Genomic DNA, 70,257 nt, shown 5'->3' on the forward strand with positions numbered 1-70,257 from the left:
GCTTAGAAGCGTGTCTCACCGGCCGACTCCGGCTTCCAGTGGGTCTTTCCGGCGATTTCCGCCGTTCCTCGTTCCGCGACGCTCTTCACCGGTGCCGATGCGGCTTCTCGCTGGTCCCTGCAGAGTGCGTCTCTCACTGGTGCCCCGAGAGCAGCCTCGACCGAACCTCGGAGCGCTTTTCGCCGGTCGTCGTGTACCTCCCTGCACCGTCAGCGGTAGAGGCTACTTCTGGGAGGGTGGGTGTCTCGGAAACCATTGACGATTCCGTCGCCCTCCGTGTAACTCAATAACCGATTAAATGGGGTTGAGAAGACAGGCACATATGAATGAATCTGCCTGGCGATCAGGAGTGCTTCAGGCATCTCAGGGATTTCGACGGCTCAATATCAATGGTTCCATCCGAGATATCCGACGCCCCTCGATTGGTCTTCGGGAACGACCCTCCACGAAATTGCCGGGAGCCGACCTTGATATCATTTCGGAGTGACTCCCGCCTCGATCGACTCGAGGAGCAGGATGGTGGCGACCATCAGACTCGAGATCCGTAGGTTATCATTTCTTTTTCGCACGAATACTCTCTGATTGCATCAACGATTATTCTCCTTTCACCGGGGCACGGGTCATATGTACTATCTGTTTCCCTCCAATCATACTGATTTGATTTCCGGGTACTTTTCCCGGAACACGGCTGCGAAGGTATTATTGATCCCCGTGGGTAGTCTCGCTTGAAGTCCTCCAGCCGTTATTTGGACTAGGGGCGAACCCCGATGTGAGTGTCCATTTTATGCCGAATGGAGTCGGAGAACGACTCAAGTTTGGCTTCCGTACGAGACTGTTCCGCGGTCTATCCATCGCGAATACGAATCTCCATGGACTCATGCAGAGTCCCGATAGACTTAAGCGATAGCTTTACGGTCTCAAATCTTGACATTAGACGCCACAGATGAAGCTCGCTCGAAAAGCCCAGTTTGAACTGCATGCTCGCTGATAATATAGGACGCGGTCGGTCGCAACTCGGGCGCGGTGTATTCTCACGCAGAAAAATCCTATTCAGGAACAATAATCGTCTCTGATTGTCCAGAACCCGAGGATTCAATCAGACGCATGCAGCTCATCGGCAGCCTGATGGATGCCAGGCCTTAAGCTCGAACAGTCGGAGCGTGCTCGACGCGCTCTTTTCTCGAGCTTTCCTGCGGAATGGAATCACCCCGCAAAAAGCTGGCCGAGTAGCTCAGATCGAGGAATGGCTCAGATCGAGGTGACTCATGCCCGAGATAATACTGCATCGTCGATCTTTTCTGCATCCAGAAAATTGTGCAAGCTCATGCATTATGATCTCTGGATACTTCATCGAAACGAAAGTGACTCAGCTTCGAGAGTCCGGCTGAAGTCACGACCGTCCTGCAGCCGGGACCACAAGTCTCCTCACCGATACTCCAGCAGCTACTCGAACAATTTTTTCCACTCCAACTCGCGAATCCATATTGTACCCACCGCTTTCCTTCGTCACGGAGCCCGATCCGGGTGGCCTCCTGATGATGAGCTTCTCCTCGGCTTCTTCCGACTCCTTCACGGCGGATTCATGCCCTTGTGGTCAAGGCCCTTTTCCGCACATCTCTGCCTGCAGACGGATTGAATCCAATCACCTCGAAGATCGAGAGGGATGGTCGAAGCACCCTACGGGTAGGAACGCCGATTTCGCAACCGAGGCGCGACCGAGGCACACCGCTTGCCCTGATTAGGACTGCATATTTCTGGAAGCCTCCACGAAGAATGTAGAGAATTGTTCTCTCTCACGTTTCAGCGCCGACGACATCATTTCCCTAGAGTCCCCAGAGGAACGAAACAAAACTAACAAGTCGAGGGAGTCTATAGCGGGATTCCGGAACCTTCTGATATTGGTGAATTCGCGCCCTGCCTCAAAGTCGACTCGATGACGATACCTAAAAGGGTATCCTCCTTTGCGTCGATGCATTATCCGTTCGCTCCAAGCATATACTCCCGTTTCGAATCCACCCGCCGTCACGGTTTTGAAGCTCTCCGCTCCTTTCGACAGCAATGCATTCATTGAAACATAGCCATAGCACGAAACCAAGCCTCGGTTGGTCGACCGCTGCAAACGGAGATGTGGAGTCGCTCCCGTCGTTGCGACGTACATATCCTCCCCAAGCCGGGCTTTTCGGGAGCTCGCCATGATCGATGCTTAGCTGACGGAGATGATGGAATAAGCAACAGAAATTATATGCTGCTGATCAGAGCTAGAGTCAGACTACGGATACGGATAAAGAATTCCGAGAAAGTCAGAGTCTTCGGCTCTTCCTCATGCACGTCATATCGAAACTGATACCCGGATAGCAGCTCTGTGTCGATAGTTGAATATAAACTTCATGGAAGAATTGGGGCGATCCCTTCAAGCCTCCGCTGCGAGAGACGGGAGCTCCGCAGGGGAAGACATCTTCTTGATGTCAGTAGTTGCGCACAGAGCTCGATGAACCCCGGTGTGGAGGATTTCCGAACTCCCCTACCATACATAAGCTGAGCGAAGCCTCCGCGGAACAAATGTGATGGATTGATGCACTTCGATAGCCGATACATTATTCGAATGAAATTGGATGAGCATGAAGCCGCTCGCCTGTATCCGTCAGTCACGATTGGACTTCCAGACCTAGTATTCTCGTGGATACCTACTCTCTCCGTGCCCCTTCCGAAGCACATCTTGCTGCAGCGAGCACCACCGGAAGGATGAGGCTGTTGAAAATTATTCGTTTCCCACGCTCACCGTCTCGAGGAGCTCGTACTAGCGTTAGATTTTCGAGGCAAGATTGTGAGCTAAGAGTCTTGATGTCAACTTGTCCCTTGTGCCGCCAACCTGCGAGGAGCTTCGACAGACCCATGGTAGCTCATTGGCGGATCCACCTCATTTGAGCGTAAGTTTCATTCGAACTCACGCTGATTCGCACAGCGCCCCATTTTCACTTGAGTCTCATGCCGGACGTTCATCGCGCCAATTTTTCTGAGAGGTGGCGGTTCTAACGCGGCTCCCTTCTCTGATTTCGCGGTCTCGCGAGGAAAGAAAATCATGAGCTGAGCTCATGGCGCCTCAACCAACCTCACGAGCGCGGATTGTCTCTCTTGTCCCGCTTCGCCGACATGACCGGAGCCTCAACCAGACTGACCTAGAGTCTCGTACTTTCCGCTGCGATTTTTCGATGGCTAGTTCCCCGTTCTTATAGTTCGTCCTCTCAAGGAAGACATTCGACAACTGTCCTCCCGTCACCCACAGTGCTTCCCTGGAGGGGCTCTTCGAGGTGCTCGTCTTCCACAAAAGACGAGCGACGATGATTTCGTTGTCTGAACCGGTAAAGAGTCGACGACATCGTCAGGTGATCGAGACTTGAGAAAATATCCGCGTCGCTGCGGCCAGAGACCTCCCTGGACATCAGGGGATGTCTGGAGGAAGATCGCGATCGTATAGAGAGCCGCTGAACTTTACCCCGATCGAAGTCGGACGTTCGCGAGATCCTCGAGAAAGTATGTATAAGGATTCGCGGATTTCATCGCGGAGTTCGCGACCGCGATAAATGCCCATACCTTCCCATGACGATATGCCCGGAAGCCTCAGGATAGTCAATAGAGCTGCAGCATCTCTCGGAGACATCCACGTAGATCCCATCAGCTCTCCTGAGGAATCCTCCCGTGCCAGGCAGCCGCGGAGGGAACTTTCGGACCTGCGTATCGGCTCCCCGTACGGTGAATTCCTAATTACGCGGATACGCGTCTGATGGCATCTTGTAGGACTTAGTCAATGCCTGTATCATATATAGCCTGCGGTAGCACTAGATGCTGCCGTGGACAGGCTAGGGGTGGATCGCCTTCGCCGATCCAGCGATCGTGGCACGTTTGCGAGCTAGTCTAGCCCACAGGAATACGAGAAGAAAAATTTCAAGTACTTGATTGCGGATTTTTTTTATTCGTACGATTCATCATTTGCTCACGTCATTCATATTCGTATGCATGCTTGCGGTGCCCCAGAATGCCCCCGGAAGTGAGGAGCCACGGGAGGGTTCCGAAGAGCCGCCAGCTCACGGTCGATGACTTCAGATCATTACGAAAGTGAGTGAGTTTCTAGTCATCAGAAATTATGTACGATATACCAGATATCCACTCACGGCCGTACGAAACGAAAGGAGGACCATGACTTCGAGCCAGGGCGAATCGCCGATGAGACAGACGCCGAACGCGGAGCTCATCGAATCATGCGCTGAATCACGGTGCTATGAAAGCTATCATATCTGAGATGGGAAAATCATGCTCTGCGGTAAATCGATGATACAGAGCTTTATACTTGACAAATAGACACCCGGTATTAAGTTTTAATTCCAAATCCCGGATGGCATTTATCAGCACACAGCTCATCGGAGAATCGTGAACAGGAAACGAGGAACGGAAGCTCAAGTACTCCAGCACTGGGGAGATTCTGCATCGCGTGCCATCGTGAAAATTGGGAAAAATACATGCATGCAAGCTTCCGCTCGGAGCTTTCTTGGGGGAGAGATAAGACGACGCAGAACCTCATACTTGACAAATAGACACCCGGTTTCTGTGTATCTTGAACGAGACCGGATGACATTTATCAGCACGCGGTTCAATCTTCTCCAACTCCTTCTCCAGCACGTCCTCGGGACTCGATGCTTCAGAAGATGTAGAATTTCCACAACAGTGAGTGAGTCTCTAGTCATCCCATCAACACACGACGCACCAGACGCTCACCCGCTATCGTGAAATCCTGTCATGCACTGAGTCACTAATCCTCCGCGTGCGAATGAGAAATCTCACCTGGTAGACCAATCGCGCATCGAGCATATACGAGATACGAGAGACGCAGAACATGCGCTATTGACAAATGAAGACCCGGTGCTTATAAACTATATTCAGAACCGAGTGATATTTATCAGAACGCAGTTCAAGATCTCGAGTAAGGAGGTGATCTTCGGAGGCTCTAGTCTCCCCATCTCGGCTCCCGAAGGTCTTGGGCCGTTAGACGGCCGCAGACAGCATGGGACTGAGTCTTCTCGTAGAACGTAGAAACTCGAGTTCTACAAAAGTGAGTGAGTCTCTAGTCATCGTTGAATTTTACAATGTACCAGAAATCCACTCACGGCTGTAGAGCTCGATGAAGACTTGGGCTTCCAGTTGACGTTGATGCGATCCGACGACTTCAAACCATCGTTCGTGACAAATGAAGACCCGGTGTTCGTTTCGCATACACAAAACCGAGTGATATTTATCAGAACTGAGTTCGAATTTCCACAAGAAACCTCTACCGCCAGTCGGAGCTCACTCAGAGTCGAGTTGACAGCAAAGAGATTCCACCGAGCGAGTTGAGCTTGGAGGCCTTAGCTCTGGGCGAAAACACATAGTCCTCGGTTGATGACGTCGTGCTGACCAAGACTCTGGCGAACTTTGCAGGAAGCTCCTCAGGGAGCGACGTACCAGGAGTCGCCGCCTGAAGAAGCTTCAAACAGTTTGTGGTCGCACATTGAAAGGGCTAGCTGATGCTTGGGCTCAACTCGGAGTTGGAACTGGAGCTTTCGTCGGACCTTGGGTCTTTTTATTGCCCGGGGCGGAGGTCCTCCTCGCTCTCATACTGAACCCTCGACCGTCTTCGCCGATCTTGGCTCTCCAATGGGGTTCTTGCAGGGTAGCATGGAGCGTGGGTTGCGCCAAACGGTTCTCGGGGTCGGTTCACGCGTTCGAATCTGATATACAGTTTCCTGAGTTTCATGTGGGTCCTCAGGAATCCGAAAAACAGGTGTGCCCAGACGAGCTCCAGACGAGCTTTCAAACCACTCGATCGTAGTATTTGGTGTTCGAATCGTTGAAGAGTTCGTAGGGGTTGCCGATGCACCAGGAAGCACTGCTTCTGGCGGTGACGGTGTAGAAGAACATAATTCTATGCCATCGCTCGTCGAAATCACGACAATGTCATGGGTAGATTCACTTTTTCCCCCTATCGCGATATTATCTTTTCTAACGCAAGTCTACTCCGAACGAGTCCCTCCTACATTGGCACATTGATCTCCCGTACTTATTGACGCTCTCGACGGAGCTGTTCGACTCAGGCATCATACACGATCCCGGAGGATCGCAAAAATTCAGGAGTGAACGGTGTACACAACGGGAGCCAACGAACGTTCTTGTTTCCACGGTACCTGGGCTCCACCAAGCTGCTTCACGAACAAGCGGCAAGCCCCAGATTCTGATGTTCACCGAATCAATAGCCCCGGTCACGAGACCGGCTTGTTGTCGCTCCTGTACGCGCGATTCAGAAGAGTGTGTGCTCGCCTAGATACATCAAGATGACCTAATTTTCAAAATGCCCTTACAGAGAATCTCATGTCTTTATTCTCATACGATGAGGCATGATATTTGGGTACGCTGTGGATTGTATGGTAATTCGTACGTTTCAGCATCGCTCCGAATCATTCATCTGATCTGAACTCGTACGGTGGATTCGATTCTTTCTGTAGGACGTTCTCAAACGTAGCCGTGCTCTGTGACTCATCTGCAGAACCGCCCGTGCTCTTCGGAAGTCACAAGAGCAAAGGGTTTTCTGTGTCATCTGTTTTCGAGCCCTGTCTGACTGGAAGACAGGAAGCCGGCAGATCCCGGCAGATGAGAGTAATGATCAGGAGGCGGGGGTCGATGGAACCAGCCTTGGTTAATTCATCCTTGGCAGGCGTCGGACTAGACGTGCCGTATTGTCACCGCTCATTCCTTTCCTCCTACTTCATTTGCGAAAAAAATATAGCGCCAAAGACTGATCTTACTAGGATTAATTGCGCAAGGACGAGCTCTACGTTAGGTTCACCGATTCTGAACGACAATTCCCATCGTGTCGCAGCGCGTGGCGGATGGGAAAAGCATGCATGTCTACCAAATTGTTTCCCCGATTAGCCGGGGATTTTCTTTCATGTACTTTCGACAACTTCCGCTGGACCCAGCGGAACACTCATCAAAACTTTGGGAGGCTGCAGCAATTCTCAAACGAATCATTTGGGGTGTGTATTGTACCCTCGAATTCTTGTGAGAAGATATCACTAGAAAAGCTCTGTGGCGCCATGACGCTGTCGGCTCGCTGACGACCGTCGAAAGGGCGACCGGCTCGAGGGCACCCCTTTCTTCTCGCAACCCCTGGCTCAGAAGCACGCACATGTCGGCCACAACAAGTAAACAACTCGGCGAGCCGGCATCGGACGCTTCATAGCAACCGCGCCGATTACAGCAGTAGTCGTATGAGCAGAAGTGCTCAAGGGGCTCGGATACCGTTTGTCCCCCTCAGGATGAATCATCTGTGCCTTCGCGGATATTGTTTCCCGGTCGCTCGTCGAGGTGCTCGAGCACGAGAATCGGGGGAAGGATCTATCTAATTACGTTGCAGAAGCCCTCTCGGACTGGGGTCCGAAGCTGGCTCTCTGAAACTCGGGAGCGTGATTGATTGTCGAGAGCACTGCGAACGATTCGCTCCGGCCACAAATGAGATCTGAAATGATTTGTTGGAGCCCGATCCTCCGCTGAGACATGGTTCTCGAGAACACCCGATACCCATGTGCAGCAGTGCCGCTCTGCTGCCGAGCTGGCTCTGATATGATATTCATGAATCACGAATCAGGAATCATGAACCTTTCGGAATTTGTATACCAAGTTCGAGACATGGACCATCGGACGGGCGACCTTTCCAGAGTAGGGGTGCTCAGGTGGACACTGTGGCGAGCCGGATGCGTCAGTCCGCAAGAGATTGCGGGCCCTGTGACTCGGGAATTCGCGAACACGGCCGTCCGATTCTAGCGGAGGCTAGCCACGACAAGGGTGAAATATCCAAATAGATAGGGAGCTCTTGCGAATTTTCCCTCATCATTGAGTCTTTCTGTTTGTCTATCTATATTCTCCCGATGATTCTGCCCGCGAGCCGCACTCTGTAATATATGGAAGTCTGTCGGCGGGCCAGATCGGATCAACTTCCGGGCCGGATTTGGTCCGCGGGCCGCCAATTGAGCACCTCTGTTGTAGAGGAAGCGGAGGTGCGTCAATGGCGAAAGTTAAGCACCCTGTTATGTTCATTCCTCCGTCGGAGCACCTCCTTGCCGTGAATCGGGGTCTTGCGGCATCCGAAGCGAGGCTAGATTATTATCCTCGAGCCGCCGTATATTCTACGTGCATAGAACCCGTAGAAGAATTTTTTCTTCTCGTCTCACTCTAGCTATTTCACCAATTGCTTTCATTCAGCTCCTTTTGCTGTGTGTAAGGCGCACTGTGTATGTCAGCGACCGTGATTCCCCCGACTGCCGTCCGTCGTTTGAGGCATGCCTTCCTCCATTTCTCATCTGAAGCTTGCGTAGGGAACCCACCTCTTAGGCTCGAAATTTGTCGCCTAAAAGTCGAAATGATCTCTTCATATTTTGCTTTTTCTATATATGATATATATATTGTTATCGAGTCTCTTAGGACGGCTCGATGTTTAATCTCTGACTGACGTAAGCGTAACTACTTCTCTTCGCTTGCCGTTCGTGGGAGAGAAATTGTGATTTCATCGTCGGCGCCGGACGATCTCGTACCGTACGAGTCCGTGTAATGTCTCACCTGAAGCGGACTTTCCCTCTGTCGTGCTTTGATTCGGCCATGGGAACATGATTTCGGAGAATGCCCTCCAAGAGGGTGGCCGTCAATGTATAACTTGATAGGGGTCGCTCTGCAGAGGATGCCCGATTGAGTCTCAATTTTCCCTCAGGCGCCTCTTCATAAGGGGGGCCCGACGCAGACAGACATTGTGATACAATTATGCAGATACAGTGAACTCGCCTTGCCAAATCGGAACCGAGCCATGTCGGGTTTAATAGGCGGATGGTCCGACTGAGCGGAGGGATTTTTGAAGGGAACCTTATCCGGATTCCGGTCCGATCAAGCGAGGGTCCGATTGTCCGGTGGTCCCAATAAGCGGAGTTCACTGTACGCATCTTCAATAGAGGTATTCTGACTCACTATCCCCGGATTGGAATTGGTGAGTCGTTTTAGCCGAATATAGTCTGGGTCTGGACTATAAGGAAATCCCCGTACGAGACACACTCTGGACCTCGATATCCAAGGTGTGTCTCCAACCGTATCGACCCTGTGGATCATATCATGGCAAAGCGCGCGTACCACATTATTTCCTCTTTCACCGTTTCCCCGTATGAGGGGCTGACCGAGCTTTTTCTCCACCTCCTCGCGGTTCGGTATCAGGACAAAGAATTTTCAGACGGGCCATGGTCCCCTCGGCCCACCCTGGATCCGCCGCTGCCGCATGTTCTCCTGATTTACACGACTGTCATGCTCGAGAACTTCACGTTGAACAATCATGAACATCCGAAGACTCCTGTTGGGAATATCCATTGCCGTGATTACCCCGATTCTCGCAGCGAGCTGTCCCTCGGCACGAGCTTTTGAGAATCCTTCTCCATCTAATAAGTCAGATGGAAGACGAAGGTTCCAGTCTATTCTGGAGGCGAGTAATGTATTTCCGCAACGGAGAGGCGACCGACGCAAACTAAACTTATAGTTTAGCAGTCGCCAGCAAGCAATCCGTTGAAAGCAGGGGGAAGACTTCGGTTCGCGCATCAAGCAGTGCTAATCTTCTGAGCAGCCGAGGCAGAGCCTCGACTACGATGTATCTCTCCGGCGCGATTCGACAAGCTTGGAACAACGAGTCCAAAACAATCAGCCAGGCATAGCCGCAACTCTGCCCTCGAGGGGTGGTTTTATTTGAACTGACTCCGGCTCGGCCTGTCTCTGATCTTGAAGAGTAAGGAGCGGATAGCCGAGATCTCATTTCGTAGAATCGTTGGAGGCGCTCTGCAACAAACTCATCGACTGTCGGGTGTACACTACGCGGTGAAACCAGCGGTGAAAAATGGGTTTCAGGTTTTAGAACTGCCGACAGTTGCGCGTTCGGATGAGTGAACTTTTCCTCCGGGGTCTTCAGGCTGGGGCAGGGATTCTGACTGAGCTTCGACGGGCATGTGAGCAGAAAAGCTCTGCATTGTTTTCCTTATGGCTTCGCTGGGGTCATTGGAAGTTCCCGTGGACTCGAACGGATTGGTCTTCATATCGATTATACGCGATTCTGAATTTGAATTTGAATTAGAAGCAATGTAGAAATCAGGTGTCTCAATATCCCTAAGAGCTGAGACTAGGAGTCTCGCTAAAAGTCGAAACCTCATGCGATTTGAGAATCGAGAAATTCTGAATTCAACTGTGTGCGTTTCTGGAACTCCGAGGCACCGACAATAAGCAGGCGCCTCAGCTCGCGGGGCTCGATCCCTCGTGGAAATAATCGAATCCGAGCATTCACGGGGCTAATATACAAGGAAGCATCCTAGTAGATTTCCTGAGAAGAGATCCGCAACGCTCGATGCGATTCCCTCACATTGATTGATGCGGTGCTTCGTTCTTCCCTCCATGGATCCATATCTGCTTTCTTAGCTGCGTTAGATTTGCTGCTGATTTGTTCGATTAGCTGCGTTCAAGTGTCGTCAAATCCAAATCACCGTCATCGTACGTCCAGGGTAGGCCGGATATCGCCGGGATGCGAGGAGGAACGGAGTCGACGACAGATCAGCGTTTTTTCCTGACATGGCGCCATTTGTTGCATCGTGGGGATCATTATCGCTTCAGGTGATAAATTTCTGTGATAGGCAACTTATCGGACTAATCCCGACATCGTCCACAATATTCCAGGAGAAGTCATGTGATCGCACTTTCCATGACTCCGATGCATCAGATTGACCATTGTCCCAGTGATTTCCCCCTTGATTCGTCCTGGTCGTTGGGGGACAATCTTTCGAACGGATTATCGAAACAGCTCCATCGTATCATGCTCACCGCTTGCGAAAATAGATCCTTGCTATTCTCGGGCGATGAGCCCCGCAAGTCTAGGACGCGGTGGGCGCGACAGATAAGCGGCTCTGCGGTAACCACTTCCCGACCTTCGGAAATGACGCTGAAAGCGTTCGGACTCCCTCACGCTTGGACCGTGGACACGATTTCGAATCGCTCCGAACTCTTCACAATTTTCTAGATTTGTCCCCGTCACCATTGACGTCGGCATCGGCTAGCGGAACCCTCCATGGAAGCCATCAGGCCTTCCGATTTCTCCTTATACGAGGAAATGTATCACTGAGCCCCTTGGAGGAACCGACTGTCTGGGGTTCCTCTCAAGATTTATTTGGCCAGACCAGAAAACTCCTGAGCATCAGCGGATCATCTAATTCTGCGCTAATGGCGACCCGACCTTCGGAAGCTTCTTTTCAGAGATGGTATCTGGATCTCTGAAGCATAAATGTGCGAGACACTTCCGTGAGAGGGAATCCTTTGAATTTGAGCCGCCATTCGGAAGACATTGGCTTTTTGCGTTATTCTTTTGAGATGTTCAGACCCCGTTTTATTTGGGCCATTCCAGAAGTATTTGTTGTCGCGTCTTCAACATTCCAACACAGTATCTTCTGCTCGCTCTGATCCCGTCTTTATCGTTTGGCATTGCACCGACGGTTGCCGTTTGTCTTCCATTGAAATGCCTCCGACGAAGATAACATCATCAGATCGTAGATGCCACAGACTGCATAACGATGACGCCTCGCTTGCCTTAAACCGGAGACTGGAACGAGCGAAATCGTCCGGAGCATCGCTGGAGCTCTTCTCGCAGCTCATACTCTGCGGTGAATGCGGCGTCTAGATCCCCATAATTATCGGGAGAAAGCTCGAGTCATGAGCTGGTGGGAGCATCTAGGGAGCGCTCGTCTTGTGGGAGGGTGAGAAGCGTGCTGGTAGTTCTACAGCGCGCGATTGATGCATGGGTCTGATTACCAGACAAAATATCTTTATTCAAATCATTTGCCGATGATTCGAGACGATGCATCGACCCTGCGAGAGACGCCCGAACTAGTGGCACGGAGCTTATTGGGAACCTTGAAACTGGTGTTGCGGTTTCGCATCTCAGGAGCTCGATCGAGTCAGTGATCTGGGGATGTAATAGATGTAGCTGATTTCAACTTTTGTCGTGTGTCAAGGTGTATGGATTTCGAGCAGGTCCCCATACGGAAGGCCAAACGGATAAGGATCGATTCGCGCAATGAGTTACTTATTTCCCCGGTCTCTGCATGCAATCCATAATGTTTCCCTCGGATTAATCGGCCCTTCCTGCCGAGGGACCTGCTCCGAACCAAGGCGATAAGGCGGATTTCACTGGGAGCGTATGGATTTTGATGGAACATCCAACGAATGTATCGAGGATGTTCCCAATCAGAAAGAGATGATCTGCACAGATGTCCGCCACCGCGTTCTTCTACCAGACTCATTCGCAGTTTGGTATCAGTGAGCATGCATTTCGGACTGTAGACATTTAAACGTCAAGGCCACAGCAGTGTCGCAGAGGAATTCGCACCAGTAGCAACGGCAAAATGTCGCTCGGCACCACGCAGCGTTCCAGATATGCTCTGAATGAACATGTCAAATTAGATCATTGGATGCGGAGCATCCTTGACAACTCAATTTAAACCTTCAAAATCAGATTGGACTGAAATATTGGAGAACTCCCGAAAAAAAAAATTCGCATGGAAGAGAATCGTATCCGGATTCCGGAGCCTACTTTGAGCAATTTCAGATTTTCTTCCCTTCGATCCCCCATTCACGTTGGATGCCTTTCCTGCTTCTCAGTCATCATCTCTGTCGAGTACCTGGTAGATCCGAGCATTCGATCCATCAATTCTCCTCCCATTACGGGGAGTTCAAAGACTTCTGTGGCGTGTACTTCTATCCAAATCCAGTGGAGAATCCATCGCGTGAGCTTCAGCCCGCTCCTTCCTTCCAGGCGCGAATGCCTTCCCTCTTCTTTTCTGCTGTGCACAGAAGAAATTTCGCTGCACGGAATACAAATGAAACAAGCGCACATCTTTCTTTCTTCGGTGAAGAGGGTAATCGGAGTATTGTATAAAAAAGGCCATCGATGCCCCTAATCTGCAAGTGGATCCAAGTTTCTGTCACCATGCGCGCTTTCTCAGTAGTTCTAGCCGCCCTGTGCGCTGTTGGTGCAGTGAGTTGAATTTTTCTTCGTTTCGCGATAGAGGATACTGCAGACTCTTTCTCTCAGAGATCGCTCGCTTCTGGGTGACTGAGTTCGCTCCTGATCTGTACCGGAAAATCTCTGACAGTGACTTCTGATTTCTTAAAATTCGCTTCGCGTGCACAGTAACTTTTCCGCGAGGGATCATAGGTACTTGGGGATGTGAATCCCGGGGGCATAAGCTCATCTTCGTGTTTTTCCCGCAGTCCGCCCAATACGCTCAATACGCCCAGGAACCGCAGTACGCTCCGATCCCCTACCAATTCGCCTACAAGGCCGAATCCGCCGAAGGCTCCCACAGCCAAGAGGAGACCTCCGATGGCAACAACCGTCGTCAAGGCTCTTACACTATCGCTTTGGCCGATGGACGTCAACGAACCGTGACCTACGTCGCTGATGAGAGCGGATTCCGTGCCGAAGTCACAACGAACGAGATTGGAACCGAATCCAAGGACGCTGCTGACGCGAAGTACACTTCCTCGGCCATCACTGGGGAGCAGGCCGCCATTCAATACGGCGCCCAGGCTCCGCGTGAAAACGTTCGAGTGGTCCAGGCTCCTGCCCGAGTGGTCCAGGCTCCAGCCCCAGTTGTCCGAGTTGCCCCCGCACCCATCGTCCGAGTTGCCCCCGCTCCCGTGACCATCGTAAAGTCTGCTCCCGCCCCCATCATCAGGGTTGCCGCTCCCGCACCGACCATCATCAAAACCGTTCAGTCCGCCCCCGTCATCAGATACACTCAGGCTGCCCCGACCGTTGTGAGAACCATCCAGAGCGCCCCCGTCTCCTACTCCGTAGCCCATCACGCTCCCGTTACCTACACGGCCGCCGCTCCCCAAGTGATCCAGGTGCACGGACACGATGATCACGATCTCCACGTTGTCCACCACAAGGCTTGAGCCCGTTGATTCTTCCCGAAAGCCAGGACGTTTGTTTCAGCCCGTGACATGATCCCTGGAAGACCCTAAAGACCTCAATCTGTTCCGAATCGCAAGCTGCAGGGAATCTGTGATTCAATTTTCACCCAAATTTAGAGCCTCCAGAATTGACGCTCTGGGAGGATTTTTCGATACGGAGAAATAAATGAATCAAACCATCGAGTCCTTCCCGGCGGAAGTCTTCCTTTCAAACCTTAAGTCGATCGACAGATAACCTAGGAAGCAGCGACGAGGTCGTTCTGTTCCCTGGATAACGAATTGAGAGTTTCGAGACGCGTGGCGACTGGCTCTTTCAGAGATCAACTTATCATGGCGACTAACGAAGCGGGCAAGACAGGCGAAAGTGCGCAGCAATCCGTCGATTCATTTCCTGATCAATAGATTGATGTTTATCCGTATCCGTACATATAAAAATCAGCCCAAAGAAACTAATGCCTTAAGAACGATCGGTCAGATATCGCTCGAGCTTTTGAGGAGGTGGTTCTGAAAGAAGGTGAACGTGACGATATTTTGAGGAAATTGCTCAGCTTCAACGACAAGATCAAGCCTCGAGCTGATTGCTTCATTGATTGTGAACGGCAAATTCAGCACCGTGATCGGGGACACGGATTCGGTTGGGGATCTCGCAATTCAAAGTTCTTGTAGAACTGCTCGGGTCGCGGGGATCTCCCGCGAGTCATCTGTTTAGGCCGAAGTTTTCAATTAACCAGTATTTTCCCTCATCGAGATTCACCGCAGGCATCATACTCACGTTCCCGCGATCAGAGCCCTCATCGTGGGTCGCAAATTGTGAAAGCGACGATGGGAGAGAAAATGTGTCGATCTCCGGACTTGGCTTCCAATTCATCACGAGAAGAAGTGAAATTCACCCGTGACGATGTCAATCGAGTTCTCGCGGTCGTCGTTGTCTGTTCCGTAATGGTCCTCGCAAGCAATATGTCGGGGGTCTTTCCACAAGTTCTAATGGACGGGGGGTCCGAAAATCATTCCTCGGGAGGTCGCATAAGTTCCGCGAGACACTTACTCGATTCCTACATTTTCGATTCTGCAGAAACGCCCTGGATGGGACGAATAATTCCGAACTTTCTCTCCACAGCTGAAGTAAAACTCACCACTGAGAATGAATCAGGGAGCTCGACTGAATTCGCATCATCCGTCTCACACGGTCAGTTCCAGTGCGGTTCCCCGTCATGTTGAGGCTTAGCTCGACGAGCTGATCTTGATGCAAAGATTTTCTTCCCCGATGTAGGTTCTTCGTCGAAGTCCGATCTTGCTACGATTCTCAACTCGCTGATTCCCTCGCAAGAGAAATTACGGAGGGGTCCGAAACGGCGCAGAAAGATCCTGAAACCTCCTGCGAGGGGTGGTTGAGTCTCGCGCAGCATTTCTCCGGCGCGATACGGATCTCTTCCATTTGTTCAATTTCTGCCGAACGGGTGGTGCCCGCGAGAGTGTACCCAGCACCCAGCCGAACCATTCTCGAAAAGTTTTATGCCCCGGAGGAATCTCAGGGAACGAATGCCACGAGCACGATAGGGCGTTTCTGAGCTCTCCCGGGAGGGGGGTATAAAGGGAATAAAGACGCTCTGATAACGATAACCGCCGGGAACGTTGCTCCAGGGAGTGCGTCTGATCGGACGCTGAATCAAGTCTCGTTTGATCGAATCACTCCAGTTCGTGAATAAAATGGGTTGATAAGAAATCCATGGGACCTACTTCGGTAATCGGGGTGACTTCCCGAGTGGTGTGCTCTCAGGGCTCCATCATATCGCTGTATCGCAAATCGCGACGCGTCTTCTGGATCCCGATTTTCGGAAAAAAAGAGTTTTGGGGCGCTGACGCAGTGGCTTGGATACACGGACGGGGCTCTTCGAGATCGCGAGTTGCAAAAATGAATTTTCAGAGCCTTGCTCAGTCGTCCGAAGCTAGTTGCAAACGCGTGATGTAAATCGTTTTCTCCGACACGAAGACGAAGCATCATTATCGGAGTCCTCAAAGGGGCATTTTGATCTCGAAGATGCTCTCAGTCTGAGGCGACGGGTCAGATGTTTCCCAGTGGATCAGTTTCGCCGAGTGATGGACTCCGGGAGTCGAGCCCAACGAGTGCCAAGTGAGCAATCTCAAACTCCATGACCCACGAATTTAAGTCGGCGAGCTCACCACAATCTTTTTTTTCTTCCAGAGGCGAGGATTCGAACGTGCGTTTCGAAATTGAATCTAGTTCAATCATTGAGGAATAAGATGATGCTCGATTGGAGCAGGAGTATAAGCAGAGAATGTATTCCAGATTCTTTCTTCTTTCACCACAAGGGGAATCGGAACTACCGCCAGTACCCTTGGGGGAGACCGATTTTCGCCTTGGTATCGAACTTCATCTGAGGAATCGCAGGAAACCAGGAAGAATCTCGTGCTGGTCATCACCGTTTGCTGTGTTTCACTTTTTGTTTGGGACGTGATTTCGGAGGGGCCGGAAACTCTTATTGATAACGATATCGATATTCTGAAGGAGTTCACCAAAGCCAAGGATGGCAAGTTTTCTGCTTTATTCCTAGTGATGGATCCCAGCATGAGTCCCCGGTCATGAGGCGGATGAGCCTCTGCGTAGATGAGCTCCAAATGATCTCTTCGATCCAGCGGATCCATCAAGGCGGCTACCTACGAAATCACCTTATAAGACCTCGCCGAAGTCGCCTGCCAGAATATCTACACTATTCACCTCCAGGACTTCCTCCACGCCGCTTCAAGACCCGAGCAGATCTCCGATCCGGTCCACCACTCGGCGAACCTCCAGAAGGCCCGTCTCCCGAACTACCAGGCGACGCAGAACCCCAACAAAGTCAACCACTGGGTCGACCGGGAGGAAAAAGCTACCCCGGGAGGACTGAGATATCCAGGTGATATGTGATACGTCTCAGATAAGCGTCTCCGGAAAGGTCGAAAAATCGGAAAATTAACATGCAGGCCTTCAGTACTCGGAGAACCCAAATTTCTTACAGCGCCTGTCGGGAGAGGCATCTGATCCGCGGCGGAGCGAATCCCGAAAGCGAGTTCGTATTCGTTCTGTACAATCATCCGTTTTCAATTCAAACCCCAAAGACGGATGCAGATGAGTTGGGGGCTCCGATTTTTTCGGACTTCTCACAGTTTGCAATAAATGAATACTGTTCCTCAGTCTCGCTTTATTCAAATATGTCCCACTCCCCCGGCATCCTCCAGGACTATCCATCATAGTTTTGAGATGCTATATCCATGCATTCGGGAGTTCATGCGTAAAATTTCCCTGCTCGTTTCTGAAGTCACCGAGGTTTGACCAACTAGGAGCAGGTGACCCTGCCGGATGCGGAGTCCGCCTGAGCCATCATCCAGATGATGTCGTCTTCTCGGAGTGCTCCCGTGGGATATTCCCTTAGCGCCGACGGCCTGGGAAGTTCGCTCGATCGCTTGTCGTTCCACAAAAACAGTCGTATACAGATTTCATTGATACGCGCGTCGCGGCTACTCCGATGGATGCGCTCTAGGAATCTGCCGATGGTGCATTACATCAGATCCCGGAATCCGCGCGGGACCGTCGGACGAACAGAAGATAAGCTTATCGGCCTCGCTTCTTCTCGAGTTGCTGATAAGTGATACGAAAGAAAAGACGAGAGCCTCGAGAAGCGCTTCCGACTATCTCATCTATTTCGGAAAGTGGTTGAGATAGATCCGTGTGTCTTGTTCTGGAGAATTCGGAGCCCTCGGGAGATCCTCCGGAGAGCTCGCGTCCCCGGGAGAACGTTCGACGCATTGATCCGGACTAGAGCAGCTTAACATTTTCGAGCCTCAGCTCGATCAGAAGATGAATTATCGATAAGCAAGCCTGACAATGAGCAGGCATTGATAAGAACAGCTTCTCCCGCGACGGCGTTTTGTTCTGCATGGACGGATGATTTCGCTTGAGAGGATCGAGGCTGTTCGTTTCCAAGGGCCCAGAGCGATTCACATTAACGAAACGGCAAACAAGGGAGCGGGAAAATAATGTCGATCACGCTTTGTTCAGCTACAGACAACTTACTGTGGAATGGAATCTTGGAGGTCAGACTTCGATAACTCTGAGCTCGAACGAGGTTTCAGTGACACTTTTGCCATGGAGGAATAGTGAACGTCTTCCCCTCGGTCGTGAATACCTGCATATCCCGCATAATCCATGACTCGGATCTTGGACCTCTCTCCGAGGAAGCGATATTCAAGGATCTCTCTTTTCGGGAAGCCGACGGTTTTCTCCCGCCTTTAGGGGATGTCCGTCGCTCGATATTGCCCGAGGAGGTATGCGGGTGCATTGAGGAATCGTAATGCGGTCGATCGCCCGTGGAGTGTGCGCGAACGCTACGTGGGTTCAACGATGAGGTCTCCCCCCTTTCTCCTGATGGAAGCGCAATGTCTGTTCGCCTGTCTTTTGCACCTTATCTACTTACTATTTCACTTCATGATTTCTCCCTGATCATGCGCGCAATCAGTACGGTAACTCTTCGTCATTTGCCTACGTGAATTCTCATGCATTCCTGAGGGCCGTTCTTTAGAAAAGGCGGAATACCCCAAGTTTCTCCCCGGTATGTCTCGCGGCTGTCACATGACGTCATCGCAGATTCAATATGGCCAATCAGCGCTGCCTGCGGCGGATCTAGGGAGGGGGGAACTTCGGCCATGCCATTAGGTGGACCCTGGTTACGAAGGACACGGATATAGCGAGACTGATTGCTCGGGCCCGGACATGCCTGCGGGATCTCCAATGTTAATAGACTCGACTATAAATGACCTCCTAATGGACTTTCTGATACAACATACTGATTCTTAGGCCCTGGTCTCATCTACTCCCATGCTAGCTTCCTAGTAGAGTTACTCATCCTTTGGCGCGTCGTCAATAAGCCTGCGACGGTGTTTCTGACGTTTTTCACGGTTTTTTTCGATTAGAACTCGATTCGTATTAAACGCACATTGGATATAACGGACCGTTTAGGCCGGTCGCTTCAAGTCCGACCTTACGAGGTTTCGCGGTAGTAAGTATCTTGCAGTTCGAATAATCGCTAATTGATTCATTGCGATCTGAATCGAAGTTATATAATCGAGGGAATAGGCACAATATTCCGGAGCATCAGAGATTCGTCACCCCAATAGCGCCGACTAGTCTACCGCCCTGAATGAGCGGGCGTGGAGATATCGGAAAAGATTATGGGGCTTTCGGAGATAATTGCGCTATCTGCGCTGATAGCGAGAGGCCGCAGGTGTATAGGCGATGTCCTTCGAGTCCCCCTCGATCCATTCGGGCTCGTCCGCCGAGCAGAAGTCGTTTCCTCCATTCGGGCGTCTGCAGAGACTCTGTATGTTGCCTTTCGTCTGCAGGGTACAGATAGGCTTGGAATTGGCCTTGTACGTCGCTAATGTATCGTCGGCGAAGCTCAGATATTGGAATATGTAGAACTCGTTCCTGAAGACGGATTTCCTGTCGAACTGAAACGAGAATGAAGCGTTTCTATAATTCGACTTCGCTACTCATCGAGTCGGTTCAATAATGAGCAGACGGAGGAGATTCTCGGCCAAGCTGAGTCCATCGCGGGGGTTCTCTAGAGTCTTGAGAGGATTCTAGGGTTCTCATAGGGAATTTAATCAAGCAAGACAATGGATCGATCGCGCCGAAGATCCGAACAGGTAATCAGGGAATCAATGATTGGATCCTTAAGTATGTTACATCGGCCAACTCACAAAGCTAGATGCTACGACCTCGTTGATCCCTCTCGAGGACGGCAATGAAACAGAGAAAGTATAGCCGGTCTGGTTAAAGTTCGGGAACCGCTCGATGTGAAGGTCGAATTTGAGGGTTCTCCCGTCCTTCGTGAAAATACTTCCGTGCTTGTCGATCTCCTTTATATTGAATTCTAGTCTCTTCCTGAAGTATTCAGCTTGACTCCTGGGATTAGAAGAGGTCCCGCCCATGAGAAATGATAATGATGACAAAACGACCTCAATGATTGGAGACCTCACGTACCGGATGAGAGAGCTTTCGAACCGGTGCACGCCGCTCCAGTGCTCTAAACGGAACTCTGTATAATTCTTCGAAGTATAATTTCCATGCATGAATCTCATTGCAATCATGTACAATTTATATTCGCTGAGTGGGTGGGCCACGACGACGATGGCGTGAAGTTCGGCTAAATCATCCGATGGGAAGGGAATTTCGTAGTTCAAGAGACTCCACTGAGGAAGATCGAGGAACACCTCTTATGATTCGGGAATGATCAATACAATCGAGGCCGGAGGTCTGGGATTGTTCGGACTTCATCGACGATGATTTCTAGATCTCAAAATCCTCTATCCTCTGGACCCATGGAGCCCGGTGCGGTATTCCGCGGAGCCGAAGCATATTCCGAGACCTCCATCGTCGCCTACGGAAATCACTTAAGGACTATTAGCCGGTTCTGATGAACAACCTTCAAGGCATGGCTGGGTAGATACTCTTTTGGGCTGTACGAAGCGAAGCGGTACTCAAAATGTCTTATGGTATCCCTGAATCGATGGAACGATAGTAAGTCGACATCGTTCTCTTGAAAGGTGCACCAATTCCTGGTAGAGCCTCCAATGTTCTCATCGAGTGGTGTGACTCTCTTCGCGAAGTTGAAAGCACCGAGAGCGAAGAGTATAATCAAGATGATATCAGCTGCCACGAAAAACGTCAAGAACGTTTTCGACCACGAGCTCCTGTGAAGAATTTCTTTCGATAGTCTAGACCTTCCGGAAGCGTCGAAGAATCGTCCCCCACAACATCAAAGAACACTCACTTCTTTTCTGGGACTGCGGTCCTGTGGTGAAATAAACTTAGATTATTCTCCCCGCAAGGTGTGAGAAAAGAAAGGGAAGACTCATCAGCAGATTATCCCGAAGTTTAGAAGAGAGACAACACACTGGAGAAAAATCGCAGAGCTCTTGCGCAGCCTGGAACAGGAGAGATCAATACTCAGTCCATTATATACGACGGATCCTCGATAGAGCACGGTGGGATAAGTACCCGGGTGCTGACTTGTCAGGCGAGAGATGGATGGTTGAGTCGTCACTGGTTATCGTGTCGGAAAAAAAGCTCGGAGAAGCTTTCCCGGAAACATCGCTCATCTTCCCTCGGATCACTTCTTCGGCTCATGAGAACAGATCGCTGGTATTGATACTAGCGGGATGGATAGTATTTTCAGCGGGATGGATAGATTCGCTTTCCTTCCCATATGTGAAAGAACGGATAACGCACCCTGCGGGACGAGGACAAAAAGAATCATCGAGGACTGGGATTGACATCGATCTGCTGAGAAACTCGCGCCTGATATGAAAGGCTGATTCGACGTGTGCATATAAACACTCTAATCTATGTACATATATGGGGAATCTGGATCAATAAACACCATACCATACCATACGAGGTCCTACGATTATAGGCCACCGATGCTCGACCACATCAGTAGGACACGGGTGTACGAGGAAAGGAAGAGGGAGCTCCAATCATCCAGTCGAAGACGATCTAACCGTCTGGCTCTCAAGAGCTCCATTTAACCCCTAGTGCGAAAAATCCCATATGCTGCACGAGGGGAGAAGCTGACGGTTGACTTCAAACACACATGCGAGCCTCCGATTTTTGAAGGTTTTTCATTCTATGATTCGACCTCCGATATCGTCCCGCGCTCTACTCGAGAGAAAAGGACCGGGTTCGGACAGCTCTCTGACCAGTCAGATGGCGAAGAAAGGGTGCTATTTCCCCGGCAACGCAAGCTCTTTATCGTGCCGCTCCACTCGGCGTAGGATCTGATTCAGGTATCGTGACAGCAAACATAGCGCGAGTTCCGTCATGGTGCTACTAGAGTTGCGCACCCGCTGCAACAATTACAGGCATCATCGGGCGGTAACGGAAATTATGAGATTTGGCGGAATAGGATCCAAGATTGCTCGTTCCCCGGGAGATATAATCTGGGCCTTCAACTCAATTCAAGTCAGATCGAGTTCTCTCTCCTTGGGAGAACACCCTTCGCTGAGAATCGTCAAACTCAGTCTCGGAATTGGTCCGAGACCTCGTCCCTAAGACACGAATTCCGGAACATCCATTTCCTTATGTTTCAATGCTTCACGCTTATCGTGCAAGCAGCGTTCTTCATCAATGCGACCGGGTATTCCGACGTCCGGGATGACGGACGAATTTACGATGTTCAAGATCATTTTATTCGGATTCAGTTACAAGGCGTCTCTCGCAATGATGTAGTACAAGGTGATGATTTCCGGTGAAATATAAAACGTAACAACGGAGCGATATGTCCACTATGATGGGAGAGTACCCCAGAGCAGCGACGAGGCTTGGAAACTCCTTCCCCTGATAATCATTCCCATATATGTATGGCTCCAGCTCCAGCCCGCATCTGATTCGATGAACATCACGTATGCGAGAAAAATTTCAAATTGTGCGTTCTCGTTTATGTTCTCGTACGACTCGAAATGTCACATTCGTCAGGGGTGGTAAAGTCCGCGACCAACCACAGCTCAGGCATCAGGAGACACCTGTGAGCGGATCAAAAGGTTCACGTGTCAGGATTCTGAACTAAGCGTTCAGGGAAGAATCCCACTTCAATAGTCGGGACATGGCTTTTGTGAATAAGGTCGATCCTCGTTGAACTTCCGCGGGATGATGTATATACACTCCAAGCACATAACCGGGGATACGGCAAGGTTTCCGGAGACAAATAAAGTTGGAAAATTGCGTAGGTTCATGAATGAAATCAAACTCTACGAAAGAGAATGACGTTGCATTCCGATCCCCGGTTATGGAGCTCTCCGACACTTCTCCGCTCTTTCGGTGACTTCTGATGAGCCGAACGAACAATAAATATGGTGACCCTTCTCCGTGGACATACAGATGGAAGGTGTGATAACGTGCACTAACGTACACCGACGGGCACGACTTGCCGAGGCCTTATCGAGAATCTTCGCGCGGAATTCTAAAGATATCTCAAGCCGAACTTCAAAGCAGCAAGCTGTCCACAGATGCCGGAGTGATGGCATCGCATCCAGCAGAAGTCGGAAACGTCTAGAGAAGAATGGGATTTATCAAGTGTCCCGATCGTATCGTTGCTCTGCGAGCATGCCAGTACAGAACCAGACATGGGGAGTCTGGAAAGTTGCTGAGCTCATTCGGGGATGGATTCTAGATCCGACAGCAGATGAAGCGGATGAAGTAGCTCTGGACAGTGTGAGAGCTGAGGTTCTCGTGGGGTTCCTCAGAGCTTTTTCGGCAGAAGATACGCTCTCCAGAATTCGCAGTATCCTGGACGCATAGAACTTTTATGCACCGTGTAGTTTTTTGCTGTGATCTGAAAGGTTGGAATTTGGGCTCGTCATCCGATTTCCATGTAACGGGGAGTCGCATCTGATAATCAGGTGCGCAGCATCCGCCTACAGCCTGCGATGTTGGAAAACTACAGACCTGCAGGTAATGAGGTTTGTTCGTCGTGTACGGATGCCACACGTCACCGTTCACTGTCGGAGGTTGCCTGAAACATAGAGAGACGGCTGAGCATGGGTGGTTCGATCTCCGCGTCAGGCGCTTGAAGACTGTATATCCCGCTCCTTCTAATCATATTCGACGCGCCGAGAGGAGGGAGAGAGCCTCATTAAAGGACCAGATAAGGCCATCGATATTTCCGCGTCGGTCTGTTCATTAGTGAATTCTATTTTTTTTTAGAAAGTTATCTGTCGTCCGAAGAAGTGGAGCGCGCCCCCGGATACGTGGGTTTGACTGAAATTAGTCAAGCTTGCGGGATCCTTGCTTTTTTCGCTCGATCTGTTCCCGAATCGCGGGTGTTGTCGAACGGTGTTAGCAGCTCAATCGAAGAGAGCCGGAGGACAAAGGAGGAACCCGCAGACCACAATCATCCGGAATCTCCCCCATCCGCGTTACTCGTCGCTGGGACAGAGCTGCTTCCCATCCTCATTGGAAAACCTCGAGCTCCTCATTCGCAATCCTCGAAAGCAAGGACCGATTTCCGATATTCCGCTATTCTTCCGATTCACCTGTCGCAGTCCGGAAATGTGGGAAGATGAAAAATAACCGTGGGATGAAGGTGACTGAGTTTCTTCCCATCGTCGAGCATTTAAGACAGACACGCGGTTCCGCGCAGACACGAGGGGACGACGGGCGAGACAAGGTCGGAGGTCAATAAGTGGACGAAGCGGGCCTTGCTCGGACAAAGCCAGGAAGTTGAAGAATCGCATAGAGAAAGAGAACAACAACAACAATATCTCGTTCAGACATAGTCGCGCGCTTGTCATAGCGTTCGGATGTGACCAGTCAACGCATCTGAGCATCCCCTCACGCGCGTAACTTATGTAAACTGTTCGCTTCCTTCACACAATGGCGTCACGTTTGCAGGAACCGATACTTTCACTGAAAACAGACTTGTCGGGATCGCTTCTTCGCCGTTATCAGCCCCTCTTCTGGTTGCGCTGAGACTTGCGCTCGTTTGACTCAAAGGTTCCTAGACCGCCTCTCTACTCGGGAATCCGATTTGGCATTATCAAACCTTCGGGGTTCTTTCTTGTACGCAATCTCTCCGTCTCAACTCCGGATTAATGGATCGAATATTCAAATTTCTCGCCCTTCATCCGTGGAAAAGAATCACGTTCTGGAATCTGGAAGACCATCCCTGAAGAGCGATGGGACCCGCAGATCGATCCGTTGTCATTTTTTGAAGTTGCAAGACAGTGACAGCAAGAGGTGTTAATGATTGTCACCGCCACCATCGGAAACAACGATAAGTCGGAAATGCATCGAGAACCGAAGACGACAGCAAGTTCAGATAAAATACCGTTCTTCTCTGTTTCACAGCGGTCGGCCTATTCGGAAATGTCAGAGCGCGTGCCGGGAATCGACATTCGTTTCGATATGAAAATCCGATTGACGTTGGAACTTTCCTTGATTTCTACGCGAATAAGCCTCTGTCATTCATATCAAGTATCATTCCAAGTGTGTCCATCAGGTAGTACCTCCATCAAAGCCTATGCCTACCGTAGGAAATTCGAGACGATTCATCGGCATCTCTCGCAAGGATCGGCGAGCCAATTGATTGCGCCGACTGGGGCCGCACCGACCGGGGTCTATGTGTTCTGGAGAACTCGGACTTCACAATCCTAAGAGAGGGGGAGCCCGGAACTCGTCCTAAATTAATTCCCCGCCGTGGGAATCGGACCAGCGAATATTCAGGCCAGAGACAGGAATCTTCAGATTTATCAAGACAGGAGCACATGTCGTCCACTAGGATGACGTCTGTCTTACAATTAGGAATGATCAGCTGCGGATAGGCCAGTGTTGGGAGTTCCTGTAGACCAAACCAGCCCTCGAATTTTCTTTGCTCTCGAGACCAGGATCACTCAATGGGCAGTAGGGTATTTGCAGCGATGAATAGAGGAACGGATGGGAAGATCAATGAATGAATGGATAACTGAACGGGAAAGTGAGCTGAATGGCGGTCGCACGCGTTGTCAAGCCGCTTTGCATTAATCGTCTTCGACTTCTGGTCGTCGTCTGTGCTGCGGTCAGCGATGAGAGCATCGCGTTTTGAGAAAAGTAACAAAACTCGAGAGTCACAAAAACGGGAGAAACCGGACGAGAATTTTGAGAAGGGCGGTGCCGACGAACGGATCCGTTTCTCTTCATCGTTTGTCCTATGTCACCAGAACACACAGAAAGAGAGACGGACGACACATACCGTAACGTCGACGGGGGCCCCATGAATTTTTGACTTGAAATCATTTGTCGGCCTCAGCCAGACGAGATCTCCTTGTCAGGGACTTCCTGGATGACGTCGCAGCCGAAGACAAAAACAGATGCGACGTGGATCATTTCTCGAGTAGCGTCCCACCACGAAGAGGTCTAGGAGATATCGAGGATTGGTTGCCGCGACTCTTTGGGGAAAAATACACTTGTCCGCGAAACCTTATTCGGTCTCATGGGATCTATCTCTCTTCGTCGAATGAATCCATCAATGTACGCTCGACGAATCAGCTGGGAGATCAATGACGTACGAGAAACATGTCCTCCAACGGAACATGGCCCTGGATCGCCGATTCACTGAACGGTTCCGCGTTCAGATTCTTTTCGTGTTTTTCGATCTTCTCCAGACTTCGGTCCGGTTCCGTCCCCCCTCTCGTTGCTTTCCGTCAGGCGGTCGGTCGAATCACTGACATTGAACGATACCGACGCGATCATCAAGTTTGATCGACTTCACTCAACGATGACCCGACTATCACAATAGGCTCATTGAATCTCTCGAACGAACAACATCGATTTTTCGAGGGAATATTCCGAAACCCATCGCTGTCGTTGATGTCAAAAAGGTCGGAGACGATATGAAGACGAAAGCATTCTTACTGAATCTTTCTCAGAAGCGCTCACAGCGGTTCGGATGCTCTTCGATGTTCGATACAGGCGAGACCGTGTTTTCCGGACACGGGACCGGCGTTCGCGGCGTCAGTTCCCAGCGGGAGGGTCCTATGGAAAATCACGTGACAGCAGCGTTCTCAGCTCGTTTTAAGAGACGAGAAGCTCCTTGCATCGGGAGCTCTAAATGGAAAGGGATTGGGAAATCCGCACCAAATACTTCAATCTCGAAAAACGGTGATCGCTCCCGGAGCAAGGCTGACGGAGTTTGAAATTTCCGTAGATGCTGGAATACGAGGTGGAGCCGATCCGTGATGAATTAGATTCCGCATCCGATAATGGTTTTAGTCCAGATTGACGGATGATCCAAGGCGTATTCGAGCTCAGGCCCCGATCTAGTCCATCTCTTTCATGGAGTATTCGACAGAAGACGATTCAGAGGAAAAGTATGTCGTCGACGAATTGTCAACCCGGTTGAATGACATCCCTCCACCCTGAAGCTTCAGCAGTCAGATCCGCTGCGACTCAGAGTCTCGCGTTTTAAGTCAGCATGGCGACTATTCGGCCCTCGGAACCCATCGGTTCGAAGGCTGCTCCGAAATAATTTCTGGGAAGCGGCTCCTCGCGATGATCTCTATTTCTACGCTTCTCCTCGGGCACAGACTTCCGCCTCGCGCGGATGGGAGCATCGACGGGAGGGTCACGACAAGCTTGTTTCTCGAGCGCGAGATGAGTCTCCAGTGATCCCCAACGAGCTGATTGCGGGTTCGCTCAGAATTGCCTCGCTGCATGGTGCGTACAAGAGCCCGCGCTCTTCCTCCGAGATGAGGATTTTGTGGCAGGGGATGCGTTCGCAAGCCGCGCGCTTTTCATATGAAACAGCCGCGACAGGTGGACCGAGGTATCACACACAAGCCAACGACAAGCCTGTTGTCAACATAATTGTCTATTGTCCGATGCCGTGGCTGCCGCTGACGTTTTCGTCGTGGTACTGTGGGTCCGGCCGACAAGGAGAAACGATGCTTCTGTGGGTGGTTGGGCGACTAGGGGTTCTCTTCCGCTAGCTTAAATATCGTATTACATTGTCTCACAATCTAGCTGATGTTTCATTTTGTTGACCTGGAAGTTTCTGAATAGACAAGCGTCGACCACAAGAGGAAGAACATCACTGAGCATCGAGACCCACTAAGTCTGTCGTGACGGCAAAGCAACTTTGTAATAAATGAATTTTATCATACATCGCGAAACATTCCTCTATCTTTTCATCTCAGCGGATACGGAGACTTGTTGAGCGACATATTCCACAAACCGCCTGGTACGATCATACCGGCCAGAAGTCAGTGATCGAAGACTGGGTTTTCCGGTAATGGAATACGTTGAATTGAAGAAAACGAGCGACATTTCTCGGAAGGATCCGACCCGGTAGTTCAATTGACACAACTTCTTGTCACGTCGCGTTGGGCGGAAAGTTCCCAATTCGGTTCGAAGTCCCGCGCCTCATGGAGCATGGTCGAAAGTTTTTTCTCCAGCTCGAAGACGAGGCCTTCCCCCGATTCTCACTGACGACCCGTTCACTTTCGCTCGCGGCCCAGCGCCTCTGTTCAGAAATGCTCGATGAATACAGTATTGGAATCCCGGCGAGCAGAACCACGGTCGACATGTTGATATGGGAAAAATTATGTAATATTATCTTCCCGTCTCATGATCTCGTTACGAAGGTCAGGTGCCAATCATCGGTACCTAGGCCCTTCTTCAGAAAAACACCGAGCGGAGAGCTTCCGCAGCGCTCCCACGGAGCTCATGGCTTTTTTTTTTCTATCAAACATCTCAGAGCTCTCATTGGAAAGGAAGAAACGGGGTTTGGCTCGACACAGAAACGAGAACAATCCCAGTCTCGTCACTGATTGGAACAAAAGTGCGCCTGCGAGGCCTGTGGATAATGTTATCCGAGCTCGCGACGTTTTTCGGGAATAAATTCCACGATACTTCCCAAAGAATTCCTCAGCCGCCTGTGAGCATTATAGATGAGAAGACGAAAGGGTGAACAGTGTGCGCGGGTCAAAAAGAAGAACGTCTCAAACAGAATTTCTCACGCCTCCGGAAGAATCCTCGGTCTGCTTGTCGTTCTCAAGCACTTTGTTTCTCGGTCTTGTCAGGGGTCCCGCCACGAGTGTCGCAAGACGGGAAACCGAAAAAAGCGAAGCATGACTGACTTTCGAAGAATGACATCCGAAAGCAGCGAACGAAGTTTCTACCTGAATCTGAGAAGAGATGCTAAGTCCGCAGGTCGCAAATCCGACCGTCGGATTCTCGGCACTCATGGCTCATGCGGTGTCGTATGTCACCGTAGACGTCGACGCGGCGCGCATAGCACTCAAATAATTTCTATCGGGGTTGTGACTCCGAAGGCTCCAATCCTGCCGCCGTGCGCGGAGAATCCACATCGCGCCGCTCTGACCCGGCAAGCGACGGATTGATATGGGGGACTTTTCCCTCGTCAATAGGCAAGATCGATATTTGAAGAAGAAAAATGTAATCGACCATATCTTCGTTTTGCTTGGGGGGAAGTGTGGAATGCGCTCTGTCGGAGTTAGTCGCCTTGGAGTTTTCAGTTTCGAAAACGGGAAGGTCGCGAATTAGCGACAGTGGTTTCACTTCATTGAAGCAAAGCCCGATAGCAAACGAAAGCTGAATGACTCCATGAATTCGGGCTTACGCAATGATTGAATGAATCGCGGCTCAAGCAAGCCCGCTGCTGAAGCCGCTGAATAATGTTTTGAGTCGTCGCGTCTATCCCTCAGCGCTGAGGTGCTTCAAGTAGTATGCCGCCACCTTCGAACAGTCGTGCGGGCAGAAAACACAAAAGGATTCAATTACCTACGCATAGTCCAGGATCGCGTCCGCGATGAGATCAGCTGATTAGTTCAGAGAGGGACATGCTCAGAGCGCCTCTATAATTTTCTTCTTTTCCCCGAAGGAGCATGTCCGCCAATGCTAGACATTACGTCGAATGAGTTTCATCACTGTCGGACGACGCCGACGTCCATTGTGTCTCAGCTCCTTCGGGACGCATAGCAATCCAAGCCGAGCATCGATTACGAGTCGATCCTGATACGTTATTGAGTGTAAGCATTCCCAGGGCGGTCAGTCGATGGGAGCGGTCGACATGATGAAATGGCCATAGGACGCCTCCGACCGAATCCCCCCCGCGACTGACTGAGAGAACTTCCTCTTCAAGCTTCCATGGCAGCCACCATCAAGACGTTCATCATTCAGCAACGCTTCTCGAACAATGAGGAATTAAAGAATGAGATTTTCCATGACAAATGGCGACTATGGGGAGGACCATTCGGAACAAGACATTGTGTGCCGAAATGTAAAAAAAAAACATCAACAGACGAACGAACACGAATTTCGTAACGAGATTGAGACGTTTCCCCCTGCATACTGCTGCAGGGCTTTCCGCCCGCCCGTCTATCGTTCTATCGGTCGAGCAAATCCAGCCGATGGATCACGTGCCCGAAAGCGGTCCCGATGCCGCTCACGAATTAGTTCGAATTAATATTTTATTAATAGAATGTCCTGTTTGCTGAGAAAAGTCGCTACGATGCCTTCGGTCAAGCGAAATGCTCGAGCATCCCGCTGCAATCGACCGACCGAGTAGCGGAGGTACTACGCGATGATGTGCTGGAGCGCGCGTCACCGCGACACGGCCGACGCGGCGTCGCGATTGAACTAGAGCCGGAGCTTCGCGAAAATGACAGATAAGCGCAGCTCAAGCCGAGGGATAAACCCGCACAGTGATGTGAAACTGGAGAAGAGTGACAGACTATTTGAGACCACGCACAGTCACGCGAAGTATTGAAAGCGGGCATTGTGTAGTACGTCTTCCCGATTGAGATTATGCGAGGAAGACGGTCCATTCATTTTCCATTCGTTCGCATTTTCCACGAAGAAAACAAAATGTATCGACAGTGACTTGGGCTGTTCTCACACGCGAATGTTCTCACAGACTGACACTATCAGCTCACAGGTGTGCAGCTGACTGAGTGAGTGAGACAATCGGAGCATCACTTTTCGAAACATTCGCTCGGAAGATCGCTCGGTAGCAAGGTGAAGCCCTCGTCGAAGGACTAGAAAAGTCAGTCAGTCAGTCAACGGACAGTGAGGCAACGTCGGCGTCGCGTCAGCGAGAGTGTCAATGAGTCCGTTGGCATTAAAGAAGTACTGACTCATTTATTCGCTGGACAGCGGCGTGGTCAATCGACGCCGACAGTCTGTTAGTAAGTCGCTTGGTCAATCATTCAGTTGGTCAGTTATCTGGCAGACAACGACAACAACAACAACAACGACGGGTCCATTGTAATGGCTGAATTGCTGACGGTCAGCCAGCCAGCCAGCCGGTCTGTCGGTCGACCGGCCGGTCGGTTGGCCGCTTCTCCTGGCGGGCGCCAGCCGACCAGGTAGTTGGTCAGAGGAAAAGGCAAAATAGCGGTGGCGGCAACTCAGCCGAGCGGTTGTTGTTGTCGTTGAAAAGACGAACGGTTGCCGGGGGCGGAAGAACTCGACCACAAAGACGATACAGCGCCACACCTCTCCATGTAGATAATTCAAATTTCTCGCCTTTTCCTTCACTCCGGGCTCCGTCGGCTACGTGGGACAGCATTTCAGATTCCTGCGGCCCACGGGCAAATTCGCTCGAGACAATCACTCGTCGACTCCGTCTTTTTTTTTCGCGCGAAATTCTACGGAACTCCTGAAGCTGGCGATACCTAGGCGAGAACGAATCTACGATGCCGTGATATTCATGGGAATACCGAGGCATCATAGATTTATTCTCGAGTTTTCCCCGATGACAGAGATTGAGGGGGGGATTCTCCGTGTCTTCTCAGTCGACTCCGTCGAGGAGCAGGAGAGGATTTCGAGTACGATGCAACCAAATATTTCGTGCCAGCGGCGCCATCCATAGCTGTTGGAGCTATGATGGCGGGGTGGAGCGTGCGATCACTCGAAAGACGACTTGTTGACATCGTCAGTAAGCCGCTTCATTCGGTATCGTAAGTCCGTGTCGAGTGACCGAAAACAAAGCTGACTCGATGTCTCCGGTTGAAATATAAGAACGTTATCGGATAATACCGACAGGCAGGCGAATGAGCGTAACTGACTGAAAGAAGTTCACACGCTACGTCGATCATGCACGAAATGTCGGATTACGTGGAGTGACTACCCGTGATAAGAAGAAAAGAAATAGTGTCTCGTCGCCATCCGTCCGAAAACCGCAAGTTTCTCGATGGGTACTTGACCTTCTTTCAAACAGAAAATCCCACACTTCTTCAATTCGATTTTGTGCCTCTATTTAGGCTGCCATTTTCTGACGCTTTCTCTCGTCCATCCGATTTGTCCGAAGATCGTAAAGTGAGGATGAATGCGCTTACAATGAACCCACGCTTCTTTCCGGCGATCCGAACCTCCCTGAGCCCTAGCACAGGCGATGCCCGCGCCAGCCATCCATAGATCTATTGAGCAGCATTTTCTTCAGCGTTTTCCAATCCGTTCTTTTCCGAGTTTTCGTCACCTACGACCCCTCCGCGCTCACCAGCCACTTGAAGCCCTCCGGTATGGAAGACTATACTCGCATCGCGGTCAGCGGCCATAGTCGAAAACTACGTCCGTGTTCAGCGCACCTCAATCCGAAGGATTTCCATCCCTCTTTAGGGAGTCTCGACTCCGCTACTCGTCCCCTGATGACGGGCTTATTATTCGGAGTCTCCGAAACCTTTCATCGGTCACCGCGGCGATATCGGTTTTTACTCTCCCCTCATTGGAGCGCGTCGCTCGATTCCTCGTCAGTTCTTGCTCCTTAGCCGCAGGAGCTCGTAGAAAATCCCCGAAGTTCGAATCCCCTGGGCTTCTCCATCAGTTCGAACATTCTACCACAGGAATGTCCGTCCACGCTCACCCGATGGTGCAACCAAGTCAAGCCTCCTGACGCGAGTTCGGTTCCTTTTCGAACGTTTCATTCTTATTGACACATCCGACAACTGTCCCTGGCAATCTCAACCACCTTCCGCTGAGCGTCGCAACAGAACAAAGACAATTCGCCTCAAAGTAAACAGAAAAATCGTTGCCCGCAGAGCGTTCGTATCTGATCAAATCACGATCTTAGTGAAGGCCTGAACAACGGGTTTTTCTTCATCGGAGAATTCCCGCCGTATACATCTGACTCGTTCGGTACCGTGGAACCTCGGATAGGAGTTCCTCCTATCGGCCATCTCGAGAAATTGAGTATCATCCGTCGGAAAACTGTACTTCGAATCCATCGGCGACTCCTGCGCCGGATAAGTGAATGCAGCGTCAGAGATAACGGTCTGGAGAAGCCGCTTCCGGAAGAATACTCGATTCTTGGGGGAAAAATGTACAGCGAATCGTACAGAACTTTCCACCGAGTGAAAAACGAGCCGCCATAACTCGAAAGCACATATAATGAGGCCCTCGCTGTGCATGTCCGGGAAGATTCTCGTCGGAGACAAATCCGAGACAAGGTTTGGACAAACCCGAATAGGACTGGAGGGAACTGCGCAAAAAAAAGCGCATCAATGACTCGCCGCCGCTTCATCGAAGGTGCGAAGGAAGCATCGACGACGAAAACGTTGTGATGAAGTTCCAAACCGCGGGACGTGGGATGCATAAAAATGGAGTAAAAAACAAGACCGTCACAATATGTTGGAAATTACATCACCATCAGGTATGGTAGGAAGCACGAAAGTTTAAAAATAAACGAGCAGCATCCCCCGATTCCCGTGGTTTGTCACTTCGGTTTGAGTTTCAAAGAACGATATGGGACATCAGTGAGAGTAGGTACTTCAATCTTCCAAGTTTTTCCATCCGTGAGATTCATGACCATTCTGTCGTGGTTGACAAACCCTTACCCGACGTGGCTCTCACTTCTCCATCTTGAATCTATGTCCATTAGATTAACGGTCGAAGAACGTCGCCAAATCCTCCGCGCCGGCTTTCGGGTAAGGTCTAGCTCGGAATCGATGAGTATCGAACAGGTTGAATTATTATCCGTTTGAAGATGTCGCGTGTCGCCGCTTATTGCGTCCCATGCTTAGAGCCGCGCGCCGACGTCGTTCCTAGCTGAGATACTATATCTCGATCAGCGGCAAGACTCACACATCGATTCTCCCTTTCGACATGCAAACCCAACTCCACGAAGTTTACACGACTGTCCACGTCGATACGACAGCGAAACCGTCAATGGTATAAAAGCGTGTCTAATAATAGCGAGCAGCGCGCTTAAAAACCAATCCAGGCTCAATCCCCGAGATGGATCGTAGATTCATAATAAATATTATCTAACGCGTGTTGATTCCGTAACAGGTCTGATAGACAAAGCAAACAAATGCCTAATCACGTAGATAGCCGCCTGTTCAGCTGCCGAGAGATTCTTACGCACTGGGAAGGACGCCTTCAGAATATCTCGGCTTATATTTCACTCAGAATGCCTTCTTTGCGGTTTGTTTTTCAAGGAAGGCTCCAAGCAGTAGCCAAGGTCTCTGCTGTCTTTGTTTGCGTTTTTCTTTCCTCATAGATCATCGATACGAGAAACCCGTGAAAGCTTTGTCAGAGATTCGCAGTGTCGAGTAACTACCCTGACCTGTCGGCCAATAATAATAATAATCGTTGGCAACGCTCCCAGAGTTTTTGACCCATGTCTCACCTCGAATCCCTAAGCTACCTTTGCTTGTGTTGGGTAGGGAAAGGGAAGAGAGCCAGTGCCTAATTGCATCAGGAGGGCCTATCTATCACAGAAAATTGTTCTGCGGGGCGGAAGATTCGTCCGGAGAAATTCAGAAATTCCTCGAGAAACTTACCCCGTGTGCGCGAAATGGGCGTAAATCCGGATGACTCGTCGGGACAAAAGTTTTTCCTCCTCTGTTGACGACTTTTGCCACAACGGATATCCCAGCGCGAATCCAACGTCGTCACCGTGAACAACCCCTAGTGATTGGAGGATAAAAATCAAGCACTACGTCAATCGGACTGCACCTATATAGTGTTACCTTGTGCGTTCAATGTTCCCACACCTTCGGCGCGGCTCAATTCCTGTCGCATACCTGTCCATTCAGGAGAAGCACTATAGCTTGGCCGGTGGTCGAACTGATACAACCAGACGCGGTTCCCACGTTTCGAATAACTGTCCGCGAAGTAACTCGAGGGGCAGACGACACCGAAATCCCCCACGGCAGCAGCGACGGCTTCCACCGCGTCCTTCGCCGACGTGCTGGAGTTGTCACCGTTTGTGTCGGCGTAGAGTCCCCGAACGGGCTCCACACTCCGGCCGAGTACCGATTGGAAGAACAGTGATGCATAGAACCAAATATCCGACACTGGAACACTGAAGAACGAGTCGAGCGCGAACAATTTCCAGAAGAACTGATCCACGGGTAGAGTTCCCTCATCGGTGACCGTTCCCACCAGTACGTCAACGTTGTTTTCGTAATGACCCTTTTCACAAGAAGTTATCGGCTCGTTCGGGAGCAGCTCGTTGAAGTAACTCGGTATCATGGTGCTGCCCTCACTGCCGAAAACTTTAGCCATCGCTTCGTAGAGCGTGTGGGATGGGATCCTCCTCAGGCATTTCATCACTTCGCGAGGATAAGCCAGAACCTGACCGCGAACGATGTACTCGTCGCAGCCGAGTTCGAGGGCTAGCTGTTGAACTTTCATTTTGCCGGTGAATGTGTTGTCCGGTAATTTCCAGTATGGAGAGCCGGATTGCAGAATGGCTCTCTTGAAAAGGCCGCGGCTCATTGGAGAAATCAGATGGTATCCAGTGGAGACCGCACCGGCACCCTGACCGAACACGGTCACTCGACGAGGATCCCCACCGAAAGACGCGATGTTTTTCTGAATCCACTCGAGAGCGAGGATCTGGTCGTAGAGTCCCATGTTACCGGGCACCTGCAGAAGAAGAGAAATAAAAAATTTCATTAGTGGACTTCGCCCGTGCCTTCGCAGGACTGTATCGTCCTTTCGAAAAGTCCCAATGGCTGTTCGATTTGCTCCCACTTCGCTTTCGGGTTTGCGTCAAAAACTCCCGTCGAAGGCACGTCTGCTGGGACTTCAACCCAACCTGCCTACGACCATGTGCATAATCATCCCGTGTTTCCCCGGTAGGGCGGAAACGGTATGCCTCTCCCTGAAACTCCGCTCTCTGACGTGGGAACGATCGGGTCGAGCCGAACCCGGGAAGGTGGACGCACCAGATTTGTGCCCCATTGCTTCCGCGCAAGGGCCGGGCGCTATTTTTTCCGGCTTGTACTCGAAGGCGGAATTTCTCTGACAGCAGTCTCTGCCCGATCGAGTTCCTACCTGGGATTACGCAGTGAAAATGAGTTCCTCGTGACAGGTCTCGCAATCCTTTTTCTCGATTGTTCTTGATGGAACGATTATTGGGGATTGTTTTCGTCAGAGGGGTTATTACAGATTCTACCCGAAAGCCGATTCCCCCCTCGAAATTGCTCTGGACCGAGCGATTCAAAGTTCAGTCTCGAGAAAAAGCGTGAGACAATGATGGATTCTCTTGTAGCAGAATGTTCCCGCTGATGGGCCCGATCATTCGGCGCTACGTCGGAGTCGAATCGAACGGATTCGGACGCGGATCAGTGATTTCACAAGGTCGACTTCGGTTCGTAAGCTATTTGAAGGCGCGGATGTCAGAGTGAGTTTAGAAACTTGTCGCGATCCATTTTCTCGCCAGGTAGAGCTTTTGATTGGGGTCGATCGTACGAAACATCGTGTAACCCTGTGCTCTCACGATGATCGCCCGCGCGAGTTCTCCTTCATCTCCACGATTCAATTCCGACCGCATCTCGTTCCGCCTTCCGCACCCAACCTCACTCCGACTCGGGATGATCTGAGAGTCGTCCATGAGAACGCGCGATCCAAGCACATGAGTATGCATCCAGGCGTAGGGAGCAAAGGCGGCAGGCTGCGGAGAGCACTGAGGACTGCACTGAACGTATCCCAGGGGAAGGACATCAGGAGCCGCTCTCCTCAAAATTCGGAAATCGCTCGGACTCGTCTCCCCATGATCTCAAATAACGATTCGATTCGCCCCAGGCAGATCCTGACGCCAGCACTCTGCAAACTGAATCGAAACTCAGGACTCACCTCTTCCGTGACATTACCGTTGAGGAACCCGAATACATTGAGTCGGTAGTTCGGTATGACGACGACGACGTCACCCATGACAGCCAGGTGCTTAGAGTCCAGCACGAAATCGGAATTGCCCCCATTTTGGAAGCCACCTCCATGGAGGAAAACGATCACCGGTTTAGATCCGCAGTGCAGAAGATTTTGCGAGAAGCAATAACGCGCCGCCGTGAACACATTCAGATGGAGACAGTCCTCGGTCGAGTTCACGGAATCCCTCGAATAGAACTGGTTCACTTGCACGTCCTTCTGGGTACACGGAGGTCCTGGTCTCGTGGCATCCAGGATGCCCTTCCATCTTTTCACCGGGACCGGTTTACGGAATCGGAATGGTCCCACCGGGGGCAGGGCGAAGGGTATAGCGTAGTAGACGTCAATCGGTCTCGAATTTACTTGAGCCCTGGTGCCTCTGATGAGACCGGCTTTGACGAATGTGTGTGGCAGTTCCCGCTGTTCTCGGGCTTTCATCCGAGCCGCTTTGTCATAATGCCACGGTTTGGTCGAAACTCGACTGCCCACTAAGGTCAAACAATTCAAACTCAACAAAACAAGCGGCCAGCGCCTCATTGCACCTAGTTTATAGCTAGGCTCACGATACAGGTTCAGTAGCGCGCGGACACAGTTCAGACGACATTCGCGCGCGCTTTGACTGATCGGAGCCCGGCGCGACACGAGATGGGGAGGGGTTTCGGAACCCTCACCCGCACCGTTTTCTACCTTTCTGGTAAGCGTGCCTCGCACACAGACAAAGCACAGATGGATGGACGGGAGGGCGAATAACGGAGAAAGTTGCTCTTACGGCGAATATAAACAATGCGGCAGCCAACATACAGCGACATCATGATAGGTGTCAAAGACAGACGGAAGTTGGCCGGGTCGCAGCAATTATTCGCCGTGGGAGAGACGTCAAGCGAGGAAGAAGTGATTCTCATCATCCACTGAAGCCCACGCCGAGCACACGGATGAAGCTTCACGTAACCGAGGATTGCCAGCGCCAGACAAGCTTTCCTCGTTATTCAACAAACCACGAGAGTTCCGGCGGCGTTCACCATGACCCCGCTCTGAGAAGGTCCCCTAATTGCACTGGTCTCGGCGGGAGCCCGCGGGTGATAGTGATTCCCGCTCAATTTATTGCTCCCCGCCCTCTTACAGCCGGATTCCATTTTTCCGGGTAATCCATGGAAGTTCCTTAATTGAGATAATCGGTGGTACCGGAAGACTTGCTGAATCTCCACCGACGGATGGATCTATGAGCGGGGGGTGCATCGCCTCTCCTGCCTGAATCGACCCCAATCCAGAAGCATGGGCACGAGTCTAAATCCCGCACTCTGAGACTTCCGGGTCGGGGTGACTCAGAAAAATTTCATTAGATGCCTATAGCATTCCTTCGCGGGTGGAAGCGGGAAAAGTCAGACGGCGTCGAATTCGGATGAATCTCCATGCGGAGTCGCCCATGAAAAGCTCTCGGGGCGGTTCCAGTTCATCCGGGCGGCATGCGAGAGACCGCAAACGCATTCTGATACGCACGAATGAATCCAGGACGTTGGAGTACGTCTCGCCGTGATCAGCGGAAAAACTTCGAGATCCTATGAATTTTCATCTCTTTCCAGATTTACGAGCTGACTTTGTCGTGCTTCCAGCGATGTTCAAGGTGAGTGTTTACCTTCGGATGCACTGCGTCGAATCAATGCATCGCGTTTTCGGAACGGTCTATCTTGACGTCGTTTCATTATCTTCACCGCTTCTAATGACAATCCGGCGACACGCTAGGGTTCTCAAGCAGCGCTCCCCTGAGGCAACAAAGAATGAGCCCGCTCCCAAAAACTCGTGACTGGAATCAAGGTTTGCCTGCGGTGCGGTGTAGGAGATACTGTTTATTATTACACAGCGGCGATAATGATCGCGTTCTGTTCCCGAAAAGCTCGGGTCCAGATCACCTGAATCAGTGTCTTGTGCTCCTGGCTGGATTGTCGTGAATGGAAGACCTTCCGACTGTGATCGGAACTATCGATCGGCTCCGACAATGATGAACGATATGCTCTGCAAGGTACTTAGAGCCCTAGACATGGCCTCTGAAAAGAGCGAATTGCCTCGCCCAATCGTTTTCAGTGCTTCAGATATCGTTTTTTAGATTCGACGAATTCCATCCTGCATCATTCAGTACTTTAGAAGACTCGGTTCGGCTTTCTTCGGCTTGTACACCCTATTTCGACGGAAGGGAATCCCTCACTTCGCTAGGTTTGCCCGTTAGGGATATGGCTGAGGTACAGATGTCACTGAATTACCTACATCTATCTCGCGATGGAGCTTGGAACTATGGAGCTTTGCCATTCCAGCGTAGGAAGAATAGGCCATAGGGAGAATATCTATCCGTGGTCGCTTAGTTCGACGCTGACCGAATCATGTACTCCCCTTCGGGATATTCATATTATAGTGATGAGAATGAGTAATCGGTGCCGACGAGCTGATGCGATATTCAACGAAGAATAGCTCCCCAGCCGCGGGAAGCCATTTTTTTATTTCAGTCTGAAGTTCTTTACTTGATTATTTACAACGATTTTATCTGACACGAGGATGATGATCATTAGGGTATCCGCGAACATTCCTGTCACGTTCCTACTTTTCATACTTGATGGAACAATACGAAAACGAGCGGTAAATTAGTGTGCGTATTCAGGAACTCCAAGAACAGTGTATCCCACTGCTTGGCTCACTCGTTCTCCATTCCCCGGAACGAACCCCGTAGGGGATGCAGAATTAGGCTCATTGGAATCGGGTGACCCCCTGATAGCACATCTGAGACGATGCACCCGACCGATCCGGCTTCGAAAGACTGATCGGATATCGAGACAGTCTCAGTCAGGCTCAGCGCCGGCAATGACTCAATGACCACTTGCTCCACTTGTCGCGTTCGCGGCAGAGGACAGAATGCTTTCAGAAGCCCAATCGGGGAACGTGTCCAATGAATATATCAATCGTCCAAGAGTGTTCAGAGAGACGAGCATCGTGCAGATCGAGATCAACTTCGCAATGGCACCCGGCAGCAACTGAAATATTGGAAAGCTCGTTAGTGCAATACGCTTCTACCGACGAATATAGACAGCAGCACTACGATATTCTCGTCTAGGGTGAGGGCCGAGGAAACTCCGCACATCCCGCGGGGCTCCCTCCAAAATAAATTCAGGCCAGATTTTCCCTCGTTGAGAACTCCGACCCCCGATTTCGTTTGACGGAGAAAATGATTCGATATTCGGGAAGAGAATCTCGAAGCCGATGCTGTAGCTTTCATCGCTCAGAGAACGACTATTCTGACCCGTTATCACTACGAACGAACAAGCTGCCTTCATGAAGGGAACGGGCTTGGAATATTGTCCGCTCAGATCTAAAGTTCAGCGATGACGCTTTTTGAAGTTCGCCTATCGTATCCTTAACAGTCCGAGCACATACACCACCGAACAGGGGCTTCAGATCGAGAGTCATATCGCGTCTCCCTCCGCTGATGAAACTCGTCTACACGGCCAATGTCCCCAGAGAGTCAGTTCGGATCGAGGCGGCTAAGATTAGCATCCATACATTAATGCTAAGCAACATTGGGCTTTACTCTGTCGGCAGGATCTCAGAACTCGATAAGCGGATGATTGCGTATCTGAGAGGTCAACCTGATCAGCCAGTCTGGCTTTGATGCCCACCGAATCAAGATACTCTCAGAGCATCGTATTTTGCGGGACGACAAGATGTCAAATCGCTGTTCGAGCAGCGGAGGGAAGCAAGAGGCGCTCGGTGATGTGAGATCGCGGACGCTGATCAGATCCGAGGCTCTAATTTCTCAAAACAGAGATTTGACGACTACCGCGACGGCGGCTGAAATAGCATATTCAGGCGGAGCGGCTCCTCAGGATATTCTCGTCCCTCCGATTACCCTGTGTCTCCGACTGAGCTCAAACTGCCTATGAAATCGGATATCGCCCGCGTCGTCGTCGCTGAGGAGATCGAATCGCGGGACGACGACTTACCATGTCTAAGGTCTTGAGTTGCGCATGGGTAGCCACGATGGCGTTAGCGGGAGTTCCGACAGGCAACATGAAAGCGTAGGAGCAAGCCAGCGTGACAGGAATAACAAGGTAGAGCGGATTGATGTGAAGGTCGGTTGCCAATGAAGCCACGATCGGCAAGAAGATCGTCGCTGTCGCCGAGTTTGTGACGAACTCAGTCAAGAAGGCAACGATGCTAGAAACCGCGAAAGCCATCCAGGACGGTTTCAGGAAATTGAAGACGGCGAGCTGATGTCCCATCCAAGCCGACAGCCCGGATTTCTGAAAATTTCTCCTCATGAATCATCGCGCAAAGTTTCGACCTACATGGTATATTCTGTGCGAGGTGAATAACTGAATGTTGAGAAGAAAGCCCCGCGCTAAGGGTACCATGTGTCTATATGATCGCGACCGGATCACCGCCCGAAACTCACTTTTGTGGCCTCAGCCATCGCGAAGCCCCCGCCCCGTAGGAGTACGACCCCCCATGGAAGTCTCTGCTGTATCGTCTGCCAGGTTATCAATGGCGGGCAATCGCCGGCTTTGCTCAGCTTTGACGGTAGCACGAAGAGCAGCACAATGATGAACATTGCGCATGTCGAATCCTTCGGTTTACTTCATTGGATAGATCAGAGAGAAAAAAATTTTGAACACTGGGTCGAGCGAGATAGGCTGTTAGAGGGTTTGAACGAAGATCGGAACTCACATTGAACCATAATGGAAGATATTAGCCCAGCCGGTCATGAAATGCGGATCCCGGAACATCCAGAGTAGAACCATCGATATGAATAGGCTCAGGACAGCAGTCTCGTGGAAGGTGATGGGCCCCAGTTCTTCATACTTCTTGTTGATGGTTTTCTTTGCAGCGTGACCATTCATTCCCGAATCGAGTGGTCTGCATTCAGAGTGTGCCAAAAATCGAAGAAAGTCAGTTCGCGATCGGGTTCGGCTGAATCGTTCCAATGAGGAAGTCAGGAACTCCCCTCGGCTAAAATCAGGAAGGTGGAAAAACCTCACCGGTTCATGAAGTAAAGGAGCTGGAAAGCTCCCCAGACAAGGAGAACTGTACAAACTACACCAGGCGCTGCGAATACGATCCACGATGCGTAGTCAATGGGAGGGCGACCGTCGTAATACCTGAGAGGGTTGCAGGTGAATTCGGGAATGATTGTTCTGTAGGGATCGTATCCCGAATCGAGCCTCGCTTCGAGTAAACGCCAATCAGCGTCCCTGATTCCATTGAGTGCTTACTCGTCCATGATGAACTTGAGGATGAGGTTGGGCCCCGCGGAGGTAAGGGTCGCCGTTCCGCCGATGTTCGCAGCGAACGCTACACTCAGGTAGAGACCTTTCGCCAAATGTCGTTCTTTTCTCTGGCGCTCGTGATGGTCCGAGAATACTGCGAGATTTTTCAGCGACCTTCATTCACCAGGGGACGAAGAATCCATCAGAATGAGAAGCAAAGGCGTGTGCAATGCGAATCCGCGCGATTGCGCGCCATGATATCCGACAGTGAGCCTACGAGGGACTACTAACTTGTCTGAGTTTCCGTTGCACTGCCGTCCCTTCTCCAGCAGAGCGATCTCCGAAGATTTCTCATTGGAGGAGGCGAGTTCCAAATCGTCTGGACTGCATCGAGTCGAGAGTATCTCTGCAAGTACTGCGTCGACGATTGGCATCATCATCGCTGTCGTCGACGTGTTGCAAATCCACACTGATAGGAACATGGTAGTGAGCATGAAACCCAGCATTATCCTGTAAGAGAGGATCGCGGCTTGAGAATGATTCCCAACACCCCGGACGACACCGACGTTACTGCTTCTAGTTCCGAGATGAACAAGAAATTAGTTCAGAGGAAGTTTCGATCTGGATTTATGCCATGATGGCGTTCGGGCGGAGCTCATTCCCCTGGTGCCCCGAGATTCTGGCAACGCGACGTCGAGAATCGACCCGAGTCGGAGCTCTGACTCACCACTTTGGGTCGGTTCCCACGCACAACATCACGCGCAGAGCGATCCTCCGGTGCAAGTTGCAATGTTCGATTGTGATTGCCATCACAAGACTCGCCACAAATACCATGTTTGTCTCCACCTGGCAATAATCACGAAATACCGTCAGACGCGGCAACGAGCAAGCATCTCCCACAACGATGAATGCTTGGTTTATCGACCACAGTCTCCGCGAACGAAGCCGGGATCACTAAGTATTACAAGAGAGCGCGAAAAGCATACCTAAGCATACCATGCTCCTTGGGTTCGAAGTGAAGCCCGCCCTCCTCCCGTCATTTCGAGAATCAGTAGAGCTCGTTTCGAAAGAGAATCCGTGCTGCTACGATCTAAGCTACACCTCTGTCTCGCTGAGACAGCAGACGCGTCTCCGGACGAGTGCTTCGATCAGCCTAGAGAAGCGTGGAGCCGCTTTTCGGAAGATGCTCACCAAGTATTGCTGGCAGGTCTCATCAGATGATATGATTCCGAGAGATGGAAATAATACTACAGGTAGCAACGCTGTGATTGCTAGAGGCAACGTCTCCGTCATCCAGTACAGCGCCATGAGAGAAACGACGAATCCACATCTCGACTCCTGGAAGTATACGAACGAATGAGGAGGAGCGCGTATTTTATTATTCGCGTGGACCGTGATTCGTTCGAGGATGAGCCAATCACTGCCTAACGCATAACCCGCCGATCCTTATGTAGCATTTCGACCATGAAAAACGTTATCTCGAGAGAAGATGGACTCGGCGCGTCGTAAAAACGCCCCTTGTTCGTCATTGGGCCCGGACTCGGGCTTGCCGACGGGCCCCCCAAGATCGAAGGCCGGGTTTCGCCAGCGAGCTCTACGGACCAGCACATGGCGTCCGTTTACGGAGACGCGGCTTACGGTCAGGCCGAAGTTCCCGTCAATGAAGAAAACCCCAGACAATGCACCGCGTGTGGGAAGGTTCTCCCGAACCATTTCGGTGTCGAGACGCACTATCAGAACATGCGTCTCGAACTCATGCACTCTCTCGGATTTCTCTCCGTACGACGGATTGCGAGCCTGTACAGGCGAGTTGCCACGACAGCCAATTGGGCACTGAGCTCTCCACAGCTACACACAAAAAGCTCTCGGAGCGACCAAAAAAGAATGTTCGGGAGCTTCCATTCCGACAAGTCAGCAGCTCAAGAAGTCGAGCTATGCGGAAGTTTTCTGCCCAGTGACCATCCAAACAGAGATCCCTTTGTCTATGTGGTCACCCAATCACACACAAGCCTCCAGAGGGGCCGTAAATACTCTCAAAACATTCTAAAACTGGTTTACTGTATTGCGGAGAGTTGCACCGAACTCTCACGAGTCGTGATCGAGCTCACCCGACATGCGAAGCTTCCCCGCAGATATTCGAAGAATTGAACATTCGTGAAGAAACTTTTTTCAAATGCCACTCCTTCGAATAAGATGCAGAACCGTCGAGTGAGCTATCAACGAACTCTAACGCAGCCGTAGTAACCTTACCGTCGTGTTAATAAAATACAGAGGTGAGAGAAGTACGGGTCCCAGACAGGTGACCCCGAGCTTCCAGAACCGTCTGAGCAGCGGGGTCCGTCTGGGAGCAGCAGGTCTCTGCTCCATCAGGGTGCCGGCGATGGGGGATGCGGCGCAGGTGACTTCAGAGGTGCACCAGTGTACGTCGAGAGCCTCTTCGAGTCGTTCCGTGTCCGACCAGATCGTCCGTCTATGCCGCGGAGTTCCGAGAACTCCTTTAACGTGGCTCTGCGCCAAGAGAAAGGGAAGTTAAGCGTTGCATGCGATTGCTTTATGGTCGACGACTGACTGGTGTCTTGTAATTTGTCTGGCTCTCTCCGGAGCGTTGATATCACTATTTCGAGCAGCCCGAATGCTCTCCTGGAGAAAACTTCGATCGAGGTTCCGGATGAGCTCGCAAACGACCTCCTGGAAATATTCGCGCGTCTACCTGCTCCATGCCTCTATCGCCAGCAGTTTCTTGAACACCCCATTGTCACGTCCAGCGTAGTCGTCCGAGCCGTCCGATCGGGCGCATGCATTTTTCCTCCGGGTAAAAATCAGGAGCCGGAGCATGCTCGCAAAAAAACCCCGCCTCCCCGCGATTTCCCCCCGAATGCACGATGGTGGGTATCAATCGATATGCGAGCCGGAAGCGTCATCTCTCTAAGGCCGTACACATCTGCCACCGCCGAATGCGGCGACCCTGAGAAGGAATGCTCCGGTGTGCACGGGCGAACAAGACAGACGATATACCACAGACGAGACGGGCATCATGCGGTGCCGGAAGAACACGATCTTCTTCAAATATATCGGAACCATTTATCTCCATTGTACTCCCACCACCGTTATATACCTTCGCGCTTCAAGTGAGCTAGTCTCGCTGTGCTGCCGCCTTCGAGCGTCGGGGATCTTCCACTCTATCGCATTGCGACCAAGGCTCGATGACTGCGAGAAGCCCCTACCTATCATGGATTCGCACTCAGTCTCGCATGATGAATTCTCCTTTCGACCGCGGTGTTATGTCACTATCCCTGGCGAAATTCCCGGGGTACGGAAGAGACCCGCGAGTAGTGCAACCTTCAGATTATCGAGATCAAGGGCCTTGAACCAAGTTGACCCGCTATCATCACAGAATATCTATGCTTCCAGGAGGAACTTCTCGAGATTTATGGTCACAAAGATGAACTCCACTCTCGGGAAGTCTAGCTCCGACTTTGAAGAGCATCCCTCAGTGTGAAGCCGACCGATGATAGCTCTGACACTTTACGCAAACTCTCCGGGTAGCTCAGCCCCTAAATTCCGTGGACGTCCACGACAGCTCGAAGTCAGAGCAGGAATGGAACGGACTTCGTGGACCGAGAAAAGCCCGTGGCGAACGAGAGGGTCTCAATTTGAGGAACTCTTCAGCTGGATAGAGAAAATAATTTGGAGTCGAGTCCGAGATCGGCACCATTCGGCTGGAGCATAACAATTACTTAATACTTTCGAGTTCATTCCTGGGGGCAGTACCCTCGGGGGCTCGGGAGACGCGGCTGACGGATCCTTGGCCATCGTCGGACTATTGTCGGTCGGCGCGGCGTTCCTAACCCGAATGAATACGCGGTACTTGATATCGAGAACGGTCGGATGTCGGAAAAGTATGGAATACAGACATATGCACACCAGCAAGTCATTTGTAAAACAGACGCGCCCGCTCTCCTCTCGAATTCGATAAGAACAGTAGGTCACAGCTCATGTGCGCAGCCAAGATACAATCTCGGACCCATTCGCGCGGCGAAGAAAACTTCGAAGGCGCCGAAATATGTCCGCTTGGTCCCTATGTGGAAGCAACAGCTGATGTGGCAGCCTTGAGCCGGCCCGAACCCATCCATGGGAACGCCTCGACTCTATTAATTTGAATAAGTCCCCTAGAACTCGACAAAATCAGTCCATTCGCCGAATAGTTGGGCTTCGTCTCACCTCATCTTGGTCCAAAATCACTTCACTGACCGCCGCGTCCAATGAATCCATTTGGTAAACATAGTCCATGTGGGAGGTGGAGCGAAAGATCCCCGAGCGGAGGGTGAGGTAAACTCCGCTCGGAGTTTCAGCTCTGATGCTTGAGCGGGTATGGGCACCATAGACTCGGAGAGCTCAAGTCACAGATCGCCGCGTGGCTCAATGGGGAAGCTTCTCTCGACGCTCGTTTCTATGTGTATACAATATACTTTTGGGATTTTTCCGATTGATTCAATGCTGTATGCCAGTTCTACCAACCAGCCTCAATTCTTTTCTTGATGGAGGGAAGAGATAAACGGGCAGTCTCCAATAGACGGACAGTCTCTTACAGCCGGGCAGGTGTCGAGAAAAAGACGGGCATGCTCTTATAATTAAATATATTCACGGTACATTATATTGGCCTCGTTCTACTCGCGCCCGAAAATGTCTCAATGGAGAGCCGGAGGGCAAGAAAAGTCGAGTGTTTCCAAGTCGAGTGTTGCTTTCCGCTCCCATTCAACAGAAGATCCTTACCAACGGTAGTTCCCATCGGGACACCGCAAGCGGCAGTCAGTGATAAGCTCTCGCTTTCCCTCCGATGAAGAATCACTGAAGCTCTGCAGAGAGAGCTATAGCAGACTCATTATAATCCGAGACAGAGTTGGAGCTCCACCCGCCCCTTGAGCCCTGCATCCCACCAAGGAGATGACTCCGTAACTAGTTCAAGCTCGATGAAGGCTAGAGGGACCAGTTCCGAGGTACTCATTCTCCGGGAATGCGCAGTTTCCCACTCATATGTACGACGAAGTGTACCGGAAGCGTCCCTTGCTAGGAGCGTTTTTCGGTGTCTCCATGCAAAGGCGACCGCGTCGTCTCCTGAGCGGCAAGCACCATTCGAGGCTGGTTGCCGGCAAAACGCTCGGTTGGACGAGCTATTTTGTTCGCAGTGTTGGTGAGGTCTCGAAGTGAGAGACCCGAATAAATCCCGCGAGATCGGAAGGGAGCAATATTCAAAACACACTACTCACCTCTCCACGATCATGAGAGACCTCTTCCCTGGGAGCTTGAAGCCTTGTTGAACTCGAAGTATCTGCAAGTTCCAGCTTGATGCTACTCCACGGACGCAGCTCTCTCCCGAGTCTGCGATTGACACTGACCGATACGACAAGAAGAACTCAGAGCTCTCCGACCTTCGAGAACTTGCAAGGAGGCGTCAGCGGCTCGCCTGATGTGGCAGAAATGACATGGATGGATTCCCGTGCAGGAGCGTACCCAACTTGTCGTCCTTGCGTGGGGAAGCGAATTCGGATGTAGGGAGGGGGCGCCGGAGCCCAAAGATCACGACGCAGCCTCCCGCAACCCATACGTCATCATTGGGTTCGACAACTCGGGGGAGGGGACGGGATAATCCCGGGTCGCTAGGGGAATGACTCCTATGGCGACATCGTTTCCCAGCGAATGCTGGTTCCGCGTGTCGTCTCGTCCGTGGTATTTTCCGCCATTTTTCCGCCTATTAGATATCGCCAAACTCAAAGAACACAGACATTGCTGATATTCGAGGTTTATTTTTAGCAGTGGAGCCTCATCTTCGGGATGCCGGCTGCGAGAGTCTTTGAAAAATGGTTACACCCTTTATCCCGCCGAGGAATGATTCTGAGGTATTGGCGTCGAATACGCGAAGGCAGAACAGATTGCGTGATGCATCGCGTCAGAACTGCTTCCTATCGCCGAGGCAACACCCGGACCAGGAGCAGTTGTAAGGATCTGCAGACGTGCTCTGATAATTAAGGCACTCCGGTATATGCAGGAATCGGTAAACGTATCTGCAAGAGACGAAACGGCGTGTCAGCCGCGACAAGCCTTGTTCACGATGGTCCAAATGAGTCTGAACTTGCACCTCGAGCTCGCAAGTTCTTTTCTCTGTGCGTCGAAACTCTATCGAGGTCAGAGCTGACCCAAATTCAGCGTTTGACTATCTCCGTCTCAATCTCGCTCACTCAGGTGGATTTCGTGATACCAAAGACTTCAGATGAACAGAATTCAAGGAATCAACAGTTCTCAGCTGAGAGAGAGAAATTCGACAAAAGACCGATTCGACATAGATTCGTGAGAAGATTTGCTACTGACAAAAGCAACTGGCAGAAAAGAGCTACTGACACAGCCCTCCACTTGCCTTTCTCCAGAAACCTTCGCTATTATGAATTTGTCGTAGTAGTATCGGAGCGAGCGGCTCATCTTGTCGTAGTTCATTTGCGGTCGATTCTTCAGTTCACCCCATTGCCGCGCGACCTGAAGTTGTGTACGGTGTCCTCACATATTTCGAAATTCGTCGGATATCCTCTCGGAAGTGATCCGATTCCGGGCCAAGTTCTAGCCACGGTTTTCTACAGGTATGGTTAAGGAGCAGGGCACTTGTACGGAAGTGTGTCAATTAGTCTGAGTGAAAATTCCTCCGAGGGCCGGATCGCCAACTCACCTCTTCCGGGTCGTTAAGCTTGAACTCGAATCCATTTCCCGTCCATTGAATGCATGTGGATGAAGCTTCAGGACTTTTCAGGAGACCTAGCAGAAAATGGTAAAGCTGAACGGCGCCCCGACGCGAGGATACTGGTCTCGAAAACCCGTTGCAGGGACAAGTGACTGCTAAAGCGATCGAGTTGCGAGTGCTCGTAGGGGCTGTAAATTACCCAGTGTCCTCATGTTTACTTTCGAGTTCAACCATAAAAAACAGATGCTCCGTATTGAGCTTTAGATAGCCTTATAGCTTCTCGGAAAACAAGTTCGAAGATGAGGACTATCCGTAGTCCGATGAAGCCGATACAGGATTTTAAATACAAGTTATTGCAGAACAGGAGCGATAAGACGTTCGAGGAGCTTCTGTCGTCCACCCCATGCGGATAGCTCCCGAGGACTTCGATTTCAGATAGCTTACCTGATTCGAGTTTTTGATGCTCAAGCGGTCGCAGCGTGCTTGAGGAACTTTTTGGTTTCGAGTGGACAACGTCTTTAACACCTTCAGGTGTTTGTGAGTAAGCTACGCAAGAGCCGGCTTGGCCATCTGGAATCATAAGCAGAACGATTGTAATTTTCTCTCCCCCCGATGGAGCCCCCTCCCCATATTTCTGACGGACACAGTCTTCCTGTCCTGAAACTCCCATACCCGACCTTCGACATAAAGGGCGAGAAATTAGGGAAAAGTTGATGCGCCGTGGCCGTGGGACAAGACTTAATCAGGCACCGGAAAGTCCCGGCGCCGCTCAGGTATGCCCAGGTACCCGAGAGGGACCTCATCCTCGGATACTTGATCGCTTCCTGATCCTGAGGCACGGGCAAGTCCGACCGAGAGCGCGATATCGTGTCTCGGAAAATTCCTCGGCAGCTCTACTAACGAGAAAGGTTTCGCGGCTGGGGTCTCTGAGGCTCGGACAAATGGATCCAGCTCGAAGTCGCTTGTCCATAGCATATGATCGTACAAGATCATAAAATTAAGGTTTATGGCTCTGCGTGGGTTCAACGATCATCCGATGATTGGCCCGGAGCGGAATGCGATCGCCCGCAGATATGCTCAGTGGAGTCTAGCCGAGATCCTCGATGATTAGATTCTCGAGGAGGTGAAGAGGCCAACGAGTCATAGAATATGTCGTCCTTGCCTCCGCTGCGGAAGAATTCAACGCAGCGAGCTCTGTTCAATCATAAAGCGATTAGACTAGTTTTCGTTCAAGGAGCTTGGCTTCCGCGAAATGTGGGGAAATGACCGCAAGTGCTCTTCGTAGTCGAGATTTCCAGAGCTCCCAAACACAGTATAAGACCGTGAAATTGTGAAATCGAGGCTGTCCGACTGTCGGAATTTCGAGCATTGAAGGAATTGTTCAACCATTGACAACAACGAGTTCGGCAAAGCTGGAGGTCAGCCCTCGTGATGATTCGGGTAGAAAGAATAGTGCAAGGCGACAATATCCCGTCGGAACCGTCGGCTACTTGGCCAATCGGCTCGTAGCCGAAATGGTGAAGGCGAGAGAAAACCCCGCCGATCCGGAGACTCCTCTCGTAGATGTTCCGAAATGTCTTACCGAGCGAGGGCGGTGCAATGCACTCGAACTCAAGAAACCGAACTACTCGACAAGCGAAATCCTCAGTCTGAAGAACGGAGCCATCTGTTCGAATGCTCTACTGTCGAACATGTTCGTCGTGCCCAGAGCTCGGCCACGAGTGACGTGGAGCTCCAACGATGGTTCAGGCCACGTGTACGTACTGACGGAAGCTATTCCAGAAGTTCGCAGCACGACCGAGACCGTCGAAGTCGAAACTGAAATTCCATCCCGATCTCATCGCCGTCGCAGATCTCGCAAGAGAGCTGCGAAGAAAAGACGTTCTCGGGACACCGAAGAGGGAGAGCATAAAAGACGGAGAACAAATTGAAGAATAAATTAAGGAGGAAACGAGCTAACAACGGCGACAAGAAACGCGCCCATCCGTTTTCCGAAGATGAGTTGAGATCACTCATCGAGATTGAACATGGAATGAGCGCAGCTTAGTTTTGAGGTGCGAGCGATTAATATTTTTTCCCCTCGAACGGCATGGCGCAACTAACGAGAAGGTGTCTGCTGACCGACGTCATTGACTCGGGCAATCTCCATCGATGCGAGCGACTTCCTGTGGTTTTTGATGCCGCGGCCAGATCGAATCGTTCGCGCACCCCTTAGTGTTGCTGACAAAAGAGTCGACAACGAGGCTCGGAGCATGACAGGCCAATTTGACGTGAAGCCCTTTGAAAGAAGGTTTCTCGACATGAAGCCCTCTCACTCGGCCACCAAAACTCACACCAACCCGAGAGTCAGCCCGTTTCGTACTTGTTGCCAGCCTGCAATTGGGTGTTTTGAGAATCGGTAGTTGACATCGAGGTTGCAGCCGCCCCTCGAGGAATGCACTATGAACTCACAGAAAATCTTTCCGGAGATAGCTGTCACCACGCGCCAATTATCCCTCCTCTTCCCGATGGAGCAGCGCTGCACACAAGTCGCGAATATCAGTACGGTTTCAACGAGAATCGGCTCTGAGGAGCCGAACTCTCTATTCTATATCGGTTTCCGGCACGTCTCCAGAGCCGTCCATTCTCCAGGTGGGAAAGCAGTCAAAAACTGTCATTTCAAAAACTCGACGGGACTAACCTCGGATCTCGGAACCGAACTTCGAGATCGGGAGCTGATTCTGCACTCCCCACGAAAAAATTCACCGAGAAAAAACGATCCTATCCGAGACCTTTCCTGATACGATTGCAGGGTCCAATCCACATGCCCACATCCAGGAAGCATTTCCATATCCAAAAAGTAATTTCGCATCGTTTCAATACACCGTACACAGACCTACATGGATCAAGATGCGCTCGAGTGAGAAGGGGCGAACCCGCGTCCCGGGACTCTCGAGAAACGCTCCGACTCTTGAGTGGATAATCGAAACAGACCTGGAATCGCCCCGGTCGATTGTTCCAATCATTTGATAAGTGCAAGGAGATGCCCATTCTCCCTAGACAGAGTCACGACGGGGTCCTGAGCCACGGACGGTTTGTTCTCGCGGAAGGGCTCGGGAAGGATCGGCCACGGCCACTCATTATATTCTCTGGACGGAGCTCATCGTATGAGGCGTTCTGAGCTGACATACTGAGAGCTAGTTTCTTCTGTGACAATGGCTCTTAAACTATACCGCTCATTATTGTGAAACTCATTGGTGGGGAGGACTCACCGATCGCCACAAGAGTTCCGCCGCGAAGCTCGGAATGGCTGGATTCATCCTGTAAAGACTGCTCCATTCAGTAGTGGATCAAATCTTCCCATGGGGGCCATCCGAACGGCGCAGGAGAACGCCTCTCCCCGCGACAGCGAGAGTGACATTCCTTCTGCTTCGGGATCGAGCGGCTCCCAATTGCTCATAGGAGCACTCAATCGAACGATCATACGAAAAGTCAATCAGGACTGGACGGAACCGGATGTAGCAAAGGAGAAGAGGGTACTGCATATTTAAAACGGAAATTACATACCGGAAGACTGTGGAACACATAGCCGTCAGGAGGCCCAGAAGGAGTCGCGTATCGCGCTGCGACCCAAGGATACGATGGGTTGTTCATTGGTCAAACAAGATGGTCTAGCACCGGATGAATCTCCGGATCTGTTGAATCAACTTCCTTCCTGCTGAACTTCCTGAATCGGGGCATTTCTGATTCTAGGGCGGACTCGAGGCGGGCCCACTGGGCGGGATCACAGGCCCTCGATCCGGGAGAAATTATTGATCTCTCCCAGCCAACAGCTTTGCTGCACCACCGTCCCCCGGAAGCTCCCCCGCCGCGACTACCCCGTGTTGTTTTTTTCCTCCTTCTCCCGAGCCGCCCTCGGCGCGGATGTTGCTGGCCGACAAGTGCTCCATATGGAGCTCTCGATCGATGCGGAGGTTTTCATCGCAAGCTTCTGATCCTGAACGGAATCGATTGCTGGTGAGAAAATTCATTTTTCCAGAAGATGTGAACGAGACTAAGCGTGCAAGATGAATCAGGAATCGAAGGAACTCCCAACAGCCGATACACAATATTTATTCTCTCATCGAATAGTCGTCCGTAACCTCATTTCTCTTGTACATATTCCGGAGTATTTCTTGAGTATTCCCTCAAGTGGCCCACTTCCTCGGTTCTATCATTTGGTTCCTCAAGTTATTCACAATCGCTAGTTTAAGAAGCCGTGGATCCTCGATATATTCGACCCTCCGAGCGCAGCGTTTCAAAAAGGCGAGATCGATCTGGGGAGGAAATTCCAGTGTCAGAGTGGGATGTACCAAATTTTCAAGAGCTAATGAGACGATACTACGGTACCCTACAAATAGGCCGGGAACCGTCCTCTATCCAAGAAAAGAAAGGCACGAGGAGTCCTTCAATGTCAATCCTGGCTCTTGATGAGCGGGTAGCATGCCGACCGGTACCTTGTTTAATTTCTTCTTCCTAGCGACGCCGAGTGGCGAGCTCGTGATTTCTCTTCCCCGAGGCGAACGCGGACAATTCCGCATACCACTCGAATCCAGTTCCAGGAAGGGAGACACATTATCGGAGCAACGCCGTTTAGGAGTACCGAATAGAGAAGGATTTCTTGGAGTTCGCTGAAAAATCTCGGCCCTCAAATCCTCGTACCTGGAAATGAGGCAAAATTGAAAAGATTATTCATTCATTTGTTTATGCGGTGGGCCGAGATTTCAAATACCCCGAGGATAATGAAATACGGAACTCGTGGCCAGATCAGACGCTGTCGACGTAGCTCCTCCTCATCAGCCGGGGATCATCCCGAATTCTACCTTATAAGGGAACGTCCTTACTTCTCGGTCAAGCTTCGAATCCTCCGCCGAATCTTGTCATAAACGTGTTCTAGTCGTTCTACTTCCTCGATCCGCTCAGCTCGAGAGCGGATTCGTGAGCCATTCCCGAGGAAGAGCTCGCTTTGCATCCGACAGTTCTCGATTGCTTGCCGCTTGGACGCTTGGAGTGAACGGCTGGCGTGGCGGTAGACAAAACATCTCCGAGTTAATTTCCATCTGGATACGCAGTCAATGATCAGTCGATATATTCGTCTCCGAAGCTATTTCACGGTGTTCAATTGAAAAACATCCAGTACGATCTCCGTTCCGTCGCCCGCGACGTGAGGTCTCTGGCACTGATTCTAGGATCGACTCAAAAATTGGTTTCCTCGCCACTTCCCGATAGACTCCAGGACAGAATGTGTTTGCGGATAAAGAAAAGTGTTTGCATCATCACGAAACGCTCTGACTCTCCGCTAGGGATAGGTAGTTCGTATACTCGTAGATCGCCCATGACTTGAAAGATTTTCGCTTACTAGAGGGATTCGGCATCTTCCGGTATCTCGAAGGGTGAATCCAGAGGTTCCATCTCTGAAAATGGGTGAGCATGAGCCGGAGCCCACACCTACACAAAACGAGTCCATAGGTAGCAGTCTTCGCGAGTTCCTTCTCTTAGGAGCCGAAGCACTGGTGCCCTGTCTGGCAAGCTCACCTCAGAAACCATTATTCCGTTTTCCACCTTAAAATCTCCATTTCGGAGCGGAGAGCCGGTCTCAGCTGACAACAGCCACCGCACATCTGACGTGTGACGCTCGCTGTACGGCCAACGTTTCCTTTCCTGAAACATCCCCAGCTCTGAGAGGATCGCTGTGAAATCCAAGATGCTTTCAGCTAAACTCGCCCGCTATGCTCCTCAAGCGCTTGAAACTGAAAGCGCTCTCGAAAGATCCGTTGCTTATTCTGATGCAGGAATTTATCCGCCAGCTCGAGCGGTTCGCGTTCCGTGAGGCCCTATCCGACTTTGCTCGAGCTTCTCGAATTATACATGGCGCAGCGAATGATGCTGACTGAGTGAATCACTGCGCCTGCGCGGGATCGATGGGAAATATTGGTGTTGAGCGATATTGCTTGAGAAAAACGAAGTTGCCCCAGTTAGGATATCATGCATTTCTGTTTGATTGAGCCTAGAATTCCGCAGAGGGAAGCTGCAAAACGATCTCCTCCGCTGGCGATCGTGACGGATAATGGAAGCCACAGCTCGAGCTCAAATAGGGAACGCTCTTAATAGCTCAAACGGCAGGCGATGAACTCCATAGATTGAAAATATTGCGGCTTCCGGGATAAGTTGATCGTTGAAAAACGATGCATGAATTGAAGACGGGTTGTTGCCGGATCGATGAATGAATATCCCATCCCAGTCGAATAAAGACCCAATCAAGCAGTCGCTCGCAGTCCTCGGTTTTGTCGTGAAAACGTCTTTGTCGCAGGCTTTGCTGACCAATTCGATGTACTTTGTCCTTCAAGCATCGAAATCTTGTACGTTTTTGGAGCCTTATAATTCAGAAACCGAGGAATTTCGGATTATCCGAATTGCATCGCTGGGTCGTAAATTTACGGCAAAGTCTCCAGGTGCAATCGTTCGGGAGGCAGATCCATCATTCGACTTCTGCAGATGATTTCCCACATACCCCTGGATTCAGCACGAAAGCGTAAAAATAAGCGGGAATTGTGGCACAGTCCGACAGTTTTTCGAAGGGAAATCTATAAGGCGAGGTCGGCGAGTGAGAGCCCGACAGATGGCAGCAGACATATGAGAGCGAGAACCTAAGGGTTCCTGATTATTCGATGAAAACTGCCAAAATCGAGATCGAGTCGGGCTTCGATCATGATCATGATTCGCTTGGGTGAACAACGAAGGTTTCCCGGAGAATTAAGTAGTTCTCCTGACTTGAGGCGAATCGAGCTCATCTCCGACAGATGAGACCCTTTAAAGGCAGCTCCTGGCGACAGAAGCGGCACGACGAAGCACCTCCAAGCTGAGCGAGTGCGCGTGTCAACAGATTCATGCTGTCATTGGGATCGGGAGGATCTCTTCATGGGGCGGCTCCGGCTCCCGAGGTCGCCGTTGTCGAAAATGCCGCGGCCACGATCGAATCCGTTTCAGTGAGACCTGAATCCCATCATGATGACGAAATCATGCTATATCCTTCCTACACTGCTGCATTGGAATGAGAAACTTCGCAACTCCGAAGTGTCTTCCTCCAAAACGTGTACTGTCATGCTTGTGGCGTGGATGAGAGGCGCCGCTTTCTGCGACATTTGGAGATTATCAAGGCCTCCACTGCACAACACTCGGCGGATGTTCCCCCCGATGTGGACACGAATGAAATTTCAAGAAGCTAAACTCAGGAACAGTTATCATAACTTATGATAACTTATGTCATCGATGTCCCCTTCACGTCAAAAATGAGGCTCAAAGTTAACCGCGTTCCCTGAATGATGACGACTACGCGCTATATGTCGAACTGGAAACCAACAACATTCACCAATCTTCGTATCTTAGCGGATTCGTCGGGGAAGCCGCAGCGAGAGTCCGAGAGGACTTCCTGCTTCGGCAGCCCAAGGACTACAATGGGTAGATGGGTGTGGCTCTCGATTCCAGATTCGTGAAGCAGAAAAACTTCCGAAACTCGATTGCTGGCGCAGTTTTCGATGGTTATGCCGTCGGAATCCAGAAGAAGTATCGATGCCTCCGAACCACGGAAACCATCTCTCGAAGAATAATTGGATATTGCAGCCCCGTCCGGCAATCAATGGGCTCTGACCAAGCTTTCATGGAACCTAACCCCTATTCGATCAAATAGTGGGCCGATAGAGAGATAGGTCTATTTGCTATGATTTGACACCTCGGCAAGCCGACCGCTTTCCGAAAAAATCGTCGTCAAACGTTTTCGCGTGAATCTACGGCATTGTCATTGACATTACCTAGCTTCTTGCTTTTTGGAAAGAAGGCTGACAGCGGTTGCATCCGAGGAATGGGGAACTCTGCAAAGTGCTCTCCTGACTGGGGAGATCCAGGAGGAATGAGATTCGAAGCTTGCTCCTTCAGATTGATAGCTTGATCGGACCTCTTCACTGCAAAGCGGCGAATGCAAGAGGGTGAGGGACTGCGGCTTCGCGCCAACAACGATCGCATCGGGCGCATCTCAGAAATCAGTCGGAGTGATCGCCGAGATTTGTGAGGTAGACTGCACTCACATATAGCTCAGCTTGACGCAGCTCAAAGGATTGAGTATCAGATGCCCGGCCTTAGACTGGGCCTCCCAAACATCCGCGGTTTTCCCCAAGATCCGCGGATACGGGTGTTCAGCAGCTGTGGAGATGATATTCCCACATTCTCATATACCAATGTACATCGATGAACACATCGATGTGGATATTTAGTGAATCCTGTCGATTGCAGCCGCGAAATTCTGATAGTCCTTGCGTACCGGATCCGCGGATCTGCATCCGTTGGAAGGCCTACTCTAGACTCGACTCGCAGGGGCTGCAGCTAGCAGCCTATCCCGAGTAGGTACCTAGTACCTACTCTCCCGGGATAGGGTCGCCTCTCAATATTTCAATTTGTCCGACAATCTCGATTCTCCACAAGGAATCCCTCGTGCCTAGAGTATAACTACCCTGCAACTCTCTCCTCATGATTTCCATCCCGATAGCCACCGACCAGGGATCACTCTGCGATTTACCCTCATGATTTCCATCCCCATAGACACCGACCAGGAATCTCTACCCTACTATTTCTTTCTCATGATTTCAATGATCCAATCTCTCTGATATCAACTTCAGCCAGCCGGCCCCCGTTCTACGAAACTCCTTGGCTTTACTCGACTTTCTTGTTCATTCTTCCTGTGTTCAGAATTCAGGTGCGAAGCGCCCTCACCGCTGGTTCTCGAGTATTTGACAAGTGAACTTCGGCGGGAGTTGGAAGTTAAAATGACTGTGATCCTCGCTTGGCTCTGGGTGACAGTCGAGCCGACGCACGAGCTTATGTAAGATCGTACGTACGTAAGATTCCGTACGACTGGTTCGGAATGACCTGGTAAAAAAACTACCGATTCCGGGACTTGACAAAAGTTGCGTGTATCGTCCCCTGCCCTGTAGGCTATCAGTGTCAGCCACCATCCGCGGCATCGATTTGCAACCTGCATTATCTGCCATGACATATGTATGTCTGCGTCGTTCGTTCTTTGATACCATTTCCAGGTAATTTTTTCGACTGAATGTTTTCGCCGGTTCGCCGGTCGATGTCCCGAAAAAATATGTTTCCCGAGTGATTCTCTCTCTGCAAGATCTGTTTCGATATCTGCGCGACTCTAGTATCCAGACGGCCCACACTCTCGCTTACATTCGCTGCTCGCTTTCTCAGCGAGGATATAGTCCTGAAAGCACACATTTACTCGGAATCTCCTCACAGCAATAATTTCGCGACACCCGCCAAGATCTTCGGCAAACCGAAAATGCAAAATGTGCACGACGAGAGCCAATTCGTCTCGTCTCGACCTGAGTTGATGAGGAAGGAGAGACGCATAAGCTGACTTCCGCAGAGTGCATCGGTTGGGTCAGATCAATCTTTGCGGAACCGCTCTGAATCGTATATCCATCTTGCGCGAGGGGGGTTCCCCGTGTCATCACCGGTGGCGTTACTTTCAATGGAGCCCGAGGTAATGAGAGACACCAGTTTGAGACAAGTGACTTCACTTTTCCGAGTTCTTTCAATGCCTCGCATCAGAGAGAATCATGGAGTTCAAAGAATGAATCTCACGCGTGAATTACGGAGTTCACCAGCGGATCAAGATCGATCGATTTATTCTGTTGTAAGCATGCATCATTCACGGAAGGAAACGCTGCATTCGAGTTATCTTGGTCGTTATGAACCGAAACTGAGTCAATCAATGGAAAAACATTATTCTCTATTCCATTGTGGCTATAATTGATAGAGCTGAGGATGAAGTCACAATCGCTCAATGCTTCTTCCTAGAACTGTCCTTCACTGGTTAAAAAGCACATTACTTTATTACTATACTCGGCTCACGAACCCGATTCGGGCTCACCACCGAGGCATCCATTAATTTCCAGCTTCTCGCCCTTCTCCAAATCGGGGGAATCGCCGCCAGGGCACCGAAAGTAGCACGAGAATTCTCGTCGTCTTCACCATTGTGCGCGGAGCTGTCTCGTGCATGATCGGCCGTCCGGTATCTCGTTGGAGCGCTTCCATGAATTTTCTGGCTCGAGATAAACCCTCAGCCGAGACTGGACATTCATCGCGGAATCGCGCGGCAATTTGAGCCGCTCACGCATAGACTCTACGGGGGGCAGGGGAATGTAGCGGATCCTCGGAAAAAAATCCGGCGATTGAAGCCCAGCCCTGACAATAGCTTTTGTAATGAAGTGTGTGAGTTCGCAGGGTTTAGTTCAGGTCATGGATATGGTTCGGTGAGCTTAATGCGTCATGACGCGATGTGCTGACGCTGATGCCACCATAAGATGTCAGCACTTCATCGTCCTCTTAAATTAAAGCTGCTCTTCTTGACGAGTGAGGGCGCGCTCAGGGGCGACGTAGCTGATGGCGTCTCATTCGTGTGACCAGTTGCTCCGAAGTAGAACGTACGAGACGGGCGACTCCCTGTCGATAGTGTGGAATCGGGGGAGCGTACCGTGTACCTAATGTCGGGCTCTTCTCCGACACCAGATGACCGCCAAGTGTGGGTCCTGGAAAACAGTGATCGATGCTGATTGGAATAATTGCTCTGTGCTCACGCAGGAATACGATGTGATTCACGAGGAATGCCGAAAAATCTGGGATCTCCAGGATCCCGATCGCTCTGAACCGCGCGTGGATTGACCGTCTGGGAATCGAGTGATTCCGCGGCGGTAATTGATATCCGATTCCGGATATTAGTTCGGTGACGTACCTGTAGTCTTCGTTTCGCACAGACTTCAACGTCGAGTGAGGCGACGTCACGATCGGAGAATGGCCTCTGTCGATGTCACGATGGTAATCGGAAGAGTGTCGAATATCAGCGTAAACAGTCTCATGTCTGCGTTGATCTACCCGACTGTCTCTATGGTCACTGTAACGGCTGTCGCGGTGATCACTGAAACTGATCAGAAGAGAAGCTGACTGAGTGAATATGTACATCCGAGAAATCTTGCGCTCGATCCGATTTATGTAATTTCATCATAAGCGACTCGGGGTATTCGTCGCCGGTTCGGACTCTAGCTGGACCCACCGTGAGTCTCTACTGTCCCTCAGGTCTGCAACTCGGTGATAATTTCCGAAATCGTAATCGCGAGAGTCACGAGTGCTGCGAGTGTCCACATTGATAACTCGTTGTCGATCCTCTTCCACGAAATGTTCGTCAAGCCATCGAGAGGCTCTGAAATAAGAGTTTGAGGAAAATGAGTGCGATGAAATCGGAGCACGAACTCGGTGGTTCCTTTCTCCCGGTAAAGGATAATGACTGCGGACTATGATAATGACTTTTTCGGAACAAAGGGAAGAAGCTCCTCACCTGTCAGTGTTCTCGATGGGACGTGAGTATCCGTCGTCGTGGGTACGGTAGTCTGACGATAGACGATTACTGCCTTGAGTGATCTGCAGATATGTTCGGTCCTTGGCGAGTTTGTCCGAGAGGTAATCGAATTTACCCTTTCCGTCATTGAGATATTCGAAATTCCTGCGTTTCGGCAGAGAAAGTTTTACTGCTGATTGCCTAATGGTCACTGATATCCAGATCCATCGACTCGGTTCGCCCGTGAAGAATTCTCTGACTCAGTTGGGGTCACTGAGTCTACCGAGTCAAGCATGGGTCGCAGAACAAGTGAAACCGGTGAATACCTGGAAGACGATGAATCATACGCGGCCCTCCCGCTCGGCAAACTCTTCTGGCACTTCGTCGTCACTCTGCTCTTCGTGGAAATGTGTTCGTGTCTTCTGGGTGTTTGCTTTACCATCAACGTGCTCCGTTAGCTCTTTGATGCGGTCCTTGTCGGTGATACGCTTGCTGCGGGCGCTGGAATTCGGAAGGTCGAGTCACGTTTCCCTCTTGATTGAGCCCAAGCGGTCGACGTAATCCGCTCGATTCAATCCTTGCGTTGTTGTGCGGAATGATTGACATCGACTTTGGCCGTTGAAGGCAACTCCCGGAGTGAGGGTTCGGTCGAGTCTTTGATCGAGCTCCGGAGTGATTACCCAAATTGGAAACTTTTTCCGAGAGACTCTATGCATACTCCAAATCTATACTGGGGAGCAAGCAGCCTGTTCGATGCCCGTTCCGACGTGACGCGAGATATTTGTTCACATGAACTCAAGTCCGAAACCATTGTTAGCGGACGACCTTGGTCCTCAGATCAGCCTGGCAGATAGAATACAGAAAAGCTTGGCAAGATTTCGACTCCGCTTCCGCGATGACAGCGCGACTTCATAGTCGCAGATTTCACTCAACAAGGGCGAAGTCGGGCAGAAATCTTCTTCTCTCCAAGCGTAACGGATCGCAGAGTGTTCCAAAAAGCTTCATTGTCTATCGAAACCCCCCAGCATTGGGAAATCTCAGCCGCGTGCTACGATTCGTAAAGTGTGTCGCAACATGGCCCTGATTCACCGGCTGAGCTGTGTGTATTTAGAGATTTAGAGTTTCCCCGTTCAAGTCCGTCGTAGAGGCTGGGGCAGGCGGGGGATCTTGAACGAGTCGAGCGGCTCTTCCTCGGACCGATGTGTTTCGGTCCACGACTAACGCATGGGCTGTTGCATCACGGATGCTCAAAAAACTCACCTGTAGTGGGTGACTTTACCCTTGAACTTTTGGGGGTCGCACAGGGAGACTTCATTGCCCGTTAGGGCGAGTTTGTGTACGCCATCGATATTATCAAGATGCCGCTGATCCTCGTCGTGCATCTTGATATTTTCTTCGCGGGACTCTCGGGTGGTGTGATGAGTCGTGGTCTTGTCATCAATCACACGCTCAGAACCTGGTATTTTCACGAAACCTGATGGGAGATCCGGCTCTCCGGAAGTCCTAAGCGGAGGAGAAAATATTCAGAGGATGGAAAAGAGATCGGTGTGCTGGGAATATAAGAGACGGGGGCACTGGTATCCAGTCGTTCCCGTCGAAGGATAAAGCATTTTCAGGAGAACAGCTCACTTATGGTTGGTGTCCTCGGACTCCTCCACCTTGTTATCTTCTCGCGTTCGCTGGCTGACCTGTGGGCCCGAGTCCGCTATGACTTTCCCATCCTCCAATACCAGCTGTCGCTGCACTCGAGTTTCAATCTGACGAGTCTTGTGATTGACTGTTTTTTTCGAAGTCGTCCATTCTTCTGAGATTGCGGAAAAATACCGATTATCAGATTAAAACGAACGGGGAAAGACACGAAAAACCTCAGCAGAGTCCACATTGAGACCACAAATTTTTCCGTAAGACATTCAGAGAGCGTAAGAATTGTGATCTCGAGATCACGAGTTTCCTCGAAATGAATCGACCACCAGGGATGAATGAGTAGGAACTCCTACACAGCTCCTGTGCGTACCGGAATTTTCTGCTGAGCAATTTGACTGAGATTTGAATCACGTCCAGTTCTTTGCTAGCCTTTTAAGGCATGTCGAGCGACCGAAGGGAATCCGCGACTCGATATCAAAATAAAGACGGGGACCTTCGAATCATTCTGGAGGACCGACTCGACGGAGATCTCACTCACCTGATTTGTTTGCCTGGATCACATCTCCCTGAAAATGAGAGAAGCTCTTGGAGCGGTTCTGAACATGCCGCAGCATCGCGATCTCTCAGTGAGTATTCCTTCAGACTTCGTTCGCTCCCGCGACAGCTCCCTCGCGTTCCGCCTCAGAGAACCAAGACCGAAAAGCGCACGCGCAGCAGTTTCATGGATTCTCTTCCGAATCTGGTCCTCTGATTTTTGCGCGAATTTCGAAAACTAGTGAGTTTCAAATGATCTACTCACGGCTGGGGACGATGTCCGCAGATCCCAGGAGGTTTGTGGCACCAAACGATTATCCGGAGTGTTGCTGCGATGGCTTGATCGATCCATTGCTCTGTGGAAGGCTCAGGGAGCCGATCTACAGCAGTCAATGTTTGCAAGCGATTCTCGTTGATCGTCAGAAGCAATTTGCGCGTGGCGGCGGCGGCGACAGCAGCAGCGTGAAGTCAAGGGAGGGGTATGAAGCTGACTGGGCCGAGATTCGGTGTCCTTCGACAACCTTGAGCGTAGGCCCGTTCGTGGGAGATTTCAAGTCGAAGATGGCGAAACGGATGCAGCCGTCGCGTCGTCTGAAGAAACACATGATCCCTCATTCTCTTCTATTCATGGATTGTCATCGTCGTCGCAATTCACTGAGCATCAAGGCGATCGTCGGAGACGCCGATCGACCGATACGCCCAGAATCTCACTCTGCTGCAGAGACTTCGATGGAGCTCATCTTTTGAGATCTTCCCTCGGGAACTTCTTCATGGGAAAACTCCCACCCAGAGGTTCTTCCTAGCCTCGATCGTCTCCGGAAAGCTACAGGAAACCTTTTTTCCCGGAAGCCCGATTCCCTTCCAGGAATTTCATCAAAATCGGCGAAAAGAGTTGAATGAAATCGGTCGCTCCCGTGGACGGCGTTAGAAAGACTCAAGATGGAGGAAACGTCGCGCTTCAGAAACAAAAGAAAACGAGCGCCAACAAAATCTTCTTAACCTCACTGTTGGAATGCGGTATCTTCGTATTCAGTAGATAACGGCACAACGCGGGTCATTGACGCCGATCCTTGTTCTGTTTGAGCGAGAAAAAAAATTCTGTCTAATCAATCCCGATCCTGACGAAGGCCTCCGAGCCTTAACCGTAAGGATTCTTCACTTTGCTCATGCGGTAAAGAGCGTTCCGCACTTTTTCTGCTCAGTCATGTTCTGCTAGGTGCGGTTCCCAACTTCGGCGACTGAAACGGGAACGCCTTACGGACCTTGAGCAAACAGGGCGACGTATCGCACGACATAGTTGGCCTACAATCTTGAGAGATAATGTCGCAGGCATTCGGATTTCCGCGACTTACCAAAAGTATCTTTAACGAGTTTACGGTAGAGAGATGCCGTCGCCGCTGCGGGACACGGCGTATAAATGCGAACTAAAGGCAAGGCGCTGCTCGAACAATGCCGTGAAATGAAGATTTCAGTCGACGCGCCATCGTAGGGCTAAGCCAGGTGCACGGGTCCGAGCCGATGTTCGGATTTGTTACCCAGCTCTGTGTGGCGTATTCAGGGCGATCCACATCTCATCAGACGGAATTTCCGCTGGAGTCTTCTCAACATCTCTTGCCCTTCCGAAAGTCATATTTCGATGAGACTCGTACATCCGGATGTATGCCGTATTTGCGTCTATATTTTTTCGTAGTGGTGTCTGGTGCGCATTAGACCGGTGGGAACTTGTCCTGATGTATCTTAGATTATTAACTGACGCAATCCTTGATTGAAGACATCGTATCTCATTACCGCGAAGCCGAACCCGTGAAATAAAGCGACCACTCCATCATCATGAGGGACCGGAACACTCGGGCTAACGGTGACCCATCGATCACGTATTGTGAGGACTACGAGAAAAGAAGCGCCCGTCTCACAGTCTGTGCTCAGATGATGAAGACCAGCGATTCATTTGAGTCGAGGAAATGTGTAGGAACTAGAACTCATAAACCTGAAATCTGTCGATAAGAGCTGATCCCATCGAGAGTAGCCGACCTGCGATGAATCTTCTTTCTCCGAATCACCGACGTCTCACACGGTTTTTCTTCGGAAGGCATACGTGAATGAGTTATTCAGAAAGTTTTCGAATGTCTCAGCATTCCAAGGATTGTCCCATTGTTTTCATCGGTTTCTTCCTAATTACTGTTTTTCTGTCCGGTGAACAACCAGGAGCGACGCAAACATCATTCTGAATTCGCCACGACACGAGAAGGATTGCGTACGACCCACGCAGCTCTAGATTTGGCGTAGCAAGGTTAACATTCCAATCTAGAATCGTTGTATGGCTGCGTTGTTTCGGACGATCTGCCACTCATGACATCCTCCGCTTCGCGTGTCTTTGCACGATCCGGGAAAGCACAAGAGGAAGTCTCTCGTTCAAAAATTCTCGGGGCCCGATCTTCGCAACCCGAGACTGCTGATCGCTCTGAGCTCCCTCGATTCGCCGGCTGATTCAATGAGAATGGCTCGCTGGGCAACGGCAGTGCGTATGCCCTCGCAGAATGTACCGTGGAGCCGTTCTTCCATCACCGCCTTCCGTTCACTGAGTTGAGAACGCCAGCGACCGAGAGTCAACCTTGTCGGTCCGCATTTGGTGGCAAAGAGCTCCCACATAGAGCGACATCATCAGACGAAGGATCCATTCCCCTCGTTCGCGGAGAATCCAGCTCAGCGAATTCGTCAATTTCTGTTTGGGAGCTGTTATGGGGTCAGAGCAAACATACGCTGTTGGGTCGGCTGTTCGGTCAACAGCCCGACACCACAAGCAATTCTGGCGTCGGAAGCATCGGCAGCTCAGCCCTTCCACTATCTCATCCCGACCTAATCAGATAAATCACGGCGTCTCTGATGATTTCTTTCCTCATATCATGGGCTCCTGGGTTGTCCGCTGAATCTCCCGAGCCCCTTTTGTTGATAAGAACGAGGTCGTCCGCATCGATTGTGACAAATACGTGATTATCCCGCCTTATTGGATCAAGGCTCACCATGGCCGATTACAAAATATGCTGCCCGCAATCCGGGGAAACAATCGCGCGACAGGGAATAATAGAAGTGATATCAAAACCCGAGTGAGCGAATGGAGTTCTCGCTCAAGCGGGACCGATTCGGACCGGGATTATCAATTCCCCGGATGGGGAGCGTTTTCGAGAGGGCTCTCGTTTTCGAGAGGACTTGGAGCGTCCCCGCCGGGATAATCACTTCTGGCCCGGGCGAGCGAACAAAGGAGAATATTCGGCGGAGATTAAGCTTCCGATCGCGATCTAAAACTGCTCTTCGTGAGAATAGTTCACAGAAGTTATCATGAATCGAAGCGAATTGAGCTGAGATCGGAATATCCTGTCGATCCCGAACGTGTTGGGGAATAAACCCTATAGGATTGTGGTTTCATTTTCGTCCGGAAATAGTATCGGATGGGGTCATTTACCGTTCTGGTTGATCCGAGTCGAGCCGCTCCTGTACAGCACCGCGCCGGGCAGCGCGAGATGAGTAATAACACGTGATTCCCTCAACTCTATCAGATGCACTTCACTTCTATTGGTGCTCGAAATGCTACCAGAAATGCACTTTGTATGGATTCCGAGCTCAGCTTCCGATCACAAAGTCTTGACCGACCTCGACACATGCCGTGTTTCGGCCACTCTTGAGCTGAGGCGCGCACTCGAATAGAAATCGAACGAATTATCGCGAACTCGTCGAAAATCTCGCTCAGAGGTCTCCGAAAACGAAATGACAGACGACGCGAAGGCCGAAGATTCGGAAGCCGCACAGGACGGAACACTCGCAAACGGGCACAAACGCACACACCAAGCCGATTGCTGGTGGATTCGGCTCAACGTCGGAAAGCTGTCCAACTGACTGACTGGATAGATGTTCAGACAGTCAGTCTGCGTGGAGAAATAGATAGAATAGACCGGAGGCGCTGCCGCCGCAACCGACCGGTGGTGAATCTGGCAACTCCCGGCAGAACCGGCGATGGGAAAGAGAGAGCAGTTTTTTCGTCTGAAGTGACGTCACGAATGAACGGCGGCGTACGAGGACCGCAATAGCGACGTCCCGCTTAGGGTGACTGAGGCGCCGGTAGCCGTCGAGTGTTTCCGCTTCCTCGGAAGGCACAGTCGATAGAGATCATTGGGTAACTTCGTATTTTGATGCTTGGGAGGAAATTGAGCCGATACCGGGCCGAATCATCGTCAGCTTCAAGCCAATCAAGGTGGTCTTCTCGGAGAGGAGAGAGAGCCTGGACAAGGGGCTTGCTCTCTTCAACGATTGCCGAAAGCGCTTTTTATCGTTCTCATCGCCGTGGAAAAACGCCGCGGTGAACTCGCTCGTTCCCAACTGTTCAACTCTCGCGGCAGGGTCTTCCTTGTCTTCCGTGGTTGCATCTGACGAAAGCAGGAGGAGAAAAATTGAGGGCAAATCGCTCCCCATCATCTCCGGAATTCATCGGCCGAGAACCTCGGCACCCCGGTCTTGAGCAGCCAGATATACTCCGCCTGAGCTGATAGGTCAATGGATCAACTTGGAGAGCACTCGCGAACTCTCGGAAGGCAACTTCCTTCCGAAGTTTTCTACAGCCAGGAAGCTCATCAGGAACCGGCTCTCCTCTCGTACGTACGGGACTCGAGCGAATTTTAGTCATACTATTGATCATGATCATGATGTCAACAAAAATTTGGTTCGTTCACAGCTCCTCAGAAAAGAGGCCGATTCCACAGGATAGCCCCGGAATTCCCGGAATTCCCGGGGCTATCCAGGAGCAGTCCAGGAGGCGACCGTCAACCCACCGTCGTACGTCGACGATTTCGACGTATACCGATCAGTAGTTTGTTTCGGGAGGTCTCTCACACAAACACTCATCCCTCAATTTTATCGTCCGGCTCTTCATGAGTTTCGATACATAATGGATTCGTGAACGAGCCCTGCTTTGGGGAACGAAGCCGGTCGTAAGCTTGAACGAAAGAACATATCAGTCTTGAGCTTATCAGAGAAGTCGTTGGCGCTCTGAGCTAGAGTGAGCCGATTCCCAATCGATGGACTCTCGGAATCGGCTGCTTCGGTAGATTGAATGTCGGCGCCGGCTTGCGAAGGTTCTCACCTTCCCGTTTCTTCTCGGTCTCGATCGTGTCCTGTCCGTGTTTTTTCGAGCGCCGTTGATCGACGACCCCAAACCCGCCTTCCATCCAGCCATATAGGCCCGGTCCGGATGGTTGCCGATCAAGCAGGGCTCAATGAATTGAACTTCACAATGAACTATCGGGAGGAGTGCTGGAAAGATTTTTCGATGTTTGGAGCGAACTCACAGAAGGCACTAGCACGGAGGATCCAACATAGGGAGCACCTCTTTCGGACTCCGGTTGCTCTCGACTCAATCTACAAGATGGGCGGCTTTTTCTGCATCGAGGAATGTTCACACGTACATATAACCCATGATTTTTCCACATGTTCACCATCGAATCTTACAATGCGAAAGGAAACTTGATTTGGATTCGCAACAAGGTGACGGAAAAGCAGATCGAAAGCTTCGGGGTCTACTGTGCGCCAATGCCAACACTTGAAATATGCAGAAGAGAGAGGATCTTTTCTGAAGAGATTGAGCAATATACGCTTGGGAGTGAGCGATGGGATATGTGTGTATAAGCAGACGGTCATTCACGGTAGCGAATCTCGACGAAGCTCCTCACTGGTACATTCATTGACGGAACGTCTAACCGATTGAATAAAGTGTCATCGGAGCGAATTTTCAACTGGAGATGATTCAAGACCTTAGCTGATTCCGGCCTTCTAATTTGAGCCAGCTGGACGAGTGAGATAGTTTTCACGAGCCCCCTACTTTTCCGAAGCCTGGGAGTCTATGGCTAGCTCCCGTAAATAGATGTTGGCGGCCGGTGAGAACCCGAAATAGGAGGAAATCATCAGGAGGAGCTCAACCAGCTCCTGAGCAGTCGAGAGACAGTCGGTCTCCTTTGATTGAGCAGGTTTTTGTGTCGCACCGACTTTCTCGGCACTAAGCACCAGGAAACGGATTGCTTCCCGCGTGAATTTGCAGATCCGCAGTCCTCTGTCGAAAAGTTTCACTATCATTAATTCCCCAGCCCTCATGGACCTTTTCGACGGTGACTCAATCGGAATATTCGAGTTCTACGATTTTCGGCTGCGGCGATGGAAGTCACGAAGCAGACAAGCACATCGTAGCAGGACTATCCGCGACTATGGTGGCGGAGGTGAGGCGTGAGATTCCTCTGCACGGAAAGCGGATAGCGTGCATTCGACCCAATCGGACTTGAAATATTATATCCCATATTTCTTATCTTCTCCGAGGATATCAATTTGGCGCTTACTGGTCGAAAAAAATATTAGGGTGATTTGCTCAATAGCCTCGCGTGGGCGGGGTTCTCCGCGGGAGTCGTCAGGTGAGAGTCGGAAGACAGACCTATTTTCGGTTTCTCGGGAAAGTGAGCCGAGACGAGGCAAACTCTGCTACATTGTAGACGGACCCGAATTTTCCGTTCACGCGTCTCAGATCTGGCCACCTGCAGTGCCAGGATCGTGGGCAGCTCTCTTCTCCCATGCGGCGCCAGAGATTGATGCTTTCGAAATCTCTAAAATTGCCGCGTTGTGACGTGCGATCTTCACCTGCTCAGGCAGAGTCTCCATATTCGACGCGAGTTGTCGAAGCCAACGCGGAGGTCAAGCCACATCCGAGAGAGCGTCGGGGATCTCGGCAATTGATCTGGGCATCCATTTGTCTTAGGAAGGTGGCTTCACTCACAAAATTAGTCTTCGTTGGAAGGAAGAGATGCGAGTAGTTTGCGACGACCTCGCCCATCTCTCCTTTCATCGTCGCGAGGGTGTCGAGACGCAGTTAGAGGACCAGCGGAGAGATACATCCACATTATCGGGCGAACTCAATGATAGGATCGGATAAACGATCCGAGTCCAAAAATCCTAGACATATAGAGGCAGCATGCCCGAGACTTGGTAGGAATTCGATGAGTCCACAATCGGTCGGCTAGATGAGGACTCACTCATCGAGTGAGGAACATCAGAGCGATCATGTAGGTGGTTCGGAAATAGGTCGGCGAACGATTACGATCCGGGCAGAGAAGATTGGCAATCTCGGAGGGACGCATCAATTCTGGCCGAAGAGCGTCACGTCTTACTTGGCGTGGCACGTGGCCCAACGTACACCTCCATAACATTCATAGGCAAGCACGGATATGCGTGATGTAGTTCGAAACAATTCATATAACTTGGATCTCGGAGTTTCCGAGTCGGAGCGGCGGCCTGTCCCGATTCATAGTTTCGCACCTCCACGCTCGTTGACTTGTTGTTGACGATGATGAAGCAAATTTCCTCTACGCTCTGTCGGAGACCCGACTCAGCAAGAGGATTCGAATCGCCGTCTCCCTGCCATTCTCGATGCCTCCGAAGAATAATACAACGGAAGCTGAGGAAGTCGCGGTATCGTGGGGTGTTTAGAGGATCACCGCGTGGGAGGAAAAGGGATCGAGAGAGGGGACTTACGGGAAAAGAATGGCATGGGGCAAGACGAATGCCCCCATTTGTTATAATTTGTTGGCCCGTCGTGTGGCTTGAGCCACTGAACTCTCGAGCCTCCTTCATGAGGAGATGCTTTCTCGAGAGAAGACTTTGGAGCATCTTTCTGCCTCTCGCCGATCTTTTGTTGTGATGCCAAAGAGACTCATCATGCTGTAGTGCCCCCCGTCCCCCCATTCCGGTACCCACTTTTCGTTCAACGACGATAACGACAGCCCTCTCAAGGATGCATAGCTTTCAGAGGAGAATATCTCTCTCAATTCAAGTTGGAATAGAAAGGAAGGAAATATTTCCCTTCTTTCGCGGGTTGTGGAATTCATGAATTCCG

At 50.9% G+C, this 70,257-nt stretch overlaps 5 protein-coding genes across 5 annotated transcripts; 1 reads left to right on the top strand and 4 right to left on the bottom strand.

Annotated features, from left to right (window-relative positions):
• The first annotated feature begins 13,057 nt into the window (after positions 1–13,057).
• On the top strand, positions 13,058–14,237 carry LOC100897195 (cuticle protein 16.8). Its single transcript, XM_003741352.2, has 2 exons — positions 13,058–13,123; positions 13,360–14,237. Exons 1-2 carry the CDS (start codon positions 13,076–13,078, stop codon positions 14,047–14,049), a joined length of 738 nt encoding a protein of 245 aa, XP_003741400.1. The 5' UTR covers positions 13,058–13,075; the 3' UTR covers positions 14,050–14,237.
• A 9,126-nt stretch (positions 14,238–23,363) lies between these two features.
• On the bottom strand, positions 23,364–37,309 carry LOC114828105 (acetylcholinesterase-like). The gene is made up of 5 exons (XM_029110918.1): positions 36,701–37,309; positions 34,642–35,488; positions 34,399–34,525; positions 23,570–23,636; positions 23,364–23,456 (listed from the first exon to the last, which is right to left on the bottom strand). Exons 1-5 carry the CDS (start codon positions 37,307–37,309, stop codon positions 23,364–23,366), a joined length of 1,743 nt encoding a protein of 580 aa, XP_028966751.1.
• A 1,935-nt stretch (positions 37,310–39,244) lies between these two features.
• On the bottom strand, positions 39,245–44,494 carry LOC100897338 (solute carrier family 13 member 5). Its single transcript, XM_018638745.1, has 10 exons — positions 44,269–44,494; positions 43,210–43,356; positions 42,746–42,864; positions 42,310–42,528; positions 42,025–42,192; positions 41,791–41,910; positions 41,480–41,668; positions 41,208–41,388; positions 40,756–41,055; positions 39,245–39,789 (listed from the first exon to the last, which is right to left on the bottom strand). The coding sequence occupies exons 1-10, from the start codon at positions 44,383–44,385 to the stop codon at positions 39,625–39,627; spliced, it is 1,725 nt and encodes a 574-aa protein (XP_018494261.1). The 5' UTR covers positions 44,386–44,494; the 3' UTR covers positions 39,245–39,624.
• Positions 44,495–47,806: 3,312 nt separating this feature from the next.
• On the bottom strand, positions 47,807–49,325 carry LOC100899499 (ETV5-related protein Ets96B). Its single transcript, XM_029110919.1, has 4 exons — positions 49,190–49,325; positions 48,734–48,933; positions 48,431–48,546; positions 47,807–48,080 (listed from the first exon to the last, which is right to left on the bottom strand). The coding sequence occupies exons 1-4, from the start codon at positions 49,323–49,325 to the stop codon at positions 47,966–47,968; spliced, it is 567 nt and encodes a 188-aa protein (XP_028966752.1). The 3' UTR covers positions 47,807–47,965.
• Positions 49,326–59,141: 9,816 nt separating this feature from the next.
• On the bottom strand, positions 59,142–62,688 carry chas (chascon). The gene is given in 10 exon segments (XM_029110914.1): positions 59,142–59,355; positions 59,559–59,747; positions 59,877–60,023; positions 60,159–60,323; positions 60,485–60,508; positions 60,510–60,659; positions 61,419–61,661; positions 61,788–61,962; positions 62,341–62,368; positions 62,602–62,688. Coding segments are annotated over 10 exon segments (1,422 nt in total).
• Positions 62,689–70,257: the final 7,569 nt, after the last annotated feature.

The sequence above is a fragment of the Galendromus occidentalis genome, unplaced genomic scaffold (assembly GCF_000255335.2).
Source record: "Galendromus occidentalis unplaced genomic scaffold, Mocc_1.1 scf7180000077167, whole genome shotgun sequence".
Classification (NCBI taxonomy): domain Eukaryota; kingdom Metazoa; phylum Arthropoda; class Arachnida; order Mesostigmata; family Phytoseiidae; genus Galendromus; species Galendromus occidentalis.

Excerpts from the sequence above, each read along its gene's own strand:
- LOC100897338 (XM_018638745.1), bottom strand. The coding sequence starts at position 44,385 with ATGGAGCAGAGACCTGCTGCTCCCAGACGGACCCCGCTGCTCAGACGG. Across the intron at positions 42,193-42,309 it reads TGCAACGGAAACTCAGACAA|GTCGCTGAAAAATCTCGCAG; the intron begins GTTAGTAGTCCC and ends TGGTGAATGAAG. Across the intron at positions 41,389-41,479 it reads ATCTTCCATTATGGTTCAAT|TAAACCGAAGGATTCGACAT; the intron begins GTGAGTTCCGAT and ends TATCCAATGAAG.
- LOC100899499 (XM_029110919.1), bottom strand. The coding sequence starts at position 49,325 with ATGATTCCAGATGGCCAAGCCGGCTCTTGCGTAGCTTACTCACAAACA. Across the intron at positions 48,934-49,189 it reads GCATCAAAAACTCGAATCAG|CCCCTACGAGCACTCGCAAC; the intron begins GTAAGCTATCTG and ends GGTAATTTACAG. Across the intron at positions 48,081-48,430 it reads GCGAAGGTTTCTGGAGAAAG|ATACGTTTACCGATTCCTGC; the intron begins GCAAGTGGAGGG and ends CGTCTCTTGCAG.
- LOC114828105 (XM_029110918.1), bottom strand. The coding sequence starts at position 37,309 with ATGAGGCGCTGGCCGCTTGTTTTGTTGAGTTTGAATTGTTTGACCTTA. Across the intron at positions 34,526-34,641 it reads TGCTTCTCCTGAATGGACAG|GGGTTGTTCACGGTGACGAC; the intron begins GTATGCGACAGG and ends TCCAATCACTAG. Across the intron at positions 23,457-23,569 it reads ACAAACCTCATTACCTGCAG|ATCACAGCAAAAAACTACAC; the intron begins GTCTGTAGTTTT and ends CCAACCTTTCAG.
- LOC100897195 (XM_003741352.2), top strand. The coding sequence starts at position 13,076 with ATGCGCGCTTTCTCAGTAGTTCTAGCCGCCCTGTGCGCTGTTGGTGCA. Across the intron at positions 13,124-13,359 it reads CCCTGTGCGCTGTTGGTGCA|TCCGCCCAATACGCTCAATA; the intron begins GTGAGTTGAATT and ends TTTTTCCCGCAG.